Source organism: Triticum urartu, chromosome 2 (genome assembly GCF_003073215.2).
Source record: "Triticum urartu cultivar G1812 chromosome 2, Tu2.1, whole genome shotgun sequence".
Lineage (NCBI taxonomy): Eukaryota > Viridiplantae > Streptophyta > Magnoliopsida > Poales > Poaceae > Triticum > Triticum urartu.
Window position 1 is genome coordinate 376,142,674 of NC_053023.1, and position 71,273 is coordinate 376,213,946.

At 46.1% G+C, this 71,273-nt stretch overlaps 4 protein-coding genes across 9 annotated transcripts; 1 reads left to right on the forward strand and 3 right to left on the reverse strand.

Annotated features, from left to right (window-relative positions):
* Nucleotides 1-7,304: 7,304 nt before the first annotated feature.
* LOC125537367 lies at nt 7,305-11,972 on the reverse strand. 6 transcript variants are annotated; one of them, XM_048700673.1, is made up of 5 exons: nt 10,612-11,858; nt 10,069-10,190; nt 9,771-9,832; nt 8,537-8,611; nt 7,305-8,088 (listed from the first exon to the last, which is right to left on the reverse strand). In XM_048700673.1, exons 2-5 carry the CDS (start codon nt 10,122-10,124, stop codon nt 7,886-7,888), a joined length of 396 nt encoding a protein of 131 aa, XP_048556630.1. In that variant the 5' UTR covers nt 10,125-10,190; nt 10,612-11,858; the 3' UTR covers nt 7,305-7,885. The 6 variants fall into 6 exon arrangements, 3 of the variants coding, with proteins under 3 accessions (XP_048556630.1, XP_048556629.1, XP_048556627.1); XM_048700672.1 differs by having other exon boundaries at nt 10,069-10,214; nt 10,612-11,854; XM_048700670.1 differs by having other exon boundaries at nt 10,069-11,820.
* Nucleotides 9,137-15,683, forward strand: LOC125537366 (protein TIFY 5-like). Its single transcript, XM_048700669.1, has 3 exons — nt 9,137-9,251; nt 12,519-14,052; nt 15,055-15,683. The coding sequence occupies exons 2-3, from the start codon at nt 13,858-13,860 to the stop codon at nt 15,367-15,369; spliced, it is 510 nt and encodes a 169-aa protein (XP_048556626.1). The 5' UTR covers nt 9,137-9,251; nt 12,519-13,857; the 3' UTR covers nt 15,370-15,683.
* Nucleotides 15,607-19,589, reverse strand: LOC125537363 (glycolate oxidase 5). Its single transcript, XM_048700667.1, has 10 exons — nt 19,317-19,589; nt 18,954-19,110; nt 18,402-18,526; nt 18,213-18,259; nt 18,027-18,104; nt 17,798-17,922; nt 17,580-17,646; nt 16,501-16,563; nt 16,111-16,386; nt 15,607-16,027 (listed from the first exon to the last, which is right to left on the reverse strand). Exons 2-10 carry the CDS (start codon nt 19,088-19,090, stop codon nt 15,839-15,841), a joined length of 1,107 nt encoding a protein of 368 aa, XP_048556624.1. The 5' UTR covers nt 19,091-19,110; nt 19,317-19,589; the 3' UTR covers nt 15,607-15,838.
* Nucleotides 19,590-20,112: 523 nt separating this feature from the next.
* Nucleotides 20,113-24,046, reverse strand: LOC125537365 (peroxisomal membrane protein 13). The gene is made up of 5 exons (XM_048700668.1): nt 23,892-24,046; nt 22,639-22,875; nt 22,200-22,534; nt 20,729-20,821; nt 20,113-20,638 (listed from the first exon to the last, which is right to left on the reverse strand). The coding sequence occupies exons 1-5, from the start codon at nt 23,896-23,898 to the stop codon at nt 20,447-20,449; spliced, it is 864 nt and encodes a 287-aa protein (XP_048556625.1). The 5' UTR covers nt 23,899-24,046; the 3' UTR covers nt 20,113-20,446.
* Between the last annotated feature and the right edge of the window lie 47,227 nt (nt 24,047-71,273).

A 71,273-nucleotide genomic window follows, 5' to 3' on the forward strand; every position in this document is an offset into this window, starting at 1 on the left:
CGTGGTGACGATCTTGATGTACTACCGTCGCAGGGCTTCGCGTAAGCACCGCTACAATATTATCGAGGACTATGGTGGAAGGGGGCGCCGCACACGGCTAAGAATATGATTACGTGGATCAACTTGTGTCTTTCTGGGGTGCCCCTGCCTCCGTATATAAAGGACTAAAAGGGGGGGTGCGGCCGGCCTAGGAGAGGCGCGCCAGGAGAGTCCTACTCCCTCTGGGAGTAGGATTCCCCCCCCCCCCCAATCCTAGTTGGAATAGGATTCGCGGAGGGGGGAAAAGAGAGAGGGTGACCGGCCCCCTCTCCTTGTCCTATTCGGACCAAGGGAGGGGAGGGGCGCGCGGCCCACTTTGGGCAGCCCCTTCTCTTTTCCACTAAGGCCCACTATGGCCCATTTAGCTCCCGGGGGGTTCCGGTAACCTCCCGGTACTCCGGTAAAATCCCGATTTCACCCGGAACACTTCCAATATCCAAACATAGGCTTCCAATATATCAATCTTTATGTCTCGACCATTTCGAGACTCCTCGTCATGTCCGTGATCACATCCGGGACTCCGAAAAAACTTCGGTACATCAAAATGCAAAAACTCATAATATAACTGTCATCGTAACCTTAAGCGTGCGGACCCTACGGGTTCGAGAACAATGTAGACATGACCGAGACATGTCTCCGGCCAATAAACAATAGCGGGACCTGGATGCCCATATTGTCTCCTACATATTCTACGAAGATCTTTATCGGTCAGACCGCATAACAACATACGTTGTTCCCTTTGTCATCGGTATGTTACTTACCCGAGATTCGATCGTCGGTATCTCAATACCTAGTTCAATCTCGTTACCGGCAAGTCTCTTTACTCGTTCTGTAATACATCATCCCGCAACTAACTCATTAGTTGCAATGCTTGCAAGGCTTAAGTGATGTGCATTACCGAGAGGGCCCAGAGATACCTCTCCGACAATCAGAGTGATAAATTCTAATCTCGAAATACGCCAACCCAACATGTACCTTTGGAGACACCTGTAGAGCTCCTTTATAATCACCCAGTTACGTTGTGACGTTTGGTAGCACACAAAGTGTTCCTCCGGCAAACGGGAGTTGCATAATCTCATAGTCATAGGAACATGTATAAGTCATGAAGAAAGCAATAGCAACATACTAAACGATCGGGTGCTAAGCTAATGGAATGGGTCATGTCAATCAGATCATTCACTTAATGATGTGATCCCGTTAATCAAATAACAACTCATTGTTCATGGTTAGGAAACATAACCATCTTTGATTAACGAGCTAGTCAAGTAGAGGCATACTAGTGACACTTTGTTTGTCTATGTATTCACACATGTATTATGTTTCCGGTTAATACAATTCTAGCATGAATAATAAACATTTATCATGATATAAGGAAATAAATAATAACTTTATTATTGCCTCTAGGGCATATTTCCTTCACCGTGCCCGGTGCGCAGTAGTACCGTGCGTTCTGGTCTGGCTCAGCAGCCGGCGCGACAGTAGGAGCGGATGTAATTTTTTTACATCCGCACCCCGCGCGGTAGTACCACCCCTGGCTCACGGTACTACCATGTCGAATTTTTGCATTGACTCCAACTCAGTGGAAGTTGCCACGGATGTATGTTTATATGTCCATGCCTTCTTAAAATCTGGAACATCATTGCCTTGCGGTAGTACCGTAAGGGGGAGCGGTAGTACCGCGCCAGCAGTTCTACCGCCCTCTGCTTCAATGCATTTGGGCAGTCCTGGTTTGTGCTGCTCTGGCGGTAGTACCGCGGGGCCCTACGGTAGTACCACATGCCCTTGCGGTAGTACTGCGACCCTGGCGCGGTAGTACCATGCTACGCAGGCTGGGTTGGTGGATAACGGTTGGATTTGTTCTTCCACTATATAAGGGGTGTCTTCTTCTCTGAGTTGACTATCTCTTCCATCCCCAAGCTCCATTATTGCTACAAGCTCCATTTTCACCCGATCTCTCTCCCTAGCCAATCAAACTTGTTGATTCTCTAGGGATTGGTTGAGAAGGCCTAGATCTACACTTCCACCAAGAGAAATTTGATTCCCCCACTCATCCCTTGCGGATCTTGTTACTCTTGGGTGTTTGAGCACCCTAGACGGTTAAGGTCACCGCGAAGCCATATTCCATTGTGGTGAAGCTTTGTGGTATCATTGGGAGCCTCCAATTAAGTTGTGGAGATAGCCCCAACCTTGTTTGTCAAGGTCCGGTTGCCGCCTCCAAGGGCACCAATAGTGGAATCACGGCATCTCGCATTGTGTGAGGGTGTGAGGAGAATACGGTGGCCCTAGTGGCTTCTTGGGGAGCATTGTGCCTCCACACCGCTCCAACAGAGACGTACTTCCCCTCAAAAGGAAGGAACTTCAGTAACACATCCTCGTCTTCACCGGCTCCACTCTTGGTTATATCACGCCTTTACTTGTATAAGCTTATTTGTGTTATATCCCTTGCTTGCTTGTGTACTTGTTCTTGTTGCATCATATAGGTTGCTCACCTAGTTGCATATCTAGACAACCTACTTTGATACAAAGCTTAATTTGGTAAAGAAAAGTTAAAATTGTTAGTTGCCTATTCACCCCCCCCTCTCTAGTCAACTATATCGATCCTTTCAGCCACCCAAAAGGGAGTCTTGAATCCAAGGGGATCTTATCCGTAGAGGGGCCGCGGTCTCTCTCGTGGAGTAGATCCAATGTGGATGGGAGAGGCTCTATCTCTAATATGAGCTATCACAACGCTAACCCTAATTCGGAGCTAGGGGATGAGTACTTATAGTCCAAGGGGTAAGCTGGTGGTTACACGGGTCGTTGACCCTTTCACTGCGCATAGGCAGGCCGGTAGTACCGGTCATGAGGGCGGTAGTTCTGCTGGGAGCTCAGATACTGGTTCCTGTAGGTGTTTCCGAAGGTGCTCCGCAGTTGTACCAGTGCTTGGGGCGGTAGTACCGGTCTTTTGGCTGTTACCAGTATAAACCGGGGTTGTACCAGCCTTGCACCGCTCGATTACAGAAGGATGGCCGGTAGTTGGGCGGTTGTACCGGTCGACCGGTAGTTGGGCGGTTGTACCGGTATTTCTACGCTGGGAAGATGTTCTTCAAGCTCTTGATGTCCATCTTGCATCGTAACTTCTCCTTGGTTGCTTACATGGTACCTAAGCACACAAAGCATCTCCGTTTGAGGTAGTAGCCATGTCTCAAGTGGGTCAAAGGGAAGTTCAACAAGGAGAGAGTTAACCTCGTTCTCCATGGCTCTCGCACAGGCTCTTATCATTGGTCCAAGTGGTGTCGTGGGAGATGTAGGTAGATCCATGGGGATGGCCTTGGGATGCTCCGCATCAGAAAATATCCTCAAAGAATGTAGCATCCTTAGACTCTATAATTGTACTGACCTTCTGGTCAGGTACCTCAGATTTTACTACTAGAAATCTATAGCCAATGCTATTCTTAGCATAGCCCAAATTAACGCAGTCCACGGTCTTTGGTCCAAGCTTACATTTTTGGGGATCGGCACATTGACTTTCGCCAAACACCCCAACTGTGCAAGTAAGAGAGTGTAGTTCTTTCCTTTTCCCATTGCTCATAGGGAGTAGTCTCATTATCATTCGCGGGGACTTTGTTCAGTACATGACATGATGTCAATACAGCCTCCCCCCACCATGCCTTGGATAAATCTGAAGTATCTAACATGGCGTTAACCAAATCTGTTAGAGTAGGTTTTCCCGTTCGGCAAACCCATTTGACTAGGGTGAATAGGGAGACGTCCTCTCATGAATAATACCATGTTACGCACAGAATAAATCGAACTCGCTAGAAAAGTACTCTCCTCCACGATCAGGCCAGACTCGTTTTATTTTCTTCTCAAGTTGGTTCTCAACTTCATAGATTTTAAAGTAGTGTAGAGCCTCATCCTTTGTATTTAACAAATACACATAACAGAATCTAGTGGAATCATCAATCAAAGTCATGAAGTATTTCTTTCCACCTTTAGTCAACACACCATTTATCTCACAGAGATTTGAATGTATGAGCTCTAGTGGTGCTAAGTGTCTCTCCTTCGCAGGCTTGTGAGGCTTATGAGGTTGCTTTGCTTGCACACACGCATGGCACTTAGAGCCTTTGGCTAAAGTGAAACTCTGAATTAGATCCATCTTAGCTAATCGCATCATACAACCGAAATTTATGTGACAAAGACATGAATGTCAAACCTCACATTCGTTCACATTAGAATGAATTTGGTTCATGACTTTATTACAGAAATCCTCCAGGGAAAGGCGGAACAAACCACCACACTCATATCCCTTTCCAATAAATAGTCCATACCGAGATACAACTACTTTGCTAGACTCAAATACTAACTTAAACCCTTCTTTACATAGAAGGGAGCCACTAACGAGATTCTTCTTGATGGCGGGGACATGTTGCACGATCTTTCCCGAAGTAAACTTCAGACCTACCATGCCAACACCATGAACAGAAGCATGTGGGCCGTTCCCCATCAGGACGAAACAATCTCGTGTGACCTGGTAAGAAGAAAACAAAGACACATCAGCACACACATGAATATTGGCCCCAGTGTCAACCCACCAATCGGTGGACTGACAAACTGAAAGTACGGTAAACAGATTACCATACCCAGATGCCCCATCATTGTTTCTCAGAGTGACATTGACAGACTTTGCGTCCTGTCCTGGCTTCTTGTACTTGTTTGGGCACTTGTTTGCCCAATGTTCCTCTGAACCACAAGTAAAGCAACCATCGCGCTTTTTGTCTTTCTTCTTACCCTTCTTCTTGAAGGTAGTATTCTGCTGGACAAAGTTCTTTCACTTGAACTTGTGGAAGTTCTTCTGCACCACATTGGCGCTAGAAGAACCCTTTGCCCCTTTCACATGTGAGTCCTTTGCTCTCGAGTTCTTCTCAACACTTAGATGACCGATGACATCCTCAACAGAGAATTCACGTCTCAAGTGCTTAAGAGAAGTAGCAAAGTTCCTCCATCCAGGAGGGTGTTTTGCAATAATGCAACCCGCGACAAACTTGTCTGGTAACTCACACTTCAGGAGCTCTAACTCCTTAGTGATGCATTGTATCTCATGGGCCTGGTCCAATATAGAACGATTATCAACTATTTTGTAACCATGGAACTGCTCCATAGCATACAACTCGCTTCCAGCATCGGTTGCGCCGAACTTAGCTTCGAGCGCATCCCACAAATTCTTGGAAATGCACATACGGAGATATGCGTCCACAAGCTTGTCTGCGATCATAGTAAGAACAACTCCCACAAAGATGGTGGTTGCCTCCCTAAATGCATTCTCCTGTCAGGAGCAATCATTACCGTGGGAGACACACCACCAACCCAGAACACGTTCATTGTTGTGAGCCACAAGGTGGTCCTCGTCTGCCAACGCTTAAAATGCGTTCCGGTAAACTTTTCCTGTTTCAGAGTAGCGGTAAAGTCATGAGTCAAAAAGTGCCTAAAATAAGGTTTTTGGATTGTTGGAAATATTAGCACTTTTTCGACTAATCTAATCCATGAGTAAACAGTAAGCATGGCAAATATAGTATGCATCTCATACCGATACCTAAGCATGTGAGTGCCTACAGTACATAGAACCAAAACATCTATGAACGGCATATATACGGCCAGGACATGAACAAGCAAATAGGGGATGAACGAGTCATACCCTCCGGTTGGCCAGGCCAATGCGGCGGCGGCAGCCTCGGCATCGGCCGAGGCCTTCTTCTTTGCGGCTTCGTCCTCAGCCATGGAGTCGATGCAGGGGAAGTAGTGGAAGCAGAGGCGGATGGATCGGGAGCAGTCGCGTCGAGACACTCCCCAAAAAACTTATTGCCGTTCTTCCGGGCAGGATCTCGAACGACAGGGTTCCGGAGGCACCTGCTCTCCCGACCAACCATGCACGCAGTTGTCGGGATGGGATCATCGGAAGCAGCACGGAGAGAGGAACAGTAGATGAGGTCTAGGGCGCCTTCTTATATAGGTCACCGGGTAGATGGGCCTGGGCTCAGGCTCACGATCGAGTTCGCGAACAGCCCACGGTCCAACGTCTCGGACAGTGGCACTTTTGTAAGCGACTCGTTAATTAATCCGAGATTAATTAGCCATTCCTGACTGGCAAAAATAAGCTTCATCTCGGCTCATTCCCACAACCCGCGGCGCGCGCACGCGTCGTGACGAGGCGAGGCAAGGCGTGGCGAGGCGGGCGACGGAGGAGGAGGAGCGCGCGTGTACAACTCCTATTCACAAGCTCCCAATAGCAAGTGATGGAGCAGCCCTTATAAAGAGATGTCACTCTGCTTATTGTAGCAATATGGTACTGAACTTCCCACCACTTGTCGTACACATGCATGGGCCTTAGAGATTAACCATGGATTATTGTTTTATATGGGTCTAAGCCCATCCATAATCCATCACAGGGCCTCTTCCCCGTCTCCTCCTCTCCCCTCACCACCGATGGAGAGCATCGTTGGGCAAAGCCCGGGCGGCGTCAGTGGTGGTGGGGTTATTGGTCTGTCCGTTGGGGCTGGATCCGGTGGCCTCATGACTCGGCGGCAGGATGCGGTTAGGGGCTTCGTCCGCAGGTGAGGGCAAGAGAGGAAGGGGCTGCCAATGGATCGCAGATGAAAGTAGGGGCAGAGGCCTCGAGAGTTCGAGCAGTTCGAGTGATGCGTGAGCAGTGAAGTTGCTCTTGATGTTGGTGGTCGGAGTGTCGTGAGTTGCATTGCGTTGGGCACATGTCCTATGGAGTGCATGCATCTTCACAGCTGTGGGAGTGTTCCGGGTCTGCTACTCTAGTAGCAGTCACGGCTTCTTCTCTTCGGCAATGTGGTGGGATTATGACTAACTCGGTGAAACAGGTTACCGTTGATTTGTGTGAGTTTGGCTTGTGTGCTGATGTGACTAGTAGAATACCCGTGCGTTGCCACGGGCTTTTAAAATATTTTGTTTGAGTTATATATATAACATAAATCATGCTAAATTTCACTTGTATAGAAAAGATAGCAGTAACAATCGGGTAAAAATTGAAATCCACTTTACTTGCAATATAAGTTGATAAAAAGGTAATTTGACTTTGTATACATAGAGAGTGATGATCCAACTAAGAATCTGTTACGAATTAAGCACTACTTGATGCCCTAAGTTGTTCTCGCACAATATCTAGGAATATTGTCTTTAGATTCATTCGCACAATATTTGAGCAAGTATAATAAAAACTACTTGATCAACTCATAATCATCCTGCACAAGAAATATATGTAGTTAACAAGAATATTATTGATGTTGAAGGTCTTAAAATGTGCAACAGTGAATACTCACCGTACAAATCAGATGCACCAATTCTTTGCCATTCCACGAGAGTATACAATTAAAAACATTTATAGCCGGCGCGTCGGCCGAACATTGGGCCGGTCGTGCGCGGGACGTTCGATCGGGAGTCATCATGTGGCCAGAACAGACCGTGACCCCACCTTATCCCTTCGCTATGGTTGCCTTCCTCTTCCGCTCTCTTGCTCCCCATCTGCTCCCCAGTCGTCCGAGCGCGCCCCGCGGCTCCCCTCGACTATGCGCCGGCGAGCTGATACCAGAGGTGGACGGAGATACGAGACGGAGCGCGCGCCGGCGAGATCCACACCTCCTCCCTCCACGCGGCATGCAAACCACAGCCGACGAAATCTGCAACCACCCAGAGCTTCGTAAGGGGTGGGGTGGAGCTGCAACGACACATGGCCATGGCGCGACGAGCGACGCGTCGCTGGAGTTGAACGACGGACAGCGAGCCAATTAATGTTGCAACCGACCGCACAAAGTGCTGGAACCACAACCAGCATTCGGAAGAGCTACCACGAGCCGCGGTGGTGCGACGGTGGAGAACGGCGGGGACGCCACGACAATGTTGCAATTGGCGTTACGATTTGCTGGAACCGGCGTTTTGTTTTGCTGGAACGGGAGCCCATGTTTGCTGCAAGATCAATGTAACGCTGCAACCAGCATGGCATTTTGCTGGAACCATTGTCACGTTTTGCTGGAGGCAGACACATCCCTGCAATTTCCTAAATTAATATTATATTAAATATAGTGATAACAGAAAATAAATGCTTGTATCTTTAATGTTATGATAGTGAAGTATATAAATTTACCCATCTATGATCATTGGAATACCAGCCGAAAATACACGTTGACATCTAGATATATTGGAATTCTAGTCAGGTTGCGCTAATTGGAAGTGTGTCGTTGAATTCCCTCACAAATCATTGTAATCACTAAATTCCTTGGAGTTTTAACCTTTGGCTGATGTATGGATAGGGTCTAAAATATATACATGCGTGCATGTTTTTCGATGATGTACAAGATATATCGAACCATGGATAGGGTCTAATTTGCATATGGAAGATAAATTTACAAGCGGTAGCAATTAAAAACCGTAAACCATGACAACAATGACAAGAGACGTTACTTGCCAGGTCGCACGATGAGATGTTATTGTCTACCTGGACAACTATCAAACAATGTTGTCAACAACTGAATGTTTGGCTTCAGGCGGAACTTTAGATCTCGTGTTGAATCTAACATCATGGATTGAGCAAGAAAAGTTATTAGAAACACATTGATACTAATGATTTTGAATGTTTAAATATAAAAATGAAACTAAGACTGAAACAAGTGTATTTATTTGCAAGAAAAACTATTTTTTTACCTACACAACCTTATCCTCACCGCACAGCGGCCAAAGGTCAGGGTAGTCCTCTCACTGTCTCCACTCACAGCCATATCCATCATCGTGCCTCCCCTTCAGTCCACGTAATCGTTTCACCCCTGCACGGCGTGCGCCAGTTACTCCTCTCCCCGCCGCGGCCGGCCCCTCCTCTCCCCGCCACGGCATCGATGCTCCTCCTCTCCACACCACTACAGGAGCCCGTCCACCTCATCCTCCTCTTCCCTCCATGGCGTCGGCTAGCATCTCCTATCCCTGTCGTCTATCGTGTCCCCTTTCTCCACAAGTCCCTCGACAACGTCACCTGCATCCTCCTCTCCTGCCACGGTGTTGCCGGCCCCTTTATCTGCCCGACAATCTCTCGCACCACCGCATTGACACCAAGCCAATGCATCCGCTAGTCTGACATGGAATCAGTCGGATCCGACTGGTCGATGCAGCAGGGTTCACCGCTCTCTGTCCGGATGTGGGTAGGAGGGACGACACCCAAGGTGAGGACCTCTTTTCATGACCCCCCCCCCTCCCTGTCTTCTATATTGCTGGCTCTTTTGGGTCAAATTCTTCTTGATCTTCTATATTTGCCTCCCAATCCTAACTTATTTGCAAGATACTCCATCAAATAAATCTAGGGTTTCAAAGCTCAAGAAAATTAACAAAACGTTGTCCTTATTTAAACCTAGCAAGCTAGCTACATATAAGAAATGAAGTACATATAGTACAACTAATTTACTACATGACAAATTGGGGTTATTGTTTGAACTTGTAAGTACATAAAATGGATTATTATATAATTCACTTGCAATTAATTATGCACTAATCAAATAGTTTATGACAATTTGAAAGGGGCCACTTTTGCGTGTCTAGCATACCAACTTAGTGAGAACTTTAAAGTGAAATATTCATATAAGTAAGCGGTAGTGGAGTACAAACTGCAAGGCAATAGAGAGTCTACAATTTGGGAAGCTCCAACAATTGGAGAACATGCAAAAGCTAGACTTAAGATGGCTCACCTTCGTCCCAGCTAGGAATTCTTCTGGCTAAATAAGGAGTAGAACAGCTACGTCCAGATGTCCTAGATCAACACAAACGCCCTAGTTAACTAATGCATTTAAATGTCCTGCAAATTCACCGGCAAATATAGCAACACACGTAAATAATTGCGCACGATGATTCTTCTTGAAATTACTTTACCACACACAACACAACGCATGCATGGAATGGAAAAGGGGGGAACATGGAACTCGGGGAAAATATAACGAATCAAACTACGGAACAATGTGAAGTTGGTGTTGGAGAGCTTCTTCTTGCCTTCCTTCCTCCACTGGTGACACATGACGTAGGTGTCCGCTCCTCATTCCTGGCATCACCACTCAAAGCAACCGTATAGCAGGAGAAAAAAGATCAGATCCAACACATCGCAACGCCACCTCCTGCACCGGCATGCCGTGTGTAGTCTACATCACATGAGCATGAACAACAAATTGAAGGAGACAGAGAAAGATGTGGGAGCTACAACACATGAGCATGAACAAAAAAATATCAATACATTAGCAACTGCAAGAAGTAAAAGTTCACATTAATAAAGTAGCTCACTATACTTGGAAGAAATCTGCAACAAATTGAAGGAGACATGGAAATGTGGGTGCTAAAGTACATGTGCATGAACAATAACATATCAGTGCATTAGCAACTGAAGAAGAAAAATTCATATCAATATTATTTGTTATGTGTAAGCAGCAGCAGCACACACACAACCCAAAATTGCATCATCATAAATAGATAGAGAATTAATTAATAAGCAGAACAAAAGAAGCAAGACGACGCCCAGTGTCCGCGTAATCTACCACCCACCGTGCCCGTGGTGCATATGACAACAACTGTTGTGTGTTCCCTTCGCTACCGCTCCTCTGAGAAAACTGAAAATAATCATGTACTCAGGTTTAGTTAGTAAGGAAAAGGCATGTAGAAAACTTAATTACTGTGTCTGACTCATGATACATGTCTTTGAGTCTTTCAACAATGTAGCACCGATCGTTGTATCTTTCTTTAGCAACATTGAAATCCGCATGAACCTTTAGCTTCAAAATTGCGTAACAAGCAGGCCAATTATAGGAGATAACATGACATGGACTTAAGAAATAAACAGAATACAAAGGGGAACTTTAAAAGGAAAATTCAGTGTAACAATACTGTGTTTTATCTATCTGACTATTCAAGTAAGGGTAGACTTTATATTTCTCTTTGTACTCCTGCAAATAATCTTTGTACCTGAAAATAAATATAATCAGTTTGTTCCATGTGTGAAAGCAAGCCGCCCAAAGCATGTCACGCCAAAACATTGTGAAGTGAGCAGATTTGTAACAACAAGAGAATAATAGGAGGGATTAGATTCATAATAGTAAACTTGGCAGCGGCAGCCAAGAAGTGAATTGATCATCTGACCTTGACCGGTCGTCCATCCAAGGAACACACCAAAGTACCAATCTCTGTGTTAGCGTTGTCGCCGAAATAGCAGCAGCACACCACACATCTTCTGCTGAAATCAACAGCTGAAGCTTCCCACAGAAGATAGTTAATCAGTATAAAATTCTTCCATCCCATCTGAAGCCTCCTCCCAATCTCCCGCGCACACAGCAGCAGCAGCCAGCAGACAACACCGGACACCAGAGGGAGACGAGCACCGGGACGACGCCTAGACCTCTCCCTCGCCCCAAGCGCTTCCTCCATCCGGGCGGACTCTGCAGGCGGCGGCGGCATGGCCATGCTGGCAGGGATCCGATTGCGGAGGAAAGGGAGGCCACGTTTGTTTTTTTCCTCCTTTGATTTTTGCTCCGATGGCAAACTCTGGCTCGCCTGGCCCTCCTATGTTTTTTTGGCTAAATGTGGAAGATTTCGGCTCTACATGGAAACACTACCGCTTAATCCTAAATTGTGATATGATTTGTGTTATATATGGAATACATGTTATATATGGATATATGGCTGATTGGTTGAATGGCTGCCGATTTACTTCGTTGGTTGATTGACTGCTGATTTACTTCATATATATATATATGGAATACATGGATGGCTGCCGGTTCATTTCATTGTAAAAAAACCGAGAGCAATCTAAAAAATCAGTAGCAATAAAAATCGGTGGGAGGGGTGGATCGGTGGATGGGGAGATCGAGATGGGAGGGGGAGCGAGCGAACGAACGAAGGAACAACATATGAACTCCTCCATTAAAAATAGAGATGGCTAATGACTAATGGGGTGGGGCAGGAGGGGCGGCCGTCCCGGGCCCCCGATGGCTAATGACTTAGTTTTCTTACGTTGTGATACTTAGAAAGTAATTGTGATTTTTAGGAAAGAATTTTTTCCCATGTTAACAGATTGACTGGTTCTTAAAAAGGTGATCAATTATTTCCCATTTTACAGATCGAGTGATTTTTTGCATGTGTGATTTTTAGGAAAGAATTCTTTCCCAAGTAACAGATTGACTGATTCTCAAAAAGAGAAACAACTATAACAGATAGATTAATTCCGGCCTTGCCGCACGCGCGTGGTCTTCTCATCTTTCTACTTCTTCTCTGGAATGAAACAGCCATGCTAATACCAAGGTCGCCTGCGTTGTCTACTTGTGATTTTCGGAGATTCCATTAACCTCCTCTTCAACGAAAATCCTCTGTTTTTAGTCCTGTCAGATTGTTCGGTTCGTGAAGTTAATTCTTGTACATATCTCTCTCACACTCTAATTTCTTGTATTGTTTGGGAATAGAAAATGGAAACTCGGATTTCTCTTCGTGATTCGTAAGCAGAAGCAAAAGCTTGCAATTTTGAATTTTTTAGCCATCCAGGTACATCGCTCCATGACTCTTTCTTAGCATTTATATATTATTTAATTAGTAGTGTTCTTAATTTCTTGTATTGTAGATTTTATTTGGATAATATCATCTAACAACGTGAAAAAAGAGAACATGCAAATGAGTTTATTGAGTCCCAGGAAAGTACATGTACTAATTCCCCGCAAATAAAGAAAGTACCTCTGCTAGGGATTTCAAGGAATTAGCTTTAGTTAGTTATTGCTGAATAACAACCTAGCGAAAAATTATAGGATGATAAAATTTTGAGTTGGCACCGAAGGGAAAAACATAGGTATTGATTGGCAAGACCGGCCAAATTTTATGTGAATGATTATGGCCCTGGTTTTTCTGAATAGATAAGGCAACATAAATTCTAGTGTAATAAGTATTCATTTTCATTTGAAATAGAAAAAATATATGTGGGTTTAGGGCCCCTTTTTGTTATCTTGCCCCGGGCCCTCGAAATCTTAGGACCGGGCCTGGATGTTCGGCGAGCTGTCGGCGAGAGTGGGTGTGGCATGTGGCATTGTTTGGATGGGCTTTGTATTGGGTTTCGTTTGATTTTTCGTAATTAACTAGGCAACAACCTTGTTATGAGATGGGCAAAGTTTTTGCCTCGTGTTTTGGAAAAGAAAAAAAGTTTGGTGCTGTGATTTTAAGCAAAGTGATGTGCTATAATAATTTAGTTAATTCAATCCCTCAAGGAAAAATAGTCAAACTGCTGAATAGAATAGTGTAAATCTGGTAGCACGTGGGCCCACTGAACTCCTGGATGCATAGGAAAAGAGCACGTGCCGACAAAGAGGTGGAAGAGAGCCGGAACAGACATGTCAAAGCAATGATCGATCTCGTTTTCATTAGTAGTAGTACGTGGTTTGCACAAATCATGCGCACAAAAATTAAGCCAGCTAGCTATGGCAAACGAAAAGGGAAAAAGATGGCAAGAAAACCAAGCGGAGAAGGTTCCCGTGAAAGAAAAGTAAAGAAAACAGAGTACAGGAGTACACAGGACAGCCGGCGCCGCTTCTCCTCTCCCTCGCACGCACGCATTCTTCACGTGCGCTGCGCGGCAAAAGGAAAGAAGAGACCGAACCGCCCCGTTGCCGTCGTGCGCGCACAACGTTTCATAAACAAGCGGGGCAGAGAGAGATTGAGAGGTGTGTGTGTGTGTGTATTGACGGGCCGGCCTTCCTTCTTCCAAGAACTTGAGGAGGAAAGATCGATAGACCTGGTACTACTTGAATATACACATTAATGGCGGCGGCGAGTAGCAGCGCGCGGGACACCGCGGAGGGGTGGCGAGATGGGGGAAGCGTCGACGACGGGGGAGCGGAGGTCGAACTGAGCCTGCGGCTTCGGACCGGGAGCAGCAGCGGCGGCGCGGCGAGGAGGAGCATGACCATATTCTACGATGGCCGGGTGTGCGCCGTCGACGTCACCGAGCTCCAGGTAAGCTAACTGCCCCGCTCCTTAGCATCATTTTAATTTGCTCCATCCCTCCATGTATCTGTATGTTTCAACCCTAAGTACTTAATCATGCTCGTCTGGACTAGGTTGGTCATCACTGACGATCATGCATGTGCTTAGCTCAATCTTGGAAGTGATTAAAAGGCAAAACAATGTGGGAGTATGCATGATGGATCGAATGGATCCTTCACCACGAGTTGTTTTTGCAGTTTAATGTAAACGATGCCAACAAATAGAACCAATAGCAAATTAACAAGGGAGCGCTTCTTCTTTAAGCCAGTCTTTAGGTTGTGATTCTCACAATCTTCTATCCTGCTATGCACGCATGACACGACGTGTGTGAACCTAGAAGATGAAGATGCCCCAGGTGAGACACCCAAATCAAATCCAAAGATCAAACTTGGGCGTCTACCACCACATCACTTCTGGCTAATTATTATAATAGATCAAAGTTCTTTGTGAGGAAAAAAACATGGTAACAATATATGCATTATGCACGTGTTTATTTCAGCACGTGGATGAGCTGGACGGAAAATCCGGTACGATACGGTTGAATTTTCAGAATAGTACTAGTAATATTTAATGACTTAAGTTTGGGTCAAAATTCTTGTGCTTATTTCGACACGTGATGTACCACATCCAGGAGACAGGCAAAACTAAGACGCAGCCACATTTAGTCTTGGTGGAGTAGTGGATGTGCAATTGACAAGCACGTTCAACTCCCCAAACGCAATCGTCTCTTAGTCAGACTTGTTTTTTTTTTGACAGCATCTCTTGGTCTGACTTAATTAAGCAATTAGTCAGAAAAGGGGCAAGCCTCCATACAAAATAGACAACCAGAATTAAACACGTGCTCGATCGCACCAAAAATCAAAATGATTATGAACAGAAATTTGTTTGAAATTTTCTAGTCATATTTCTTGTTTGAAATGTGTGCGCAGAAGTGGCTGTGGCAAAGTTCATTTGTTGATTGATTAATCGCAGGCAAGGGAAATCATAACCATGGCGAGCCAACAAATTCTAACCGAGCAGCAGGACAGCAGCGGCGGCGGCACTGCAGTGGCACAGTGCGGAGCGCATCAGAATCCAAGCCAGCCGGCGCCGCAACGTTGGGCTCCATTGTTGGCTTCACGCCCGCTTCGTCAGGGAGCAGGGGCTGCTGCGCCGGTCACCAGCCAAGCGGCCGCCGCGGGGCTGTCGATGAGGCGGTCGTTGCAGCAGTTTCTGCAGAAGCGGAAGACAAGGGTCGCCGCCATGGGTTCGCCGTACGCCGGCGGCCGGCGAGCGATGCCCTCCTAGTCCTAGTCCGGTGGTTAAAGACACATACGTACAGTGCTTGCTAGCATATGGTTATTTTTGTTCTTGAGACTTGTATTTTCAAGCATGAGATTGGAGTGTTCAAATGAAGTTTTCGTTTGTTCGAGTGTTAAACTAGTTAGTTTCTTGGAGATCAACCTGTTGGCGGCCGGTAGAGTAACTTGTTCGTTGGATAATTGCAAACTCACCTTGCACGTAATGTACTTAATTCAATTTTTCTTTTGCGAGGAATAATGTACCTATTTAATTCATTTATCATGTCTGATCGATCCATGCCATATCACAGCACTTTGGAAGTTGGAAACACACACACACACACACACACACACACACATCCCGTCCAAAATTAATTACACTACGTAGCATATCATGCATCCATGCAGTTACGTACGTAAGCCTTGGATCGATATACGGCCGCCGGCGACGTGCGCCGACTTGATTTGGTTCCAAGTTACAAGCGGGACGGCATGACGCCGAATTTGTCGGCCTCGGTGACGACGTGGTTGCGGGTGATGTCGGCCAGCGAGTTGCAGCCGCTGAGCGCCATGGTCAGCTCGAACTCGTCGCGCAGCATCTTGAGCACGTTGCTCACCCCGGCCTCCCCGGCCACCGCCAGCGAGAACACCACCGGCCTTCCGATCTGCACGCCATGCACACCTAATATCATGACTTGCTGAATTCGCTAGTTAGCTAGCCCAGGACAAAGGCATGCACTGCACTTACGAAGACACCGGCGGCGCCGAGAGCGAGCGCCTTGAAGACGTCGGTGCCGCGGCGCACACCGCCGTCCAGGAAGACGGGGATCTGCCCGCCAGCACCCTTCACGACCTCTTCCAGGGCGCTGATGGTCGCCGGGACGTAGTCCAGCTGCCGGGCGCCGTGGTTGGACACGATGATTCCGGCCGCGCCGTTCTCCACGGCGAGCCTGCTGTCCTCTGCGGTGATCACTCCTTTCACCAGGATCGGCATCGTGGTGATGGACTGCAGCCACTTCACATCCTGCACGACAAGGCCACATCTTCAGTTCAGAGCCACGGTAACTAGAACAAATTTCATACACGAATAGAGTTAGTTGTCAAGTTCAAGTAAGACTTTTTCTTCTTCTTGGTTTACCTTCCAGCTCAGTGTGCGGTCGATTTGACCGGCGACATATGAAGCTAGTCCTGAATCGTTAGCCTGCTTGGAACACAGAGATCCCATGAGAATTCAGAGCGACATGCAGAGTTTGCATTGTCTTCTGTAAGATGAACTAGCACATATGCCCGTGCGTTGCAACGGGAAAAATTAATATTTTGTGCAAGTATAATGTCTCACAACATCGGGTTTACTATGACTTTCTACAAAATGAACATAAAAAAATAGTCGTGTTCATATTTTTTTTGTCGGGCATAATCTCCCACTAATTTCATTTAAGTATAATCATTTTTAATGGTATATAAGTATAATCTTTTCATTAATTACCATGACGTCTTCATCCGTTTTAATCGGAAATTAGATCCTTCCTTTTTCTAATTTAGTAGCCACAACACATTTAAGCCTACAGATCTTTCTTTTAATTATCCTACCTTTTTACCTCAAATTCTTCATTGAAAATTTATTTATTAAGATCACAATCTTTCTTTTAGTTATTCCACCGGTTTATCCATAATCCTTTTTTTAATTAGCCACATCCGTTTAAATATTCCATTCAAGCTCACAATCCTTCCTTTATTAGCTCATTTGCTTAATTAGCTCGCCCTAAATATGATGACTGCCACTCGTATATTTAGAGCGAGTTGGGATTAGTAAATGTGAAAGGCACATAGGTTGTTGGTTGTTACATCGAAGAGCTAGACAGGAGGTCATGTGTTTAATTTCCACAATGTTAATTTATTTTGACCTAATTATTTTTCATGGTTTCTATAAAAGCCCATAAAAGGCTCATCAACGTACAAGTACCTGGCCCAAATCGCTTAATGTGTAAGCCAAACGAAAAGGACTAAGGAGGTCATGTGTTTAATTTCCACAATGTTGATTTATTTTGACCTAATTATTTTTCATGGTTTCTATAAAAGCCCATAAAAGGCCCATCAACGTACAAGTACCTGGCCTAAATCGCTTAATGTGTAAGCCAAACAAAAAGGACCAAACCAAACGAAGAATACCTATTTCCTTTAATAGTAGGTATAATAATATAGGTATAGATTATGCACCTGGTCCATTTTGCCAAGGTCCAAACCTTCAAAGTTCTTGAGTGTCAAATTTGGTGGCAAAACAAATCTGCAGCCATAAGCAGGTTGCTTAGTATAAATCCTGACAGATGTGCTTTATGTTGCTTCAGTGTATCATTGTCATGTTCACCACATTGCCTGTCGATATTATTTATTGCACCATCATATATGATTCTATGGAGAATATGAGGGGTGGGTACCTGTTCTTGATATCAGCTTCCCTGCGGCCAAGTCGCGGGGTGTCCACGGTGAGCGCTATCGCCTTGAATCCAGCCTTTTCCGCTCTCCTCACAAGCTGCTCGACCACCTTCCTGTCTTTGTACACCTACAAAGTTGAGATGAACTATGATCATTCACAAGCCCTGAGTAACAAAATGAGAGAGACAAGGATTCTGTAAGTAGCACTTGTTCAACGGACATAGTATTTACATAGAGTTGGAAGAAACGGATTCCTGGTCCGGTTGAGGCAACCTCCTCAACACTCGAAGTAGCCCAGGACGACAATGTCTGAAAGAAAAATAGAGCATCTTTCTTTAGCACCTCATTCTACTTGGTCACATAGGATTGTTCCATATATCCGTAGATATTCTGCTGCAAGGGACTGAATGGACATACCATTATAGTGCCTGCTGCTGATGCTGCGCGGGCAGTCGCATACTCTCCTGAGAGTAGGATGGATATGCCAATGTTAGGTCAACAATGTGCAGCAGACAAAGCAGGAACCATTTCAAAATTCCTACAACCTTATATACTCCCAGAGTATATATATAAGCACAATCAAACGACATTTCAGAGAGACAATACCATCTGGGTGAGCCATCTTCTGCATGGCAGTGGGGGAAATCATGATAGGCATTGAGAGCTTGAATCCCAGGATAGTTGTTGTCATGTCGATTTTGGATACATCGATGAGAATGCGCGGGCGGAACCTACCCAAAACACAGGCAAACAATGATGGGTAAATCAGAAGTACTAAGGATTAGTAAGTCTAGCTCTGAAAGGATGTATCGAGAAATTACTTGAGCAACCTATTATGCTACTACGTGAATAGGAACTTGATAGCTGTTCCTAAACTAGTAGGAGAATATTAGACAAATAGCATGGATTTGCGGAAAATTACATGACAAGCTGATTGACTTGAAACGTCATACACGCTATATATCGAAAGCATCAGAATCGTCCTCTTTAATTATTGCATATAGTTTGTCGTCTCTGGTGAATTAGATGCGCTCTAAGGTAGTACATCAAACTCCGAAACCCCGAAATTCAGTTGGTACAGCGCATTTCTACAAACAAAACAGACACGGAGATACCGTGGGAAGAAAACGTCAAGGATGGGCTGGGCAGGCAGCTTACAGGATCCTGGCAAAGGCCTCTCTGTTCTCCTGGAGCGTCCACTCGTCCTCGGCGCCGGAGGCGTAGTAGTCGTAGATCATCTTGGGAAGCTTCTGCTTGGCGATGGCCTGGTACTCTGTGACATTGGTGATCTCCATTTTGCTGTGCAAATCACCACCTGCACCGCTCCATACAAACAACAAGAGGCGTAGTTAGTTACCTGAAGAGAAGAAAATTACTAGATGCAAGTGGGTGAAACACCTTGTGAAGAAGATCACACGATCAAGATAAAGAAAGAATATGTGCTAATAACATAGTAACAGCGTCCAAGAACTGGAGCATCATAAACCTGGTAAATTACTCTGAAACTCCTTAGGTTTTTACCTTGTATGAGGAGGCTGTCCCCTCAAGGCTGAGGGGAAGGAAGGAAGGAACTAAGGATTGTGGTGGGGAAGGGGATGGATGCAATATAAGAGATGAGGCGGCGAGTCCTCAAGGTTTCTGTGCATGCGGACAAACAATACAACGGAGAATAATTGCGCAGTTGAGAGAGAGAGAGAGAGAGATGAGGGGGTTGTATGGATGAGATGAGCAATTGGAGGTGGGAAGAGAGGGCGGCTCTCCTACACTGCTTCCTCATCCACTTGCAACCCTCCCTTCCCTACAAATTCGCCACATTTATCCCCTCGCGGAAAATGCCCTCCGCTTTCGTCATTTCTTCTCTTCCTCTTCCCTACGGTTTCGGATCCGTTGCAGACGAGGCCACCGTGCCAGTTTATTCTCATTGATTGATCGATCAGGGGTGCTTCAGGCATGTTTCCTGGGGCTACTTTCTTTCTTGGAGACAAGACAATAATGATATCTGCACCATCATCATCATCATCATCCTCAACAGTCGCCAGAATCTTCAAAGCCAGCTTCATCAGTTATTAATTCAAAATATAGATAGAGAATGCTGGTCATGCGACCAACAATTAAAGTTATTTTTGAGCCTAACCCATGTCAATGTTTCAACATTTTGGCTGCTTTGACTTGTACATAATACATGTACCTCAGTCAGCTGGACAAAACTTTTTTCTTCAAGTCTGTACTTCTGTGACACACTTGCTGAGAAGATGAAATGTTTGCACTTCATTTACCATCTCCAATGACACCTTCAGTTGAAAATCAAACTAAGAAATAGGGAGAAAACACAATACATTTCGCTTCATTCTTTTCAAGATAACAGATACAGTATTATTTACCCCACATAGATACAAACAACAGAAATACTTAAACAACACTGCATCCTCCAGCAAAGCAAACTGGACATCATTAGGCTCACGGCAGATTAAGCCATGAAAATCAGAAAGAGCAGCCCTTGTGTTCTTTCGCTAACTACAACAGATAATTTCCTCCGACTGGGCACTCTTCTTCGCTTTCTGATTGATTGCTCACATGCATGCTTTCATAATCTTTCCTTGGCTAACTGTATGTTTCTATAAGTTCAACGGCACATAAAAGGGCAAGTCGTCTTAGTTTCCCCAAACATTGTCCCATGAGTTGTTGGCAGCTTTTGGTGCCTCAAAAAGCTGCTGGCCAGGTCCCTCGAATGCAGGGGCCTCAGCGCCCTGAACGCGGCCTTTCTTTGACTTTGTTCGGACTCCGAGCAGGCGCAAGACAAATCTCGCAAGCTCACCGTAAAGCATCCCAGACCGATCAAAGAGCTGTGGCAATCAGATACAAACAATGCAAGTACAGCTGTAAGCATGCTATTCAAACCCAATACAAGCGAGGAAAACTTAAAATAACAGTACCTGCAACATAGCTGTAATGAATAAATAGAAGGCTTGTGTGTTTTGTTCAACAAGAAATGCAACTCGCCCAAAGAAACTGACGGCACCATGCATCTGTAGCAAATCCAGGATTAGTTATGAAGAATTGTATTCAAAAGATTAAGCATGTGTTAAACCGTCAAAGTAATGGGGGAACTATTATAATTCAGCTGTGTTTGATAGCAAAGTATTGAAAAACTACATCAATTTAACCTGTAGGTACAAAAACCACGGTTTTGACATAACAAAGTATTTTGGAGTATTCAGAAAACTGCAGACCTGTTTGGCAAGACCTTATATGCATCAACTAAAATTAACTAGCTAGCCGTTTGAAGCAGTTGCAAACGCTCGCGTTGTTAGCTAGCTAGACGTTGCAAGCTGATGAACGGACATTCACAGAGCACCGGCATGCACAAACTAGTACGACCACAGACTAATCGAACAACGCACAAGCTCGATGTCACACTTATCGAGGAGCAATCGAACTTACAACGTACTGACACGGAGCAAGAACCACGCTCTGCAACAAGGCTACACAGCTATGCCGGCAGTGCACCACGCGAGGTGGAGTTGCGGGTTGACGGGAACGGCTTGGTCATCCAGGCCAGGCCAGTCCATCATGCACAGTGAAAAAGGGGAACGAAATCCCCCCACACACCTTCGCTATATAAGATATAGTAACGGAGGGAACACGGATTGGGCAGACGCGACTTCAGGGAAAATAGGAGGAAGCAGCAGGAGGAACCTTTTTGATTTGTCCATGGCCGCTGACCAATACACCATCCACACACAACAGGGCGGCGACGGCTGCTTAGGATGGGCTCGTTCTTTTCGCATGCTCAGTTTTTTAAAAGGAGGTCCAGGGTTGTTGGTGTTTTATCCAGAGAAAATGCCATGGTTTGCGGAATACCGTTGTATTGATATTACAGTTTTTTGTGGTTGCCAAACAGCTCACAGTAATTAAAACCATGGTAATCTAAAAAACTGTAGTATTTTCATAATACATGGAAAATTCTGAGCTATCATACGGGGCCTTCATATGTTGTATGAATGACATGTAACTTCACACATGTCTATCTATAAACTTTGATATACTTGATGATAAGATCTCTACTCCAAAAAACAAATGTGAACAAGCATGGCCAAATGTTTAACATTACCATGATGACACACTAGAATGTACATTAACTAAAACCTACTTAACTACACATATCAAAATAGACACAACATAGAAACTCACAACAGCCTGAGCTTCAGAGTAAAATAAAGTGGACAACTGGATGAAGAAACAGTAAACAAAGATTGGGTTGCTTTAGGCAGAAAATGTTTATAACCAAACATTTCGCATTAATGAACATTCAGAAAATTATGGCATGCTTCAATGTGCACTGGACGGCTGGACCAATTGAAACAGAACACAATCATGATCAGTGAAAAAGTAGAAGTATTATACCACGCGTAGGAAGGACACCCAGAAACCCGGTGGTGCTGCGGGAGGGCCAAATGAATTTGGATCCGGATTGCCGTAAGGACCCATACCACCCATGCCGCCCATGCCACCCATGCCGCCCATACCACCCATGCCGCCCATACCACCCATACCATAACCACCATAAGAGCTTCCCATCCCACTGTTATACATGCCTCCCCCATACATCCCGGAACCTCCATAGAGGCCGCCACCGCCTCCATAGCTCGAGTACATGCTATTCCCATAGAGCCCGCCGCTACCATAAGTACTGCCATATCCACCAACCGAACTATACATATTGGATCCATATCCTGTTCCTGTATAAGAGGAAATGAACATCCTCAGGACAACCATTGTTGACAAGATATCCCCAAAAGGCAAACAAGCTTCAAATGGGCTCTAGGTCAGTACAGTAGATTACCTCCATAGGAATTTCCATAGCCTGTTTGCTGCCAAGGACGTTGGGGCATAGGCCTCGAGATGGGGTTATTTACATTGGCAGACATGTTCCCCTCTGTAGCAGCAATGGTTTCTCCAGGTTTAGCTGTACCAGAAGCTTCGACGACATCGCTAGTGCTGCCACCAGATGGTGGTTTGAAAGGCGACGGACCGGATGTTCCCTCAGCCCCAGCACGTTCCCACGGTTTTGGTGGTGCACCTGGAAATTTAACCAAGTGAAGATCAGAATTGATCTCAACCACTTAGAAATCAATATGTGAGGCATAACATCAGTGAGTTGAGTTGAGAGGCATTACAAAACCCCATAATCGGATAATGAAAAGCACGTGACTGGCAGTGAGCTAGCAGCAAGCTACAATACTGAAGAATGGCCAACACAACTGGAGTGCAGAAATAGAAGATCAATGAAAGGCTCCAACAGGAAATGCACAAGTAGGTGAGCTATCTTTCAGCCAAGAATCTCGTTTAGCCAAATAGCAATTTTTGTCGTATAAAAGGGAATGGGTTTAGCAACAAGAAAACAAGAGGTATATGATCAAATGCCCGATTTTATGCTGCCTCCCAGGAAGGACTAGATACTTCGTTACACCTCAAATGACCAGTGTACTTTGACAAATTAGTAAGCCTATACGGGCTCAGGCACGGACGTTAACCAATCGTAGAACATCAAGAGCCCCAGGGTATGCAAAACTCTGGTCGACGAGCTCTCTCGAGCTAACCAAACCCTCTTGAATCATGCCAATCAACATAGAACCAAGCTCAGAGCTACAAATTAGCAGGTACTGGCACATCAAGGCATCTCCGGGGACAGCTCGAACTACTAACCGGCCGAAAATTCTCAAGCCCACATCTTCGCACGAACCGCCACTGCCAATTCCTACCAAATCGATAAAATTGACGCCAGTTCCACCGTCCTTCGTCCACGTCAAGATAGCTGGAGCAACCCGGCAACGATCCATCGCGTTGCAAGCTCCAAGTTCGTACAGAAGCACCTCAAATCTCTTCTCCAACAGCGTGAAACATCCCTAAACAACCTCTCGCCCCAAAGTTCGCGGCCGAAATCTCAAGCGGAACTGAGCAAGAACACCCGAATCGGGCCGAATCCTCCGCTACGGGGTGGACTTGGCGTGGAATCGGAGAAATTAATCGAGGAATCGAGAGTTTGTTGGGGGATCTATCTAGGGTTGGAGGGGGAGGGGGAGGGGAAGGACGAACCTGCCATTGGCGTGCGAGGCCTACTCTGTTCTCTTCACCGGCAAAGGGGGTCGTGCGATGCAAGCCGGCCCACGGTCGCCCGCAGCCGATTTTATATATGTCCCCTCAATTTTTGCAGCGGATAAAAATAGGCAGGCAGTGGACTGGACCGAGTTGCTCCTTTCTCTATCCGAGCGCGTGCAGTCCTGCTTCTCGGCTGGTTCGTCTCGGTCACGTTGCCGAATCAATCAGAGCTATACCTGGCCATTCCTCGGGCCGGACCGGCCAACCAAAGCCCGATACAAAAAACCCAGGCCTGAGCCCGACCTGGCCCGGCTATCGGGCTCGAGCCCAGTCCATCATACTAAAAGCCCGTCGGGCCACGGGCCAGGCCTCTTCCTTAAATGGCGAAATCGACGGGCTCAGGCCCGGTTCGGCCCGAGCTTCGGGCTCAAAACTTAGGCCCGAGCCCGGCCCATGGATAAGGTCGGGTCGGGTCGACCGGGTCGGGCTGACCATGACCAGGTATAATCAGAGCATCTCTTTCCTTTAACCAAAAAAGGGAAGCATCTCCTGTTGGACTGAAAACGTGAATCTTGGCGCACATTGACCCCTCACGTCAGCAGCGCGCTCGCTAGGGGGGGGGGGGGTATGGTGAACGAAACACAATGCAGCCCACTTATTTTCCACCCACTCGCCGATGCTACCTCCTCTTATCCATTCCCCACTGCATCTCGTCACGGTGATTCCCTCTCCGGGCGTTTTCGCCGGAGCACTGAACGCGTGGCTCCGTCGCCTTCACGTTGTTTCCTCTACAATCCGGCGGATCTAGGAGGTACGTTGTCGTTTCCACCGCAAATCCTCGGCATCTAGCTATCGCTCCACTGGGAGGAGGCCCCGGAGACAAGGCAGTGATGAGGAGGGCGGCAGTTGCGGCAGAGATGAGGGGGTTGCGGAGACGAGATAGGAATGGCGGTGGCGGAGATGAGGTGAGCGGCGCCACCGACGAGATAGAGGATGGCATGATGGTGTGTTGCGGGGGCGACGCCCGTGCAGTCGGTCGCCGAGGCACGGGAGGAGGTGCTACAACTGCCTTCATCGAGGTCCTCGATGAGCGGCCTGTCGTGGATCTAAGACTGACAGTAGAATGGGGGTAGGTATGAGGAGACAAGATCCTAGGTATGGCGAAGTTGTACACACGAGTTTTTACGAGTGCAGGCCCTTCGCGGAGGAAGTAACAGCCCTACATCTCGGTGCCCGGAGACGGTCGACTGGATTATGTATGTGTGTGTATGTTTACAGAAGATGTGAACCCTTGTGCCAGTGGAGGGGCTGGCTTATATAGAGTGCGCCAGGACCCCGGCCAACCCACGTTACAAGGAGTTTAAGGTACATTAAGAGGAGGGCGTTACTGGTAACGCTAGCAATTAAGTGATATAAAGGCATATTAAGTCTATGAAGTAACTGTCCGACCGTTGCCGTGCAGAGTGACTTTAGGTCTTCTGTCTGTCGAGTGACAATTGTTGCGGTCGGGTGACCTTGAATCTTCCGAGTGGAACGACTTGCAATCGAGTGGATGATGATATCCCTTGAATGCTTCTAGCTTTAAGATGATGTCCTAGAGGAGGGGTGTCTAGGACAGGCCTATGACCCTACCCTAGGTACATAGCTTCATCATTAGCCCCCGAATGGTTCGGGGCTTGAGTGGAGAAGGAGTTGAGAACACCTCCGATTCAATTTTCGCGCTTCGGGAGCGTCTTATTGGGACCAAACGAACAATCGTGATGACTTCAACTTCTTTTTCAGTCGCCTTGATTCATTCTTGGTTCTGCCGAGTGAACTTTACTGCGGTGCTTTAAGTACTGGTATGGAAAAAATCTTCCATCTGACAGGTTGCCTGCTGTTCGCTAATATCGTGGGATTCGTATTTTAGGGAAGCGCGCGGGACGGAGGAGGCCGCAGTAATCAGACGGGATTAGGCGAGGCCGCCTCGATTACCGCACCACCTTTTTCGCCACGTACCTCGTGCGCGACTGTTGCGGGGTTTGATAGGATCGCCCGGACCCACAGGTCAGCCACTCGGAAGCGGCCTCATATAAGGGCCGGATTGGGGTTTTTTGCACTGTGCGTTCCCATTCTCATTCTTTCTCCTCCGCTCTATCCGCCGCATCTGCCTCTACTCCCGACGTCGCTGCTCCGTTCGAGTTTCGCCTGCGGCCATGGGGAAGGAGAAGATGGTGGCTCTGGAGCGCGCGAAGAAGGCGACGACGAAGGCGAAGGGGGAGAGGTCCAGCCGGGGCGGATCTTCGTCGAGATCCGGCCTGCCGCGCGGCTGGATCCAGGACGACTGGATTCGGTTGATGATCAGCCAGGATGACATCGACGATCTGGTCGAGGGGGGCTGATTCCCCATGAATCGACGCGGCTCTCGGAAGGCGAGACTGAACCACATCCACGAGAGGGTGAGTGCGTTCTCCTCGCCACCCATGTTGACCGTGGATTTTCTTTGCCTCCCCATCCTTTTTTCCGGGGATTCCTGAACTTCTTTGGAGCACAACTCCACCACTTTACTCCCAACACCATCGTATATCTCGCTGCCTATGTGTCCATGTGCGAGAACTTCTTAGGTTGTAGGTCACACTAGGGTCTTTTCAAGCACATTTTCACGTGTCGTTCTCAGTCAGTCAAGAAGGCCAACCCGAGTGACGAGAGGACGCACGTAATTCAGATGTGTGGGGGTCTTGGGATTCAAATGAGAGGCAAGAGCATTTTCCCAGCCATGATCCTTCCTGAGTCGGTCCGAGGATGACAGTCGACCTGGTTTTACTGCAAAGACCAGCCGACTCCAGGTCAGTCAACCGGACTCCCTCCTTTCTTCATGGCTCGGGCCGAGAAACCCTCCGCCTTGAAAGTGATCCCAGAGGAGAAGGCGCAGGTGAAGGTGTTGGTCGAGCGGGTGGTCCAGCTCGTTCGGGATGGTGTGACCGATATGGATCTGTTGGAGCTCTTCCTTAAACGACGCATCCATCCGCTCCAAGCCTGTGACCATCCGATTTGGATTTACTCGGGTATTGAGGATTCCACTCGGATCCACCCGGAGGAGGTCGACGAGTACACGGTGGAGAAGTGGCTGAAAGGCATCACTGGCAACAAGGATAACCCTAGGGGGTCCAGGAGAGTCCCTCCATTCGACAACTCGTGCCAGCCAGACCAGGTCCGACTCTGGATTGCCGAATGTTTTCTTGATTCATCACGTAATCGCTTGTTGACAACCGACTGATTTTTGCCTCGCTTGTTATCTTTCAGGCCCTTACTGAGATGTACTCGATGCCCAACGGGGAGCAGGAGCAGGATCCGGAGGGGGAGGCGAGCGGGGCCGAGAGCGGAGAGTGGCACTCTAATGAAGAGGAGGACGAGGAGAGTGATGACCCGAGTGATGAAGAAGAGGTCGACTCACCCCCTCGTAGGGAAAAACGATCCAAGCACGCTCACAACCCGGCAAGCACCCACGACAAAAAAGCGACCGCACTGGCTGGTCAGTCATCGAAGCGCCCACGGACGTCTTCTCCAGTGCCAACTGAGAGGGCACAAAAGCAACCGAAAGCTGCACTATCTCCAGCGTCGAATGATAAGGTGCCGAAACAACTGAAAGTTGCGTCATCCAAACCGCTGAAGGCTTTGCCCAAGATCAAAGTGGTCATTCCTACTGTCTCTGGGTAATAATCAGACTTGATCCTCTGGTTGACTCGGTGCGATAGACGCGACCGACTAAATTTTGAAATTTGGAGGGCTGCTACCTCCGGGACTTCCACCCGTGAGTACGAAGATGAAGAAATGGAAGATGCAGTCACCTCCAACCCAGGTACAACTCTCGTAACCCTGTCTTTGGTTACTTGGTTGATTAAATTCCGACGACTGGTCTAGGGTCGACTGATCTCTTTGCAGCCCCTCCCAATGTCATTGAGCTTCCACATAATGACGAGGACGTGCCGCCTAGGCCCAGGAGGAACAAGAAGGCACCAACTGGCAAGACCTCTCAATCGAAACCGGCAGCAGAGCCAGTAGTTCAACATCTTGAAGATGTGAGCAGGGCTTCTGTTACTTTTGCAGATCCAGTGTCGAGTGTACGCCCCACATTGTCAACTGGTCCAGTGCCTGCTTCAACCATCCAACTTCGTACCTCAGAACTTCAAGCTGCTGTGTCTGGACCATCAGTCCCATTCTTCACCACTCATCACGTTCCAGAAAGCCAGGCGAACGCCGCTGTGGAAGCCATTCGCCAGGCTGGCATAATGATGGAGCGGGTGAAGGTGGTGCACGAAAACAGTCAGGCTGCTTACGACGCCAGCGCGGCCCTCCGAGCCAATGTCCAAGTAAGTTGGCTTCCGACCGAACTTGTTTTGTTAGGATATGCTACCCGAATACTTTTCTCCGTGTAATCTCTTGTCGTCCTGCACTTCGCATCTGCACACCCACTAGGTGTTTTGTCATCTTTGTAGTTTTCACTCTTCCACTCGGTCTGGGCGGACCATGTCGAGTGGGATCTGAACCAGTGGGCGCACGCTAAGTGCACCCACTGGGTGTAGTCCCCGAGACCGCAATCGACTGTTGGCAGTCGGTTGGGGTCTGAGCACTTGTTTCTCTCTCTATTTTTTTACTCGGTCTGGGCGGACCATGTCGAGTGGAATCTAAACCAGTGGGGGCACGCCAAGTGCACCCATTGGGTGTAGTCCCCGAGACTACTGTAGAATATTTAATTCTGCAGTAGTCTTAAAGTTTTATTCACTCGGAAGTAAATAATCTTTGATTTTGTCCATTGACATGTCTTTTACACATTGTAGAAGTCGTGTGTGCTTATCTTCAAGTTCGCCGAATTCGAGAAAAAGCAGAGGCAACTCAACCTTGACTTGGAGCTGGCCCGACAGAACTTAAGAAAGGCTCAAGATGAAGTTGCTGGTATGGAAGGTAACGGCCTGTCGACTGCTTATCTCGACCATCCTTCAAGTTATCCCTTTGTTCTTCTGTTTGACCCAAATGCGTATTTTGCAAAGAAAATGAGGCTGGCTCTGGAGAAGAAGGACCTGGACTTTGCAGCTGCGCAAAAGGAGGCTCACGAGAAGACTGCCCTTGTTGACAAAAAGCTGGCTTCGGTCGGAGCGCTAGAGGAGGAAATAACCAAGCTGAAGTCGTCTCTTACTGAATCCAACCGAGAGGCGACTCATGTGAAGAAAGATAAGGTGGACCTGAACGACCAGCTGGAAAGCATATCTCGTAGGAGGAACGACTTGGAAGCTTATCTGAAGGCCCTCGCTAAGAAGCTCTTCCTTATGCTCAAAGGTACCCCTTTTTATCTGACTATTTTGCTGTTTGCAAGTTACTGCTGACCAGTCGACTCATTAGCTCCTTGAATCTGTAGAATTCTGCCAAAACTTTGAAGAGGAAACTGGACGGATCGAGACGGGTTTGGATCCTATCCTTTCTCCAGTCGGCGACGAGGCTGCCATGAATGTGCTTCGACTGGAATCTCGCGTCGCCAACGTTACTAGCTATCTTGCTCGTCTGAAGGTGGCGGTGTCGCGCATTTATACATCACTCTGGCCAAGGGCAATGCTTCAAAATGATCTCGAGTCTCTGATGGCTCGACTCAATGAGGTTCCTGGTCGAGTGCAGGAATGGAAGAAATCTTCTGCCCGATGCGGTGCTGACGTGGCTCTGTCACTGGTTAGGGTCCACTGCAAGGAAGCTCGAGAAGAGAAGCTGGCGGCTATCAAGGTTGCTAACACCAAAAAACACGACTTCCAATATGTCGTGGAATTGTCACGGAAGATGTCCTAGAGAAAGGACTTAGTCGTAGGGCCATCGCAACTAGGAAGTTTAAAGGGGTTAATCGGGACAAAGGACACGAGAGGTTTTATACTAGTTCGGCCCCTTACGATGAAGGTAAAAGCCTACGTCTAGTTGTGTTGGTATCGCTGGGATTTCGATCACCAAGAGGCTCAACTCACCGGCTTGATTCTCGATCTCTTGTTTTTCTTGCCCTAAGCCGCCACCGGGTCGTCCCCTTATATACACAGGTTGACGCCTGGTGGCCTACGGAGTCCCGGTCGGCTCATAATCGTGTCCGGCTCGGTGACTTTCTTTGCATGCCTTTCTTTACAAGTCTTTCCTTACATATGGCGGTTTACAATATCGGGCCTTAAGCCGCCTCCAGGCCTTTGGGCCTTCTATAAGATTTAATGAACTATCATCTTAATGTTTACTGGGCTTCTTATGTAACCCGCCATTGGGGCTGACCCGGCCCCTCCTGGGCGGGTCATAACTGATAGTAATATCCCCAACATTAGGCTCCAGGTTGACTTTGAACTTTGTTCTTTGTCAACCTTCAACACTTAGAAAAATCCATCTTCTTATCCTCGCAGAAGTTTTTGTAACCCGCCGTGACGTCATCTCTTGAAAACGCAAAAAACTTTCATGATGTCATCTCCCAATGGATCTTTATCTTTAATGTCTCCCGAGAATCGAGGCACCTGTGTAGCTGGATAACCATTATTCGGCTCTCCCTCGATTTTTGCACCTGTCTGTTCGCACCTTTCCCTTATAAATATGCACGCCTCGGCCTTCCTCATTCTCCTCTCTCGCTCTGTCTTCTTCCTCTCGCAACCCTCCTGCTGCTCGAGCCTCACCGCCGTTGCGCGTCTCCTTCGTCTCCGTCAACCTTGGCCGCTGCATCAACTCGAACTGGTCCAGAGAATGGCGGCGACCTCCGCGGAAGACCTGTGACTGTAAGTTTTCTTCTTTTCTCTTCTCAGATCCGCATTTAGGGTTTCCAGATTCCTTCGTGTTCTTCCTAGTTCATCGCAGTACCTTGTAGTTCTTCCACCGCAGGCCTCTTCTTGATCCAAAAAGATATATATATATATATAGGGTCGCGCTATTCGTCACCCTGGGTGAGGAATAGTTATTCTTCACCCCCCCTCTATTTAACATCAATGCACCGTAATTTTACATTCCGTAAGTTATGTCTTATTTTTGACGCAAAAAGGGACCGTAAGAAAAATATATAATCGCCGTAAAAAATATTTTATGTTATGTAAAATTACAAACGTAAAAACATGGTCTAAAATACACATAAACTGCAAAATTCTTGTCTTATGACCTATATTTTTATTTTGTTATGTTAAATTTTACGTAGTGAATCAATAGGAATGTAACTATTTGAATTCGAAATGTAATTTAATTATGAAATGATCGTAAGATTACCTCGGATGAAGAATAATTTATTCTGCACCCTGGACGATGAATACTAACACTATATATATATATATGCTCGTGCGGTAGTGTTTTTGTGCCTCTTCTTGATCCACAGATCCCTTTCTCTGATGCAAAGACTGCATTAGAACTTACAGACTCCTCTGCGCTGAACTTTTTAGGTCTAGAATTTTTTTCATTTTGAATAGCCATTTGATCTGGAATAATACCAAGCAATTTAGGAAACTTGTTTGTCTCAACACTTAGCTGAATTTGCCTTCTTCAAATATCTGTAGTCATGGCGGCTTACTATGCCGGCTTACTTTTCCTTATATGTCAGTAGCCCTTAACTAAGCCGCCATTACTTATTTGCATCATCATCACTTAACTATTAATATCACCATTGAATTGAACCAGCATGCTATTTTCTTTTCAGTTTTGTCTTTTGATCATCATGCCATCAAAAGCGCCGACCATCTGCAACTGGGTCACCTCAACCGTAACTGAAGATCGTTTGAATGAGTTCGTCACCATAGGATTTTTGCCAGGGAAAGACGTCATGTCTTACCGTGCCCCTGACTCGGAAGAAGAACGGCCCAATCCAAGAGACGGCAAAGTGATTGTTTTTACTGACCACATGAACCGTGGCTTCTCACCGCCCGGCTCAAAGTTCTTCAGAGAGGTCCTCCACTTTTTCAAGCTCCATCCTCAAGATATTAGGCCTAATTCCATATCTAACATCTGTAACTTCCAGGTGCTCTGTGAGGTATATCTTCAACAAGAGCCGACCATGGAGCTGTTTAGAGAATACTTTTATCTGAACCGGTAGAACGAGTGCACCAACGGCCTTAGCTTAGAGCTTCGAGGCATCTCAATTCATCGCCGCCAGGGTGCTGTCTTCCCCCTCACAGTCTTACCAAGTCAACCAAAGGACTGGAATCAAACTTGGTTCTACTGTCAAGACATTTCACCGGCAAACGAGAAGCCACTGCCGGGTTATCGCCCCGATCGTCTTGACTCCAAGTTCACGCTTCCTGACAAGCTTACTGCCGCTGAACGCAAGAGGCTGATACCATCCATCAAAAGGATTAACGCTCTGTTAGGGAACGGGTTAACTGGAGTTGATCTGAACCGCTACTGGATCTCATGGCAGGTCATCCCTTTAAGCCGTCGGTCAAAGCTGATGTATGAGTATGGTGGAGGCCCGGATGACTCTCTTCGTCACAGCCCCGTTCAATTAACAGAATAAGATATTGTTTCAATGTCAACCCTTCTGGTGAATGAGTAATACGAAGATTGCAGCATTGTCGGGTTAAACCACTTCTGCAAGCTTAACCCGGCACCAGAAGTAAGGATATTCTGACCTTTCTCCTTTGTATTTTTCCCAGCCGTATTGTTTAATACTTGCTTGACTTTTCATCTTGTTTTTACCTGTCTGTAGGCCAACTCTGACTTTTGGAAAGTTAAATATGACCACGAGGCTGCCAAGAAAGCAAGAGCCGCAGCCATAAACGCCAAGAAAACGACCCGGAGGTCGAAAAAGAAGAAGAAGAACACTGCTGAAGATTGGATGAAGCTTGACGATTCATCTGAGTCGGAGGTAGCCCTTGATTCCGTTGGCCAATTTTTTAATAATCTTATTAACACTGATCATTACCAGGATGACACTGGGGCCAGTCAGGCCCTGGAAGAAGAGGTAACTATCATTTCCTCCGACTCAGAGCCCTTGCCAAGACAAAAAATTCGATGAGTGATCTGTAAAGTAAGGTTTCTAACCCTTTAGCTCACGTGGATCCCAACTTTATTTTGAAAAAGCAGCAACATGAGAGCCGCCGTCAAGCCCGGACCAAAGACGAACCGGCTGTTGTTCTTCAACAAACCCCTCAGAAGCGCCGGAATGAGGTTTACTTCTTTTGTCTTTAATTCTGTTTAATGGATCCTTTCCTTTGCATTACTTTAACTTTATTTTGTCTTTTCAGGAGGTGTCTCACTCTTCTGGTGATTCATCACAAACTCAATTTCCGGCCTTCAAGACTGCCCCCGGGTAATGAAAAATCCTCCTTTTTCCGGGTTGTTCAAATTATATCTTTGTACTAACAGTCCTGCAACATTTCTCTTAGTGGCCAAGCTAAATCCAAGAAGGAAAAAGCAGCTAAACCGGCGGAAGACCCGCCAATCCTTGCATTTGACCCAGCCAGACCACCTTCTCCTCCATTAACTGACGCTCCAGAAGACCCGCCTGTCGATACAGAAGCAAATCCTCCTGAGCCATCGTTTGATGAGACCACTGTGAACCCTTCCGCAACTGGACCATCAAGCTCAGCCAACCCGCCATCACCATCTACACAAGACGTTTTGATCACTGGGAGCCGTTTTATTGAACCGGGGAATCCAACCATGCTGGCTCGCCACACGGCGAAACAAGAAGCACTGGAGGGGCAGAAAGTGCACTTTGATGTTGCCAATTATGATCATCTAAATGCCAACGATATTTTATCCGGCTATCTCAGCCATGTGCACTCCAGTCGTGACTCTGAGATCGAAATGGTCAAACAGTTGTAGCTGAAATACGAGGTATGTTCTTCTGGCTTATCTATATTCTTCTAGCCCCCAAGTCTTCAGATTATGAGAAAACCGGAATGATCTGTAGACTTTATAATATAGGCCAAGACTTTTACCTTTGAAACTTTTCTTGAATTCGCTAAAATAGAACAAAGCTTCACCTGTAGTCCCCAAGGGCTGGTTCCTTTTAATCATAAATGAGTCGGTACTTTAAATTGTTTTGTACCGTATGTAAAGAACTTAATACTCCGTCTTAACCTTGAGAAACTTGCTGAATTGCATACATTAGCCCCCAAGTGCCAAGTGTTGTTACTTTGTAAAGTACCTGGGACTTAAAATATGTCTTTAGAGTCATAAAAATTTGTTTTGGCATACATTAGCCCCCAAGTGTCAAGTGGTTTTTTGTAAAGTACTTGAGACTTGAATCTTGATTGTTGAACTTTAAGCGAAATCTTGACTCACCTAAGTATGCTTTTTTGCAGAATGCCTTATCTGAAGTGAACTCGCAATTGACTGATGCGAAGACCCGGCTAGCGAGTCAGGAGGCAGAAATCATGTCTGCTAACTCCAAATTGCAAATAAGTCTCTTTGAGATGGAAAATTTAAAGACCAGCTTCATCTCCAAGAAGAAAACCTGGGTAGATGAAAAAACGCTTCTGACACAACGCGCCGAGAAGGCCGAAGCATCCCTTGAAGAAGTGTCAACAGAGCTGAACAGTTTAAAGGGCCGGGTGTCTCAAATGGTGGCTACCATCTTTGGTAAGCCGTCTGTTTTTAATCGTGTGTACTTTTTTGCTGATCCGGAGTATAAGCCGCCAGCTGACTTTGTGTATAAAATATGTGCAAGCCCACGAAGCAAGAATATGAGCCAAGATCCTTTGATTAAACTCAGGGCAGTGTATACCTTAGTAGAACAACTGTATATTGGCGAACAAAGGGCACTTTCCGCCATCTCTCCTGCCAATCAAGGACCCAACCGGCTCAGCAACGTTCTGAAGAAACTGTCAATCCTTCCCGCCAGATTTCAAGAAGTGAAGCGCTCCTGTGCATGAGCCGGAGCTTTGACTGCCCTGAGCCGCTCCAAGGCTTGGGTGCCAGACCTAGACCCGGCAGACGTGGCCAGAGGCTATCCCACCGTGAAGGAAGACGGATCTCCCTTTGAGCAGGAGGATTTCATGGCTTGTGTGCGCGGAGTCCGTCCTTAGGCAACTATTCTTGGAGATGAAACCAACATCGACAAGTACCAGCCGGGTTTTGATATTGAAAATAAGAAGATGGACACTCCCTCATACAAGGTGACAGATTTGATCCCGCCTGTAAGAGAAAATACATTTGCCCTGGAAGTTGACCTGGCCGGCCTAATCGACGACGAAGCCGAATTTGTCGCCGTGAATGGTTTTGACTGGTCAAAACCCAGCTTCCAGCCAACAGAGGGCAGTGAACCGACGAGGGAGGAGTAATAATCATCTTCATGGGCTTTATAAAAGCCTTTAATAGTTTAGCTGTGAAAACACTTGTATGCTTTGCTTATGCCATCGCGCATAAAACACTTATCTGTGATTCTGTGTTTCCTGATGTCAATATGTGCATCATACTTATGGTTGTCCCGGTAATATTTCAGCTCTGTTCCTATAGATACAAGGAAAAAGACTGGCTTGGCGGTTTAGTACCGAACGGGTTAGAACACCCGGCTTATAGCCAATATGTTTACCATAATAAAAAACAGAAACAGATATAAAAAGAGAACAAAGGCTGAAAACTAACCCTTTGGTTAATGCAGCAGGCAATTGCGTATAAACAATAGCCATACGTGTACCTTTGATCCTTAGACCACCGGTTTAAATGACCCGGCGAATGAAGTTGATAACTTGATTTTTTTGAGAAGTCAATGCTTCTGAATACTTAATGATCATCATACCTTGGTGGCTTTGTTGTCAAATAGTCCGGCCGGCGAAGAAGATCAGGCTAATTAATTGTAATATTGAGACAACAAAACACTAAAAGGCAAACAACAGATGATAAGTACAATTTAACTTTGTATTGAAAGGTTAGGGGCTTCTGATTCGAATACGATCAGTAAACCGGACCAAAGGGGTTAAGCTAAGGTTCGAATACGACCATATAGCCCCCAGTGGCTTTGGCGTTGTGCCGATCAAGAGGGTACCGACAGCTATGTTCTCTTTGGTTTGAATACGACCTATGTTTGAACAGGAAGCCCCCAAATGACCTTGAGAGGTTTTTAACGACCCTGATTCGAATACGATCCAAGTCGGACCCAAAAGGGGTTAAGCTATGATTCAGATACGATCAAGAAGCCCACAAGTGAGTTTGGCCTTGAGCCGATCAAGAGGGTTACGACAGCTATGTTCTCTTTGGTTCGAATACGAACTATGTTTGAACAGGAAGCCCCCAAGTGACCATGATATTGCAGCTAGATTCGAATACGATCATAAGTTGGACCAAAAAAGGTTAGACTTGATTCAAATATGATCAGCTCCTTAATAGTCATTTGAAAATAAGAAATAACAAAGATGCATAACCTTTGAAAAGAAAAGAGACCGATGGTCTTACTTTATTGCTTATCATGGTATATACAATGTTAAAGTATGTACATGATGAGAGCCGGTGGCTCAGGTGTAGTATGGCCGAAGTTGAGCAATGTTCCACGGCCAGCGGGTCTCCTCCTCCACTTACGTGAGTCTTTGTGCTCTCAAACGTCAATGAGGTAATATGACCCGTTGTTTAAGTTCTTGCTGACCACAAAGGGTCCTTCCCAAGGTGGGGATAACTTGTGTGCATCTGACAAATCCTGGATGAGCCGGAGCATCAGGTCGCCTTCCTGAAAAGTCCTGGACTTAACCCGACGGCTGTGATAACGGTGCATGTCCTGTTGATAAATTGCTGATCGAGCCGCTGCTAAGTCTCTTTCTTCATCTAACAAGTCGAGCGCATCCTGTCTGGCTTGTTCATTATTAGCTTCAACATAAGCTGCCACACGGGGCGAGTCATGACGGATGTCACTAGGCAACACTACTTCTGCTCCATATACCATGAAAAAGGGTGTGTAACCTATAGACCTGTTAGGTGTGGTGTTGATACTCCACAACACCGAGGGTAACTCCTCTACCCAACAACCCGGCGGTCGCTGTAAGGGAACCATAAGCCGGGGCTTGAGACCTTTTAAAATTTCCTGATTTGCTCTCTCAACTTGACCATTAGATTGAGGATGAGCTACGGAAGAAACATCAAGCCGAATATGCTCACATTGACAAAACTCCTCCATAGCCCCTTGGGATAAATTAGTGCCATTGTCAGTGATAATGCTGTGTGGAAAACCAAAACGGAAGATCACCTTTTTCATGAACTGAACCGCCGTGGCCGCATCACACTTACTCACTGGCTCCGCCTCAACCCACTTAGTGAATTTATCAACTGCCACTAAGAGATGTGTCTTTTTATCCTTAGACCTTTTGAAAGGTCCCACCATGTCAAGCCCCCAGACCGCAAATGGCCAAGTGATTAGAATCATCCGGAGCTCTTGAGCCAGCACATGTGCTCGTCGTGCGAACTTTTGACATCCATCACATCTGTTGACTAGATCCTCTGCATCAACGTGAACCGTTAACCAGTAAAAACCGTGACGAGAAGTCTTGGCCACCAGAGATTTTGACCCGGAGCGCGAGGATCACCTCCGTTCCGAATATCCGGAGTTCTCTTAGTCCTAGATCTTGGGACGAGATCCTCTTGTAGTGGAGGAGAGTTGTAACACCCCATATGTAAAACTTCCATATTTGGCAATGTATCTAACCTTGTCATGATCAATCCCAAGTGGTTTCCTCCTTGTTGTTTTCATTTTGGGGTTTTGCTTTGTTTCATATTGCATTGTATTACCATTTCTTGTCATATTCATTTTTTCCATTAATTGTTGCATCATGGCCTCATCATATGTTGCATTGTGCTTGGGGTTGTTTTGCATATTCTCATCATCATGTGCATCTTCATGGTATAGCTCATTGCTTTGTGGCATGTTCTATGTAGATCCAAGCATAATCATCCCCCTTCACTCATTACCACCTCTCATTCTCTTTTCTTTCTTTTTTGCAAGTGCCATCTTACCCTCCTCCATAAATGTTCATATTCTCCCTATAAATCTTTCTACCTGTCCAAAACCTCTCTGCAAAATTTCATCCCATTTGGACTTGGTTTGGTTGGGGTCAAAAATGCCTCAAGTTTGAATCTAATTCAAACTTGGAATATTTTTCTTCCTCTAAAAGTTTCCAAACCATTTTTGTAATTATGTGCATAAATCCAGGGTCATGTAGATATTTTCATATCTCTCAAACCCCTCTACAATCCCCTGTGCTTTTCTCTTTGATTTTCTGTCTGAAGAAAAGAAAGGAAAAAGAAAAGCAGCAGCAGCACAACCCAGCAACAGCAGCAGCCACCCGGGCCTCGTCTACCAGGCGGCCTGGCTGGCCCCGCGCGCCAGCCAGCCCACAGTCCAGGCGCGCAAACCGCTCTCCCTTTCTCACCCACGCACCCGCTCGCCCCCCGCTAGAGCTCGTCCACGTGTCTAGGCCAACCCCACGAGTCAGCGAGGCCCTGTAGCTCCAACCCACTTTTCGTCCTCCTCTCGCCACGGCATGGGGACCGCGAGCTCGAGCGCGTCGCCGCTGCATCCCATCGCCTTGGCCCCCCTTTATAGCCACCTCCTTGTCTAGGGAAACCCTAGGGTTTCCCTCTCCCATCCACCGCCACCGCCAGGTGCGTTTAGCCACCAGATCCACCAAGTTCGCAGCCTCCCGAGCGCATTTAGGAGCACGGGCTCGTCGGCGGCGTGCTCCTCGTCGACCCCCATCTTGCAAACAGTGTCCTTCTTCTTCCCCGTCGCCGACTACGTCCCCGTCGTTGACTACGGTAGCAGGAGCCCTCTGCAGCATGACCTCATCTTCTTCTTCGACTCCGGCCACCGTACCTGTTCGATCGCCGCCATCATCGTCTCCGTCCACTTCACACCAAGCCGAGCACCCCATCGTGTTGGTGGTGAGATTGCGCACCTCCCCATCCCCTTTTCCCTCTCGTTAGAGCGCTCTGCCGTATGCTGCCATGAGCACTCGAACGCGCCGTAGTCAGACCTCGTCTCCGGTGAGTGCACTGGCCCCCTTTTGCTTGTTGCGCATGTTCGGCGTGTCCCCGCGTCGCAGTCGCTCGATCCGTGCTCATTGCCGCCCATTTAGCTCCCCCGCTTCGGCGCGTCCATCCTCGCTACGCCGCCTCTATAGCACCTCACCGCCGACGCCTCCGTTGTCGTCCTGTGCATTTTGTAACACCCGCGGGTGCAGGATCCTCTGGTCACCCCGATGCGCCCCTCCGTCGTTCTGATAGGCCACCGGAGGCAACTCTGGCGAGCCCCTCCACCGCTCTGTGCCCGCGTCGGCCCGCTCCTCTGCTTCCTCTGTTTTGGAAGCCAGCCACACAACCACTGCCATGTGGGACCCCGTGGGACCCACTAGTCAGCGAGTCAGGGGCCAGGTCCCACCTGTCATCCCCTCTCCACTTTTCTTCCTTTTCTTCTATTTATTCCCATATTCCGTTTCAGGCAGACAAAATCTTTCCTATTCAGGCAAGTCCTATTCTGGACGTTCCATTTATGGAAGTTGCCTTTTCTACATATTCCATATTAGGCAGTATTTGTTTTGCAAAATTGTTGGGATTTTTCTACTGCAACCTAGGCATATTATATATGGTTTTGGGGTAGAAAAATCCAAGTATTCCAGTGGTGGCATTAGTTTCTGCATTTGATCAAGTTTGTACACCTTCTATTTTACATCATGTTACTGTTGTCATTTATGGGAGATTAAATTCAAATATGCTATGTGATTGTTTAGCACATGTGTAGCTTCTTTTTCATGTCTACTTCATGCTAGATTTTATTCCATGCCATGAAGCGCACTGTGATGAGTGCCACAAGCTTGTAAACATGCCTACATGAATTTGTTTTGTCATGCCATGCATATTCTACCAAGTCTGAAATCAGTCATATCACTTGCCATGTTTGCATTGGTGCTATCATCTTTTCTGTAGATCTTTGGAACAAGTTCACTAAGGGTGTTTTGTTAAGTGCATTTTGTTCTAACATTCCATGATCTTGTTTGCCATGATGTGTCCCTATAACATGTAGTTTACTAGCTCTAAACATTGCAACCTGATGTTGTTTCTATCATGTCCAGTATTTTCACCAAGTCTGTAAAGCTGTTAGCATTTGCATTTTGCCATGATGTTTTAGTCATGCTCTAGTGGTTTCTAGCAGTAGCTCAGTAATAATGTTTTGTAGTGCTTGATATGTACTTCACTGCCATGCCTTTTTTTCATGTTTGGGTGCTGTAGCATGTTTAAACTATGCATCTAAGTGGCCATATTGTTGTTTTCAACAAATTGAGTTGCATCTTGTTTGGCTTGTCATTTTCAAACCATGCATCCATTTTCGGTGATCTTTATGTCGATTTCAACCGAAATCTATCAGTCAGTCCAGTGGCATGCTTGGGTTACCAAGATTGTGCCATGTTCATCGTTTCTCCTTCCGTCTCGTTTACACCCCTTCCGAAGCACCTCATATGCATTGCACATCTTATCTTGCATTCCATGCCATGTCTTGCATCATGTTGCTTGCGCATTGCACCATGATTGTTTGTCGTTCTGTTGCTTGCGTTCTTGCTTTGGGTAGAGCCGCGAGACGAGTTCGTGTTCGAGGACCCTGTCGAGTATGTTCACGAGGAGCAAGGATTCGATACCTCTGAAAACATTGCAGGCAAGATGATCATTACCCCTGATATCACTTCTATCTTTGCTTGCTAGTTGTTCATTCTATCACTATGTCGCGCTACCTACCACTTGTTTATCAAGCCTAACATATTGCCATGTCAAGCCTCTAACCCACCTTCCTAGCAGACCGTTGTTTGGGCATGTTACCGCTTTTGCTCAGCCCCTCTTATAGCGTTGCTAGTTGCAGGTGCCATGAAGTTTGTTCCATGTTGGAACATGGATATGTTGGGATATCACAATATCTCTTATTTAATTAATGCATCTATATACTTGGTAAAGGGTGGAAGGCTTGGCCTTTTGCTTGGTGTTTTGTTCCACTCTTGCCGCCTTAGTTTCCATCATACTGGTGTTATGTTCCTTGATTTTGCGTCCCTAACACGGTGAGGGTTTATGGGCCCCTGTTGGCAGTTCGCTTTGAATAAAACTTTTCCAACAAGGCCCAACATTGGTTTTACCATTTGCCTAATAACAACTAAAATTTGCACAGGGAGTGATTAACCCGAGGATTCTTAATCAACAACCCGGGCCAATGCTCCTCATGAGTGTTGGTCTAAACTAGAGTCGTGTGCAGCTTCCCCCCATGGAAACTCGGGTCTCAGTTGTTGTACGCTGCGCTCATCCGATCATGGCCTAAGACGAGATACGCGCGGCTACTATCAGGGTGTCTACACGTCGGGAGGTCTTGCTGGTTTTGTTTTACCATTGTCGAAATGTCTTGTGCACCGGGATTCCGAGTCTGATCGTAGGGTCCCGAGATGGAGAATTGTCTCCGCGGATCGTGAGCTTGCCATGGGCTAAGTTGGGACACCCCTGCAGGGTTTAATCTTTCGAGAGCCGTGCCCGCAGTTATGTGGCAGACGAGAGTTTTCAATATCCGGTTGTAGTGAACCTGAAACCAAACTCTTTCAAATACACCAGCCGTGTGTGTAACCGTGAAGGTCTCTTTTCGACGAGGTTCGAGAAGAGAACATGGTGGGGTTATGTTTGAACGTAAGTAGTTCAGGATCACTTCTTGATCATTACAAGATTATGACCGTTTGCGTAGCTTCTCATCTTATTCTTACATTCGTAAGTTAGACACCATACAATGCTTAGCGCTTGCTGCAACTCCACCTTATGTCCATACCTTACCTTTAAGTTTTGATAGTCTTGACACCGTGGGCAATAGGATTGCTGAGTCCCCGTGGTACATAGTATACTACAAACATAGTTGCAGGTACCGATGAGACTGATGCATGTGATGCCACTGAGCTCAAGTGGGAGTTCGACGAAGACCTTGGCCGTTACTATGTTTCCTTTTCGGATGATCAGTAGTGGTGCCCAGTAGGGTCGATCGGGACTTAGGTTGGGTGGTTGTCTTTTATTCGTTTGACTTCGTCCGTAGCCGGACTCTGTGTTCATCTTGAATGATTGTATAACTTGATGATATTGTGTGACATTGTGGCGATTGTAAGCCAAATCTCATATTCTATCTATTCAGTACATGAGATGTGCAAAGATACAACCACTCTTGCGACCATACCAATATGCGCTTATGCCCCAAGTCGTGCCTCGACACGTATGGAGTATAGTCGCATATTGGGTGTTACAGTGTGCATCTAATCCTATAATGAAAAATTCCCACTAGTATATGAAAGTGACAACATAGGAGACACTACAAAAAATACACTTCCGTGATGATACGTGTTTGTCACAGTAGGTCGCGTTTTTTGTCATGCATGTACATCCATGACAAATTTATGACAGAATCAAGATAGTCATACCTGTGCTGTCGTAGAAGTGTTCCATGACATTACCAAAATTATCATCACGGAAGTGTCCACTTCCATGACGATAAATCGCGCGTCATAGAAGTGCTTTCGTCAAGGGTGACCGACACGTGGCATCCACCGTAACGGAACGCCGTTAAGCTATTGGGTCGGATTTTGGATTCGATAACACATTAAAAACCCCGACCAATGGGGATTTTCCACATGTAAAATCATCATTGGCTGGAGGAGACACGTGTCAGGTCCGCGTTGGCACAGGTGTCATTCATCCAATGGGCGAGACACGCCTATGATATGTTGACACGTGGACCGATCCATCAAGTTTAAATGGGCCGGCCCAACTGAAGGCCCACAAGATTTTGAGAACCCTAATGGGCCGGCCCAGCTAAAGGCCCACGAGATTTTGCGGACCATAATGGGCTAGCCCAGCTAAAGGCCCACAAGATTTTGCGGGCCATAATGGGCCGGCCCAGGTAAAGACCCACAAGATTTGTGTGTGCCATAATGGGCCGGCCCAGGTAAAGGCCCACAAGATTCTTGCGGATCATAATGGGACGGCCCAGCTAAAGGCCCACGAGATGTCACCGACATTAATGGGCCGGCCCAGCTGTAGGCCCACAAGATTTTGAGGACCCTAGTAGGCCGGCCCATTAACTGGCTGCCATGTTTTGGGCCAAATGCCGGCCCATATTTAATCCGGTCCATTAATGGCTTGAGACGCTCCGGGCCTAATAGTGGCCCATATGAGATCCGACCCGTTAAAAGCCTGCCACGTTTTGGGACAAATTACGGCCCAGATCAGGTCCGGCCCTTTAAGAGGCTTTGGGCTCAATTATGGCCCATATCAGATTCGGCCCATCAACTGGACACTATGCTTTTGGGCCCACTTGCTAAAGGCCCACTTAGAATTCGGCCTGATATTAGTTTTGGCCTGTTAAGGGCCCGTTTAACATTTCGGCCCTATATTAATTTTGGCCTGTTAAAAGCCCATCATATAGTTGGGCCTAACTACGGCCCGGTTTGCATCCGGCCTGCTCGCAGCCTATATCTGATTGGGCCAAACAAGGACCGAGACAATTTTGGCATGTTAAAAGCCCGTGATTTGATTCGCACAATCATGGGCCGGGGTTCATTTCGGGCTACTGCCGGCCCGTGAGCTGTTCGGCACGTTTCAGGCCCAACGTACATCGTGATTGCATGACGGCCCGATTATGTACCGTAATTTTACGGTTTGGCCGGTTTACTGCGAAGACAGGATATATATACAGTAAAATAACTGCAGCATCGTGAATAAGAAAAAACCTAGACTATACAATAAAGAAATTACGGTATATTACATCCACTACGCATCAAAGTTCGCCACTATGATAATAAAGCACAAGCAGACAACAGATTACATACACTGGGCATTAAAGAACGCCACCAGTGCAAATAAACACGCTAACAAAATAATATATGAAACCGACAGCACTTCAATAGAGTTCAAGAAAGGTTAGCCCTGCTGGGGAGCTGCAGCGCAAGCAGCTGAGCAAGATGATGAGACTGCGCTTGTTCAACACTTATATCTTCCTCACTCTGAAAGATAAACAAGCAGACAGATGACAGGTTTTGCACATAAAAGTATCAGTGCTGACAATTCATCACATTTCTTACTGACGAATAAAGTGACACAGTTTAAAATTGCATTAACACAATATGGTATTGTTCAGGTCAAGACATGGAAGGAAATGACATTGTGAAGGAGTTGGCAGCTTCACGACACCACTGGATTACAGATCAAGAACTCATAAGTATCAATGGTTAGTGTGCTGTCAATTTATACCATTTCAGATTGGCAAATAAAGAGACGGTTTAAATAATAGTAGAATGATATGACATTGTTCATAGTTAAGACATTGCAGAATATGACATTGTGCTGTAGTGGGTAGGTTCACCACACCACTGGATTACGGATGAAGAACAGAAGCATACATGCAGTGCAAAAGAAGATCACTTGCTCTGTATAGTTTAATTTACATGGTATGAAGAAGGAACTTGGTTGTACAACTGAAAACTTAAATTGAGAAAGGACAAACTTTTGTTTATGAACTACATAATAAACTTTAAACAAGCAATTTGATGCAAACACAAAAAATAAATAGCTATTGCAGTCATGCCTAACCAAATATATACAACAAAGTTTGAAGGCTTGAGATGGAAAAACTTACATTATTGGTGAAGACAGGCTCTATAAAGGCCTTGTCCATGCTGATGGGGGGGGGGAATTCAAGAAGTTTACCACAGAATCTTCTTCAAAAGAATTGCCTTTATTCTACATTTTGTTAAGAGTAAATATAGATGTGATAATATACGAAAAAATGGAGAATATTTAAGATAAGATGAAGAGTGATGCTACATAACCAAGTAGCTATAAATGTAAGTGCAGCGATACAGGCAAAAGGTACAGCCAAGAGCAATGCACAGCTAAACTTCTTTAGTACCAACCTTATGGTAAGAGTAAATATAGATCTAATGTGTAGAAAATGGAGGGCAAAGGAAAATAAGCTACAGAGTGATGGTACATGAACAACTACCTGTCATTATAAGTACACTGACAAAGGACAGCATGTACTTACAAGAACAATGCAGAGCTAAAAAAACATTGGCATTGGTAATATTCTACACTAATGTAACCATTCATACAGATCAGATAATTTGGAGTGAACAATTGATAAGCAAGCTATCATGCATACTGCTGTCACATAATGAACCAGGTATGTATGCAAGTACAGTGATACAGGACAACAGGTACTAACAAGAGCAAAGCAGCGGCAGCATATTTGCGATATCCTGTCGCTCTTGTCAAACCGGAATTCTTCTTCGAGCAGATTTCCTGCAAAAAAGATCCGTAAGGCACATGCGGAAAAGTAGAAGTTCAAATTGTCATGTGATTTCATAGACAGTACCTCATCCTGGGAACGAGACCAGTGCATAACGAGGTTTTTCCATTCAATGTCTTCTAAATTTAGCACATGAGACTTCACCGGAAATTCGTTTATAGACTTGCCATCAAAGTGTGATTTCCTCAGGTAACACCGATACTGCTGCAATGCTTCCTTGAAAAGCACAAGCAAGATTTGCTCGTCATGACTATCCAGATTGACCCTCGCCTAGTTACAACAATGTAATGTAAATCATTGATGTGTTCAATTAGCAGAAAACAGGAAAATAATAACCATGAATAATAGCACTTACACGTAAGTTGGACAGGAAGATGTGAAAATGGTGTTTGTCTTCACAATAATCTTCCCATGATGGGAATATATGCACGTAGTCCCTAACAACATTGAAAGCATTGTCTTTTAAACTGGGAATAAATGGAATGGGGTTCCAATCTGCAGGAATTGGCTGTCTCTGTAGTTGGGATAGGTCTTCGGCTGGTGGACTTGCTGTACTTTTTGCTGGAGTGGGATTTTTCTGTGGTACAGCTGGTGCTATGGCAAATGAAATCGGTAATTTCTTTGTATAAGGAAATAGGTATTGCACTAGCACTAGCACCCATATCACACAAGCCATGATAACAATGATCTCCTATTTTAATAGAAATAACAGGCATGCCTACCACAGGTCTATGTTTATCTTTAGCACCAGGTTTAGCAATTCTAGCAGTCTCATCACAAAAGTAAATAACATGCCCATCAATATTATCAACCAAGAGATCTTTAACAATAGCAATATTATGTTCAACTTTAACTTGCTCAGGGGGTGCATAAGTTCTAATATTACTTCTATGAACCACAGTTGAAGCTTTAGCATGATCCTTTATTCTAACAGGGAAAGGTGGTTTCTCAACATAAGCAGTAGGAACAATAGGATCATTATAAGTGATAGTCTTTTCTTCAACTTTAATAGGTTCAACTACTTTTACTTCTATGGGAGGATGATATTTAAACCACTTCTCCTTAGGTAGATCAACATAAGTAGCAAAGGATTCATAGAAAGAAGCTACTATCTCAGAGTCAAGTCCATATTTAGTGCTAAATTTATGGAAAACATTGGTATCCATAAAAGATTTAACACAATCAAACTTAGGTGTTATACCTAACTCCTTATCTTCGTCGAGATCCCAATCTTCAGAGTTGCATTTAATTCTCTCCAATAAATTCCATTTGAATTCAATAGTCTTCATCATAAAGGAAACAGTACAAGAAGTATTGAGCATGGATCGATTGTTGTCAGAAAGCCGAGCATAAATTTTTTGAATAATTATTTCTCTTGAGAGCTCATGATTGGGGCATGAATATAACATTGACTTAAGCCTGCCCCAAGCTTGAGCGATGCTTTCTCCTTCGCGAGGCCAAAAATTATATATATAATTACGATCACGATGAACAAGCTGCATAGGATAAAACTTCTTATGGAATTCCAATTTCAACCGTTTGTAGTCCCATGATCCCATATCATCACATAGCCTATACCATGTCAATGCATCTCCCTTCAAAGATAAAGGGAAGACCTTCTTCTTGATAACATCATCAGGCATACCTGCAAGCTTAAATTATCCACAAACTTCATCCACATAGATTAAGTGTAAGTCAGGATGTAATGTTCCATCTCCTGCAAAAGGATTAGCTAGCAGTTTCTCTATCATACCCGAAGGAATTTCAAAGTAAAAAATTTCAGTAGGTTCAGTAGGTTGAGGAGAAACTATTTTCTCTACCGGTCGGGGTGAAGATACCCCGAACAAGCCCCTCAAAGGATTACTTTCCATAGTAACAAGTGAAAGTAAATTTCAGCACACTATATAAATTTTTCCTTACCAAATTCCACCTACCAAAGGCGCTTCACTCCCCGGCAACAGTGCCAGAAAATAGTCTTGATGACCCACAAGTGTAAGGGATCTATCGTAGCCTTTTCGATAAGTAAGAGTGTCGAACCCAACGAGGAGCAGAAGGAAATGATAAGCGGTTTTCAGCAAGGTATTCTCTGCAAGCAGTGAAATTATCGGTAACAGGTAGTTTTGTGATAAGGTAATTTGTAACGAGTAGCAAGTAATAAAAGTAAATAAGGTGTAGCAAGATGGACGAATCCTTTTTGTAGCAAAGGACAAGCCTGGATAAACTCTTATATGAAGTAAAGCGCTCCCGATGACACATGGGAATTATCGTCAAGCTAGTTTTCATCACGATCATATGATTCATGTTTGGTACTTTGATAATATGATATGTGGGTGGACTGGTGCTTGGGTGCTGTCCTTACTTGGAAAAGCATCCCACTTATGATTAACCCCCATTGCAAGCATCCGCAACTACAACAGAAGTATTAAGGTAAACCTAACCATAGCATGAAACATATGGATCCAAATCAGCCCCTTACGAAGCAACGCATAAACTAGGGTTTAAGCTTCTGTCACTCTAGCAACCCATCATATACTTATTACTTCCCAATGCCTCCCTCTAGGCCCAAACAATGGTGAAGTGTCATGTAGTCGACGTTCACATGACACCACTAGAGGGATGACAACATCTCATCAAAATATCAAACGAATACCAAATTCACATGACTACTAATAGCAAGACTTCTCCCATGTCCTCAGGAACAAACGTAACTACTCACAAAGCATATTCATGTTCATACTCAGAGGGGTATTAATATGCATAATGGATCTAAACATATGATCTTCCACCAAGTAAACCAACTAGCATCAACTACAAGGAGTAATCAACACTACTAGCAACCCACATGTACCAATCTGAGGTTTGGATACAAATATTGGATACAAGAGATGAACTAGGGTTTGGGATGAGATGGTGCTGGTGAAGATGTTGATGGATATTGACCCCCTCCCGATGAGAGGATCGTTGGTGGTGACGATGGTGATGATTTCCCCCTCCTGGAGGGTAGTTTCCCCGGCAGAACAGCTCCGCCGGAGCCCTAGATTGGTTCCGCCAAGGTTCCACCTCGTGGCGGCAGAGTTTCGTCCCGTAATCTTGCTTCTGATTTTTTCTCGGATGAAAGACCTCATATAGCAGAAGATGGGCATCGGAGGGCCACCAGGGGCCCACGAGGCAGGGGGCGCGCCCAGGGGGTAGGGCGCGCCCCCACCCTCGTGGCTGGTGGGTGGCCCCCCTCTGGTACTTCTTGCGCTCAGTATTTTTTATATATTCTGAAAAGTGCTCCCGTGGAGTTTCAGGACTTTTGGAGATGTGCAGGATAGGTCTCTAATATTTGCTCCTTTTCCAGCCTAGAATTCCAGCTGCCGACATTCTCCCTCTTCATGTAAACCTTGTAAAATAAGAGAGAATAGGTATAAGTATTGTGACATAATGTGGAATATCAGCCCATAATGCAATAAATATCGATATAAAAGCATGATGCAAAATGGACGTATCACTATGATAGCGGCGCAAGGCTTGCTGATAGCAAGCGGCTTGCATAGTAGCCCGAAGACAATCTTCCTCAAGGAGCGTCGCATCATCTTGGCGCAACTACTCTTGCTCAAGCTCATCATAAGCGAGCACTCGAGGTGACCCGTATATGAGTTCAGTGGGGAGAACTTCTTCTGCCCATATACCAGGGCAAAGGGTGTCTGGCCAGTGGCTCGATTTGGTGTCGTCCTGATTGACCAAAGAACCGTTGGCAACTCATCAATCAAGCGCCTTTCGCACTTGTGTAGCTTGTCAAAAGTCCTGGTCTTGAGGCCCCGTAGCACTTCTGCATTCGCCCTCTTAGCCTGGCCGTTACTTCTGGGATGGGAAACAGAAGCAAAACAGACCTTGCTGTCGAGGTCTTGAATGTACTGCACGAAGGTGCGGCTCGTGAACTGCGTGTCGTTGTCGGTGATGACTCTGTTCGGCACACCGAAACGGCAGACTAGTCCCTTGAAGAACTTGACGGCTGACTGTGCTGTTACCTTTCTCACTGGCTCCACTTCCGGTCACTTTGTGAACTTGTCAATCGCGACGTACAAGTACTTAAAGCCCCCGACAGCACAGGGAAAGGGGCCCAGTATGTCGAGCCCCCAGACTGGAAATGGCCAGGAAAGAGGGATTGTCTGAAGAGCTTGGGCGGGTTGATGAAGCTTCTTTGAATGGAACTGGCACGCTTCACACTTGGTTACTAGTGCAGTTGCATCCTGGAGGGTGGTGGGCCAGAAGAAACCTTGCCGGAACGCTTTGCCGGCAAGAGCCCTTGACCCTATGTGGGAGGCACACATGCCTCCATGTATCTCTGCCAACAACCTTAGTCCGTCCTCTCAAGAAATGCACTTCAATTTCACACCGTTCAGTCTTCTCCTATAGAGGGCATCATCCACAAACTGGTACATGCTGGACCGACGGGTTACTTTCTCTGCTTCTTCCTGCTCCTCGGGGAGCTCTCCTATTTGGAGGAAACGGATGGTGGGCTGCGCCCATGCCGGAGCCTGGGGCTCGACGGCAAGGACTAAAGGCTCATGTTCGGCCATAAGGGCAGCTGCTTTTATGGCTAGGGCGTGAGGCCCTGCTGAGGGTTGCCGCCCTCCGGCAAGCTTGGGACTCTCGGCAACGTCCTTGCCGGCGGCTCCTGGGAGCTCAGCGGGAAAGTACTTGCCGGGGCCTGCCTTCCTTCGTTTGTTCTAACCTGCTGATGGTTCAACGGATGGGTTAGTTAGCTGAAGCACAAAGGTACCTAGTTCCATAGGCAACTTGAGGGCAGCATGCTTTGACAGGTCATCGGCAATGTCGTTCTCCGCTCGAGGAACATGCTCTGCTTGCAATCCGTCAAAGCGCTCTTCCAACTTCCTCACTTCATCCACATAGGCCTCCATCAACGAGCTCTGGTAGTCCTTGTTTACTTGCTTGATGATGAGTTGTGAATCACCTCTGACGATGAGCTTTCTGATTCCAAGGTCTGCCGCGATCCTGAGACCGGCCAACAATCCCTCGTACTCTGCCTTGTTGTTCTTTGATTTTTCCCGAGGAAGGTGCATCTGGATTACGTACTTGAGGCGCTCTCCGGTGGGCGCGGCGAGCAATACACCAGGACAAGCACCTTGGAGTGAGAAAGCTCCATCAAAGTACATAATCCACTCACTGCTCGTCTCCTTGCCGGGGAGGGTGGTCTCTTGAATCTCCTCGTCGGGCGTTGCGGTCCATTCTGCTATGAACTCCGCCAGGGCTCGGCTCTTGATTGTTGAACTACTTTCAAACTTGAGTACAAAGCTCGACAGCTCCAACGCCCACTCCACAATCCTCCCAGTCGCATCTCGGTTGTCCAAGATTCGTTGCAACGGGAGGCGCGTGATGACGGTGATCTCATGTGCTTGGAAATAGTGGTGCAGCTTTCTCGAGGGCATGATGAGGTTGAAGAGTAGCTTCTCCATACCAGAATATCTTGACCTAGCCCCCTGCAAGAGGGAACTAACAAAATAGTCTGGGTGTTGCACCATCTTCTTCTTCTGTCCTACTTTGCTCATATGCTTCGACTCCGCCTTGCCGGGATCGGGTCTCGTCGTGGGTTCTATCTTGCTGGCGTCAGACCCTGCCGGGGATGGCCCCGACCCGTCACCCGATGGCTCCGCTGCTACTGCTGCCTCTTCCTCAAGTTCCCTCTGCGCCACCAGCGTGACACTGACCACTTGATCCATTGCTGCCAAGTATAGCAGCAACGACTCTTGCGGTTTTGGGCGCGACTAGTATCGGCATGGAGGAGAGATACCTCTTCAAATCTTGTACTGCAGCCTCTGCCTCCGGAGTCCACTTTAATGGACCCGCCTTTTTCAAAACTTTGAAAAAGGGGAGGGCGCGCTCAGCAGATTTGGAGATGAATCTACTCCGGGCGGCAACACAGCCGGCGAGCCTACGAATGTCTTTGACCCGCTTCGGTGCTTCAATCTGCTCGATCACCTTGATCTTGTTGGGATTTGCTTCAATTCCACGCTGAGACACAAAGAACCCAAGAAGTTTGCCGGACGGGACACCGAACACGCACTTCTCTGGGTTGAGCTTGAGGTTGATCTTATGCAGATTTGCAAATGTTTCTTCTAGGTCTTGTACGAGCGTGGCCCTGTCCTTGGTTTTGACCACTATATCATCCATATAGGCTTCCATATTTCTATGTAGCTGGGGCTCAAAACCAATTTGGACCGCTCGGGCAAACGTTGAACCGGCGCTCTTCAACCCGAAAGGCATCTATACAAAATAGTACGTACCACATGGCATGATGAACGCGGTCTTCTCTTCGTCTTCTTTCATCATGAAGATCTGGTGGTATCCTGAATAGGCATCGAGGAATGACAGCATGTCACACCCGGCAATGGAGTCTACAATTTGGTCGATGTGTGGCAAGGGGAAAGGACCCTTTGTACAAGCTTTATTGATATCTGTGTAATCAATACACAGCCTACACTTCCCATTTGCCTTACGCACCACTACCGGATTGGCCAACCACGTGGGGTGGAGTACTCCTCTAACCAGGCCTACCGCCTCCAACTTCCTGATCTCTTCTATGATGAACTCTTGTCGCTCCAAAGCTTGCTTCCTGACCTTCTGCTTGACGGGCTGCGCATGAGGACTAACATCAAGATGGTGCTCAATCACCTCCCTGGGAACGCCGGGGATGTCGGATGCTTGCCATGCAAACACATCGACATTCGCCCGTAGGAAGGCGACAAGCGCGCTTTCCTATTTGCTGTCGACGGTGGAGCTTATGGTGAAAGCCCCGCCCGTGTCGTCCTCCTTGATGGACACCTTCTTTGTTTTTGGTGGTGCAGCTTTGGACTTCTTGCTCTTGCTGGCGGAGCTCTCTGGCACGTCCTCAATGGGAGCGCAGCACTCCAAAGAGGTGCGCTTATCGGAGTGGGTGCAAGAGGTCTCGCCGGAAGAGGTCTTGTCGGCCTTCTTCTTCCCTGGAGCTTCAGCGACAGGGGCAAGTGTCTTCGCCGCAGTTGCTGCGACTGCCTCTTGGTAAAGTTGATCGGCACGGATGAGCGCATCTTTCTTGTCGGAGGGGACGGTGATGATGGTTAGCGGCCCTGGCATCTTTAGCGTGTTGTAGGCGTAGTGGGACGCCGCCATGAACTTGGCCAGCGCTGGGCGGCCAAGGATCACATTGTATGGCAAGGGGATCTCGGCAACATCGAAGACGATCTTCTCCGTCCTATAGTTCAGCTCGCCTCCAAACATAATGGGCAGCGTGATTTTACCTTTAGCCTGGCTCCTTCCTGGGTTGACCCCTTGAAACGTGCCCGTCTCTTCGAGGTCTCCATCAGGAATCTGCAGCTTCTTGATCACAGCGGGCGAGATCAAATTCAGACCAGCCCCACCGTCAACCAGCACTTTTGTCACCTTGAGGTTGCGTATTGTTGGTGAGGCCAACAATGGCAAACACATGACCGCAGTTATGCGATCAGGGTGATCCTCGGTGTCAAAAACGATGGGCATGCGAGACCACTTCAGGGGCTTCTAGACATCGAACGACGGCTCCGCCGCAGGGACCTCACGCGCCCACTGCTTCAGCTGGCGGTGTGAGGTGTGCAACGAGGCGCCACCATCGACGCACATGGCCTATGTAGCCTTCTGGAACTCGTGCTCGCCAAACTCGTCGTCCTCGTCGTGATCATCATCCTCCTCTTTCTTGTCGCGGCCCCGAGCGGGCCTCTCTTGTTGGTTATCTTTGCCGCGGCGACCCCCTTGGCCGCCACGCTTCTTGCCGCATCCGTCAGCACCATCCTGACCTTTCTCCTTGTCTCGCCTTTCATATTCAGCCTTCTGCTTTCCAACAAGTAGCTCAACTTGTCGGTAGTTCTGGAGGTCATGGCCCTTGGTGCGGTGGATTTTGCAGTATTACTTGTCGGAGCCTCCTGGCTTGTTGGCAGCTGCCAGGGCCAAGCAGGCGGCACACCCGGCAACCTCCCTATCGGGGTCGTCAGCCTTGGCCTTTTTGGCGGCGCCAAGCTCGCCGGATCCCTCAATAGCAAGCACAATCTTGCCCTTGCAATTCCTGTTGCGGCACCGGCCCTTCTTTGTCGGAGCGGCGGTGTCTTCGTCTGTGGAGTCGGTTTCCGCAGCGGCGTCCTCGCCGGGGTACTTCCTCCCCTCTTCAGCTCGAGCACATCTATCGGCCAGAACATAAAGTTCAGCCACATCCTTGACCTTGTTCATCGCAAACTCTTCGTGCATCTTGCAGTTGCGCACATTCTGATGGAATGCACTGATAACTACAACGAGATGAACATCTGGGATGTTGTACTGCACTCGGCTTAACCTCTGTATGTACTTGCGCATGTTTTCTCCTTCTTTCTAGGGATTATGTGCAAATCGCTTGCCTGGGCATGAGCTTGGTGGCCTCCAGTGAAGGTGCCAACAAACTCATGACACAAATCCGACCAAGAAGAAATGGAATCCACTGGCAAGTGCATCAACCATGACATGACATTGGGTTTGAGTGCCAACGAGAAGTAATTGGCAAGCACCTTGTCGTCGCGAGCTCCAGCAGCTTGCATCGTGATGGTGTAGATGCTGAGGAACTCTGACGGATGGGTCTTGCCGTTGTACTTCTTGGCGACATCGGGCTTGAATGTGCGGTGGGAGGGCCACTAGAACTGCCGCAGCTCTCGGGTAAAGGCTGGACAACCCACCTCGTAAAGCAGGTCACCGGGGCCCCCGGCACCGGGTGGTCCATATTAGGCCCCGCACGCCAATCTGACTGATGGTGTGTCTCCCGTCGTCGTTTGATGGTAGTTCGAGCATCTTCCTGGGCCCGTTCCCGAAGGACTTGACGTTGGTCGTGGTGGGTTCGCGGGTCGGACGATGCGGTGGAAATGTTGTCACCGACCTCGGGTAGATGGGCCGGTTGTTATTGTTGCGGTCGCGGCGGGGGGGGGGGGGGGGGGGGGGGGGAGAGAGTGCACCATGGTCGCAGCATCTCTGGTCCCCCCACCGCCAGCGTGCGCCGACTCGTCAGGACGCCAGTGCGAGGGTTCCGCTGGGAGCGGCTCATCTTTGTTGGCGAATCTGACAAGGCTTTGAATGGTGGCTCTCCACTCGTCAAACTTCTCCACAGCAGGGGGGGGGAGTCGAGGAGCAGCTGCACGCGCGCCAGCACTTCTGCTGGCGTAGGCGGCAGCGAGATCTACGTAGATCGTGATGCACTCCGACTTCTAACCAGGTTAGAAGGGGCTCTGTCACGGTCTCGCGGTCGCGCGCCGCCTGCACCGGCGTCTGAGCACGCACGTCGGCCTGGTTCGTCTTGGGAGTGGCGCATAGTGCTTTTTCCGTGGCGGTGCCCGGGGGCTCCGACATCGCGGTGTTGCTCATCGCATGCGGCCTGGGAGGGGCGCGACACGGGCGCCAGCTAGGGTGCCGTAGAGGCTGCTGCGCCGCCCGTGGGTAGCACGGCCCCGCCCCCGGACCCAGCAGCACGCGGCTCGTCATCTCGGATTCGGACGACACCGCTCGCCTGGCTCCGATCGCCAGAATGTCGTGGATGCTCGCGGGCCACGTCTCCGGCCCCATCCGTGGTTGGAGACCTCCTCAATCTTTGACCACTTCATCCTCACAAAACTCAACAGAAAGCTCGGTAAGATCCGTTAGTATAATAAAGCAAATCACTACTCTAAGCATTATTGCAAACCAATTCATATTTTATTTTTGCATTGTAGCTACTGTAATATAACTTTTCCATGGCTTATACCACCGATAAAATCAATAGTTTCATCAAAACAAGCAAAACAATGCATCAAAAACAGAATCTGTCTTAAACAGGACAGTGTGTAGCAATCTGAATATATACCATATGTCGGGGGAAACGACACCTACGGGATCACGAGGAATCCCTTTTTGCTACGGTTGGCGGGTGCAGGGCTGTGGAAAGAGCGGGATTGAGAGATTAACGCGGGGGGATTATCCAGGTTCGGGCCGCAAGTGATGCGTAATACCCTACTCCTGCTGGTTTCTATTTATCTGGTGTTCTTGGACTAGCTACAAGGCGTGTAGGGTCCAAAAAATCTGAATCCTCTCTCAGTACGCCACGGGCCTCCTTTTATAGTCAAAGGGGATGCCATAGTGGCACACAGGAGATGGAAAGCTATACCGTAATCAAGTCTATCTCCTGGCACCGTAGGACAAATGCATTTAATGCACTGCCGACGTGCCCTTCTTGCTTTATTGGGGACGGCAAGGAAGCTCGTCCCAGCTGTCGCCGCCTCGCCTGGCTTTGACATGCGTCTGAACTGACGAGGCGTGTAGCGCCACGCTGGCTAGCTGCTGAGTTGGTGCGATGGCTGAATCTTCACGAAGATCTACATGCCAGCACGCAGGTGCTTGCCGAGTCGGCTAAGAGGCCGCACGTCGCCACGCAGGTACCTGCCTAGCTGGTGGGCTGGCAGCTGCATGGGAACGGCGGTGGAGTGTTTGCAGATGTGGGCCTGGCTGCGGCCCCGCGGATGTTTTTGGCAAGAGTCTTGCCGGGGCCCCAGCAAGGGTCTTCCCGTGGCATCGTGGTCGTCCTCGGCAAGGGTCTTCCCGGGGGTCTCGTGGGTATCCTTGGCAAGGATCTTGCCGAGGATTGTTGTCTTCTGGTCATCATCTAGTCTCGTGTGCTTCTGGTCTCCACAAAGATTTGCATGCCACCATGGAGGTGCCTCCCGAGCCACGGTCCCAAAGTGGTTGATGGTGTTGGAACTCTTGGGCTCAAGGGTGGCGGCTCTGCTGGTGTTGGGCAAGTTGCCCCGGCAAGGTTCTTGCCGGGGCTGTGGAGGCCGCCCCGGCAAGGGCCTTGCCAGGGGAGCTCACCTCGCCCTTCTGCTCTTCGTGTTTTCTGGCTTGGCGTTGCTCTGGTTGTCTTGCGGCTTTGCTTCCTTCCTCTGTCCCGCTAGGTGTGGTCGCAGGCGCGGCTCCAAGTGCCCGCGCACAAGTAAAGGGGTACAAAATAGGACCCCTCCTTTTGTGCACCGACACCATACTTTTGGTACTCCAAAAATTCTAAACAACTAGGACAAAATAAACAATTTTTATAGCAAGATTGTGCAAAAAGTTTGAGAAACGTTTGACATTCCAGTAAAAAATGAAAATTCACGCGCTACAACTAAAGTTTCTATTTTTATACCGCACATACCAAGAAGCAATCTAATCATCCTAAAGGCAAATCTTGGCACATTATTTTTATAATACAATGGAATTGTACAAGGGGATAATTATTTTTGTATGTATCTTCATGAAAAATTCTACATTGTTTCCATGAGCATGAACAAATTGTTCAAGGTCGACCCTCACTTCTCCAATGCATAACTTCCAATCGCTTCTCTTTTGTCGAAAAGTTTTAAGTTCCCCTATATTTTTGTTTGTTTTTAAACTTTATAAAAGAACTCAACAGAAATAAATGACTCTCTAAAACTTCCGGGTTGTCTCCCTGGCAGCGCTTTCTTTAAAGCCATTAAGCTAGGCATAAAGTGCTCAAGTAATGGATCCACCCGGATCCCAAGGTATATCAAAGACAATTTTAATTAACAATGATTTGGCATTTAGTAATGAGCACAAAGCAACATATATCATGCAATGACGAAGTCTAACTCTCTTCCTATGCATCGGCATCTCATACAAGAACAATTCATGCACATCAAGTAAAGGCAAATACATCGCATAAGCAGTTTCTTGTAATTTTATCGTGTTGGAAACATAAGGAGGTGGAGATATAGTTCCTCTCTCATAATAATTGCAAGTAGGAGCAGCAAGAACATGCATATTATATTCATCAAAATCATCATGTGCAAGGGTAAAAGGCAACCCATTAATGTAATCCTTAATAAGAGCAAACTTCTCCAATATAGTGTAGTTTGGAGAATTCAAAGAGATAGTAGGACTATCATGTGTAGCGACCTGACCCGAATGGATCAAGTCTCTGTGCTTAAGTGTCATCCCTGGATCAGTATGCTGACACACACAATACTCGAGAGTTTATAAAAGAGGTAAATCACATGTATAAAGTAACTTAAATACTATTACCTCAATCCAAAATAGCGGAAGTAACAAGGTTGTGGATTCCCATCAACACCAACGGCAAAGTTGAGTGTAGAAATTGTAACCCTAACGTGTCACTTACTCGTCGTAAGATAATCCTGCAACATGAGATGTTGCAGCCACAAAGGGTCAGTACATTGAATGTACTGGCAAATTCACACCATAGAGAGAAATGATGAACAATGGCTATCACTACATGCATATATGGCTGGTGGAAAAGCTCTATGGTTATAAGGGTTTTGCGAAAAGCCATTTTTTCCCTACTGCAAAGGAATAGATTTTATTTAACTATCATGGTGGTTGTTGAACATTGAGAATGGTTGACAGCATTCTCAATCCCAATTAAGTAACATCATTAAACCCAACAAACTTAATTTAAAGTAACATGATGAGATTCACATGATAATCCAGGTACTAGATACTCAAATTATCCATAACCGGGGACACGGCTAACCATGATTAGTTTATACACTCTGCAGAGGTTTGCGCACTTTTCCCCACAAGACTCGATCTCCTCCGTTGGGATTCTCGCACTACATGGTGTTTGAGAAACGGATGACCAAGACATAGTCTTTCAGAAGCGCTAGCACCTTACGATCGGGTAGACTGTTACACCTACTTTCCCCTACATCTCCTAGTCTACCACTGTAAGAGTTCGCACAACTTAGTCAACTATGCTAGAGCCCATAGTAGCTTGTGGCTGCACACGGAAGTTTCTAGCATGAATAATATCATGATCCCTTTGAGCCTGGGTGGCAGTCCAAAAAAACAGGCAATCCTGGAATACCCAGGTGCCTAGACAGGCAATCACTGGAATACCCAGGTGCCTCAATCCACCCAGATGTGTGTTAAAGATGCCACTTAAGTAAACCATTAATTAACAATCTCACATCTGTCATGAAATACTCTCAAACCCAATCCACGTCTACGAGCATAGCATGGCAATATAAGCATAACATAATAGTAACTCCCAAGGTTTGAATACAGGGCAATAGGTTCCTACCTCATCAACTACTTCCCAATACCCACATGTTATCAATCCTACTCATGCAATGTTTGAGGGTGAAACTAATGCATAAAAACTGGGTATGAAAGGAATATGATCAAAGTGTGAACTTGCCTGCAATGTTGATGAAGATGATTCGCACTCAAAACTCTTGATAGCTCTACTCGTCACACTCCGGTCAATCTATCGTAAGCAAGCAACAGTAACCACACATAAGCAATCACTCAACAGATCAGAAAGAACGAAGAAGACGATTCAGAAAACATCAAAGCAAGCAAATAACTCTTGCAACATAAAACAATTTCTAATAGTACCAAAATTAGGTGAATTTGGCCTTATCAGAAAGTTTAGGTCAAGAGTTTCGTTTTGCAAATAGAATCAACTCAAACGGAGCTACGAAACTCAAGTTATGATCAAACGAAGTTTGAATTCAAATCTGATCTAATTGAAATTTTAAAATTTCAAAAACATGTTTGGGTTGGTTTCCTTGGATTTGGACAAACGAGCAAGAAGTAGTGATAGATTGAAGATCACGGACTAAACTATGAAGAAACTAATTACCTACGGGTCCCTGGCCGAAATTAAACAGAAAAAGAAAAAAACCTATCTAACGAACGTTCGCTTCGGAAACAAAACCGACGAAAACCATTCACTCCAAAGGCATAACTAGTGAACGCTCACTACATAACTAAACATAAAAAATCAGATCTAGGTTTTCTGTGGAAAACCGATCTAGGGTTTTTTTAACTGAAAGAAAAAGCGGCGGCTTTTACCGGCTCGGGCGAAATAAACCGGCAGCGGTGGCAGTTTTCCGATGGCTCTCCGGCGAGGAGGCGACGGCGGCGGTTACGGCGGATCTCGCCAGCGGCTTCGACGGCGAGCGGGGGCGGCGGCGAGGGGTGGCGCGGTGGCGAGGCGCGGCGACGGCAGGGAGCGGCAGCGGCACTAGCTGCGGCGGCGGGCGGAGCGTGCAGCGGCGGCGGTGAAGTCCGGCAAGGCGGCGCGAGAGGCGGGGCCCTGCAGCGGCGGCGGCGGCGCGAGGGGTGGCGCGGTGCGGCGCGGTGCCTCGGGTTATAAAGGGGCCGGGGCGGCTCCTGGCTTGGGGAAGGGGCGGCCGGCGCCGTAGGTGCGGCGGACTCCGGCAGGAGTCTCACATGGGCACGAGGAGGAAGGCGGCGGCGGCGCGCTGGCTGGGTTGCGCCGCGGCCTATTGGGCCGGTCCAGTTCGGCGCCGGAGGAGGATTTTTTTTAACACAAACAGAGGAAAATTAAAATAAAATAAAAGCAAACTAAATGAAAATATTATATAGGCATATTATATATCAAAATTTTCAGAAAAAGATTTCCAACAACATGGACATTTTTGTAAAGTCAAATAAAATCCAGAAAAATTCAAATAATTCAAGGAGTGCTATTGCTCTATTAAAATCCAATAAAAATCATTTTAAAAAGACCAAAATGATTTCAAATTAATTTTTCTCCAATTTTCTATTGTAGGGAATCATGTTACCCTATTTTCCATGTCTTTCATTTTTGGAGAAAAATAATTTGAATAAAAATCAAATAACCCAAATTGAAAAATAATAATTTCAAATGGATTTTAAATTTGAGTTTCTTTGAAACTCCCAACTCATATTTCATTTGTTTTGAAGAATTAATTTTATATTCTCTCATGAAAATCATTGAGTTGCTTAAAGTTTCAGAACTGGAAATATTTTCAGATGAAATTCAAATATTTTCAACACCCCTTTTCATTTAAATAAATGGAAGAAGTCATGTTATCTTCTCTCTAGGGTTTCGTGGTCAAAAGAATTTGAATTCACGGAGATCAAAATGCAAAAGGTGAAAGTTTGGGAAAGTCCTTTTATTCCCTCTCATTTAACTTTCAAAAAGTTTCGAATTTCACTCAATTTCACTCAAGCAATCAAACAATCAAACAAAACTATCTATTTAATATAACATTCCAAAATTTAGAATTTTGGGATGTTACAAACCTACCACCCTTAGAATGAATCTCGTCCTCGAGATTCGGAGAGGCTAGCAAGAAAAAGTTAAGGGTTTGGGGGTCTTCTCAAAATCCATTGATCATCACAGGGGCCTGGGGTGCTACCACCCTTAGAAGCATGGTTACGGTTCCATTGAAACTCATATACTTCATCCATATTGTTATCAGTGTCGGTCTTCTTGGATCTTTAGGATAATTCCTTATCCGGGCTCTTCCGGTAGTGGCATAACCTTTACCACAATTCTTCCGTCCTTCCATCTTGGTAAGGTGCTTCCATGACTGGGTCTTCTTAGCTGATGGGTCTGGCGCCAATACTAAACAACTTTCGATATCTCATAGTGGTCAACCATTTATGGTTTCTCCTGCAGGAAATGGGTCTGGGTTGATCCTCACCATATAACCTACGGTTGGCAAAGCTGCCTTGTACAAGGGAAAAATACCTATACCATTCTAAGGCTTAAACAAGGTTTAATATCGCCGTCTCTCTACTATAGGTAAGTCACTTAGATTTACTATCCCATATAGCAGGGCTAATAATAAGAGTAAGTCGGTATGGTGATCAATCCATCCCGCACCCAAATCATTACCTTGTATATGGTTTAGCGAATGTCCCATTCTAACACTCGGTCATCCTCACAAGCATTGCAGAATTTCCCTTGTCCATGAACTGCGTTCGGAATAACCCATTGATTCTGCAATCCAAACAAACATCTATCGTTCCTTCACAACTCTCAGGTTTTGCGTTACTCCTATAAAATTGTCTGCCGATAAACATCGTATCTTCCTCCAGGGTTTTTCCTTCAGCAAGAATGTGCTTGCTTCTTGGTAGGTCATGGGGCCTGTGGGTTATGGCCCATCTCATCACTTTAGTCCTTGAACTTATCATCGGGCAATTGATCATTATTCCAACTTCCAACTTCCTAGTATTCTTAAATCCATCCAATTGTACTGTCTTCCTTCCTTCTATTGGCACCAAACTAGGACATGATTACTCAGACTCATCATGGAGTTTCCATTGATCCATATTTCTGACATCATACCTCATTTATATCCAATAGTAATTTATCTCTTCATCCTCGTGGGATATCCCACATACCGAGATAAAAACTTATACTTATGAAGTCCATATTCCACTTCGTGGAACATCATTATCCTTTCCAGGTTCAAGCGTCCTTACAGGGGAATATTAGCCATCTCCGCATGGCACTTCTTCAACTGGGAAACGTGAAACACATCATGAACTCCTGACAGTCCTTCGGGTGACTCCAACTTGTTGGCCACTTCGCCCATACGCTCTAAAACTCGGTATGGTCCTACAAATCTCGGGGCTAACTTTCCCTTAACTCAAATTCGTTTAACTCCTCGCAAAGGGGACACACGAAGACATGCTCTGTCTCCAATTTCATAGACTACCTCCTTGCGTTTTTAGTCTGCATAACTCTTCTGCCTGGACTGAGCTACCTTCAGTCTATCTTGAATAAACTTAACATTCTCTTCTGACTCCTTGATCACATTTAGTCCAAACAACTGACGGTCTCCAACTTCATCCCACATACTCTTGGAGTATCACACATATCGAGACAAAACTCGTATTCATTTTGTTTGAAATCCACCTAGTGGAGTATCCTTATCTTTTCCAGGGGTCAAGGGTTCTTACAGGGTACTACCACCCTTAAAATGCACAAATCTTCCATAGACCATATTTCTCATATCCTCAAAAAATGGTTAAAATTCTTCTTCATAGGGTAACAACTCATAAAATCCATATCAGTACCAACGATGCTACTTTATTCATTCTCAAATGATTACTATCTCTCGCTCCTCCATTACATGTCTCAACTCAACACCTCAATATAAAAGAAAATGTTCTCACTTCTACTACTCCATTTCTTTTGTTGCAAACTCAACTATCTAGCACAAGTTTCCTTCTCCTTGGGGCATTCTCTGGCAAAGTGCCCTGCTCCATTACAACTAAAACATATTACTTCCGACAAGTATCGAGGTTTCCTTTTTGGGCAACTGTTGAGGTAGTGCCCTGACTCCTTGCACCTGTAACAGGTGATATGACTCAGGTTCTTCCTAGAATCCAATCTGCTTCTCTTCCTGGACCTTTTCATGCCAATCATGGCTTCTATTTCTTGTGGGTCATATTCTACTTCCTCCGTAGGGAATTCTACTAGATCCCTATTCAAACATTTTTGGGAGATGTGTCCTTCTTCTCCACATGAATAGCAAGACTTAGTGCAGGGTTTACTCGGGTCTTCTTTAGGTGTGTCCTCCATCACGGGTTCTTCTAAAATTTCCATAAGGGATCCTTTCTTTACTTCTTTCTTCTGCTGTACGGTTCTTCGTACCATAGGGTAAATGTGACACTGAGTAGGATAGTGGGTAGTCCCTTCACACAAGAAACAAATAATTTGCCTAGTTGGGCATTCTTCAACTGGGTGACTTCCTTCACAATTTGGGCATTCATCCTTGTGTTCTTTATGGGTGTGTCCTATTTCTCCACAAATCTTGCATGCACAAGGTTTCCTCATATCCTTTCCATAAGGCTTCAACTTCTGGGACACAAGGTGAGATCTCTGCAGAGTCAACTTTAATTCTTTCCAAGTGGTTACTCCTTGCCATCCATTGATGGTTTGGTACATCCTCCACCAAGTAGCAGCACCTCTTTCAAAGCACTGAAGAGCATGCTGGGTCATATCCTTTCCGACTATAGGGTTATTCTTCATGTGATCCTCCATGTCCTGTATCCATTGGTCCGTCTCCAATTGACTTATCGGTCCAGAAAATATAAGCTCATCTTCATTCATCCTCTATTGGGTCCATGGGTTTGGGGTGAGATAAGAGGGATAGAGAGGGATACACACAATACAAACAAAAGTTTTGAAAAGACAGATTTTATTTGTGGCTGTCGGGAAAAAACATCAAACAAATGACAGCTCACAATCGTCGCATCTAACGTAGGTATATAACAGGGGTTTGGTCTTCTAAAGGTCAATAAATCTTCAACGTCTCCAAACTCTTCAAGCCTTGTTCATGCCTCCAATGGCTTCTTCCGATCATGCTTGTCTTCTCAAGTTCTTTTGCCAGATCATCTCTGTTGACGTGAAATCTCTCATGGCATTCTTTAATACTCCGGAGTTGCATTTCAAACTTCTAGGTTTCAACATCCTTGGCATGAACCATGGTCTAGTTCCTGACGAATCTCCGGTTTCTCGAGGTTTTGCTCCTCCAGCTTGGCTACTTCAGCTTCTTGGACCTAAGTTCTTCACGAAATGCTTCCTTGTCAAAATACGGCTTCTTGTAGGTCCATCTTAACTTCTTGATGTAACACTCCAGATCCTGGTGATACACTAGCTAAGGTTAAAACTTCACCTCTTGCTGATAGATGCTCCATCAGCCTTCTACCATCCAATCCTTCCATGCATATGCATGCTTAACCCAGCACGGTGACAATAGCATAAGCGGGCGATAACATCATGGATAGCTGTGTTTCTGCTCTTGTCATTTCCATGAGCTATCGCTCCATAGTTGTCATGGGTTTGTCACGGCAGATGTCCTAGAGAAAGGACTTAGTCGTGGAGCCATCGCGACGGGTTAGCTTGAAGGGGTTAAAGCGGACACAAGGACGCAAGAGAGTTTATACTAGTTCGGCCCCTTCGATGAAGGTAAAAGCCTACGTCTAGTTGTGATGGAATTGATGGGTGTTTTGATGACTAGGGAGCAAATAAGCTTCGCCTATGTCTCGAGTTGTTGTCTCCCCTTGAACCACCGCCGGGTCGTCCCCTTATATACATGGGTGACGCCCGTCGGTTTACAGAGTCCCGATACCGGTTCATAGATGCATCCGGTTCGGTCTCCACTATTCCTAACTTATAACACAAGTTACATACCGACGCCAGTTTATAGCTATAGGCCTTAAACCGATTATGGGCCTTTAGCCCTCATCTGCCCTTATGGGCTTTTAACATACTCAACTACTGATGAAATTAACCCGGCCTGTCCTGGCCGGTTTACGCCCATTAGTAATATCCCCAACAATAGTTGATATCTCCTACCTTAGGGTTTTCCTTGACAGAACTTTAAGTTTTTAACTCTCCATGCTCCGGTCTTTCTCCGATACGCCCTGATCTCGGGCATTGACAACTTCCATAATCTTTCAAGTTCCATAAGGATAGCCTTCCTAGGTCACACAAATCTAGGGATTCTTCAGAGCCTTCAAAGTCTCCAAGTCTTCAAAGTCTTCAACCGTTGTAGTTTCCATTATTCAGATGCACAGTAAAATCCTCTTCATTCCGAAGCAGTCTTAGTTGTCCAATATCTTGTACTTCTTGGAGTGGTCTCATCCGTCGAATCTTCAAGTGATCCAAAGGGAAAAGGGATATGGTCTCACTAAAAGGGATTTTTGAATAAGCTCAGAAGAGAAGAGAGGTAAAAGATCTTTTTGAAAGGGAAAGTTATAGAGAAAAAAATCTTTTCTATGGGCTTGCCAATTTCTAGGGTCACGTCCTACAGTCAACATGTGCTCTGATACCATATTGTAGCAACCCGACCCGAATGGATCAAGTCTCTGTGCTTAAGTGTCATCCCTGGATCGGTATGCTGACACACACAGTACTCGAGGGTTTATAACAGAGGTAAATCACATGTATAAAGTAACGTAAATACTATTACCTCAATCCAAAATAGCAGAGGTAACAAGGTTGTGGATTCCCATCAACACCAACGACAAAGTTGAGTGTAGAAATCGTAACCCTAACATATCACTTACTCGTCGTAAGATAATCCTGCAACATGAGACGTTGCAGCCACAAAGGGTCAGTACATTGAATGTACTGGCAAATTCACACCATAGAGAGAAATGATGAACAATGGCTATCACTACATGCATATATGGCTGGTGGAAAAGCTCTATGGTTATAAGGGTTTTGCGAAAAGCCAATTTTTCCCTACTGCAAAGGAATAAATTTTATTTAACTATCATGGTGGTTGTTGAACATTGAGAATGGTTGACAACATTCTCAATCCCAATTAAGTAACATCATTAAACCCAACAAACTTAATTTAAAGTAACATGATGAGATTCACATGATAATCCAGGTACTAGATACTCAAATTGTCCATAACCGGGGACACGACTAACCACGATTAGTTTATACACTCTGCAGAGGTTTGCACACTTTTCCCCACAAGACTCAATCTCCTCCGTTGGGATTCTCGCACTACATGGTGTTTGAGAAACGGATGACCGAGACATAGTCTTTCAGAAGCGCTAGCACCTTACGATCGGGTAGACCGTTACACGTACTTTCCCCTACATCTGCTAGTCTACCACTGTAAGAGTTCGCACAACTTAGTCAACTATGCTAGAGCCCATAGTAGCTTGTGGCTGCACACGGAAGTTTCTAGCATGAATAATCTCATGATCCCTTTGAGCCTGGGTGGCGGTCCAAAAAAACAAGCAATCCTGGAATACCCAGGTGCCTAGACAGGCAATCGCTGGAATACCCAGGTGCCTCAATCCACCAGATGTGTGTTAAAGTTGCCACCTTAAGTAAACCATTAATTAACAATCTCACATCTGTCATGAAATACTCTCAAACCCAATCCACGTCTACGAGCATAGCATGTCAATATAAGCATAACGTAATAGTAACTCCCAAGGTTTGAATGCAGGGCAATAGGTTCCTACCTCATCAACTACTTCCCAATACCCACATGTTATCAATCCTACTCATGCAATGTTTGAGGGTGAAACTAATGCATAAACACTTGGTATGAAAGGAATATGATCAAAGTGTGAACTTGCCTGCAATGTTGATGAAGATGATTCGCACTCAAAACTCTTGATAGCTCTACTCGTCACACTCCAGTCAATCTATCGTAAGCAAGCAACAGTAACCACACATAAGCAATCACTCAACAGATCAGAAAGAACGAAGAAGACGATTCAGAAAACATCAAAGCAAGAAAATAACTCTTGCAACATAAAAAAATTTCTAACAGTACCAAAATTAGGTGAATTTTGCCTTATCAGAAATTTTAGGTCAAGAGCTTCGTTTTGCAAAAAGAATCAACTCAAAAGGAGCTACGAAACTCAAGTTATGATCAAACGAAGTTTGAGTTCAAATCTGATCTAATTCAAATTTTAAAATTTCAAAAACATGTTTGGGTTGGATTACTGGATAGAGGAGATCGTAACGAAGAAGTGGGTGTTGGTTTCGTTGGATTTGGACAAACGAGCAAAAAGTAGTGATAGATTGAAGATCAGGGACTAAACTATGAAGAAACTAATTACCTACGGGTCCCTGGCCGAAATTAAACAGAAAAAGAAAAAAACCTATCTAACGAACGTTCGCTTCAGAAACAAAACCGATGAAAATGGTTCACTCCAAAGGCATAACTAGTGAACGCTCACTACATAACTAAACATAAAAAATCAGATCTAGGTTTTCTGTGGAAAATCAATCTAGGGTTTTTTTTAACCGAAAGAAAAAGCGGCGGCTTTTACCGGCTCGGGCGAAATAAACCGGCAGCGGTGGCGATTTTCCGGTGGCTCTCCGGTGAGGCGGCGACGGCGGCGGTTACGGCGGATCTCGCCGGCGGCTTCGACGGCGAGCGGGGGCGGCGGCGAGGGGTGGCGCGGTGGCGAGGCGCGGTGGCGAGGCGCGGCAACCGGCTGCGGCTTCGGGGCGACGGCTGGGAGCGGCAGCGGCGCTAGCTGCGGCGGCGGGCGGAGCGTGCAGCGGCGGCGGTGAAGTCCGGCAAGGCGGCGCGAGAGGCGGGGCCCTGCAGCGGCGGCGGCGGCGCGAGGGGTGGCATGGGGCGGCGCGGTGCCTCGAGTTATTAAGGGGCCGGGGCGGCTCCTGGCTTGGGGAAGGGGCGGCCGGCGCCGTAGGTGCGGCGGACTCTGGCGGGAGTCTCGCACGGGCACGAGGAGGAAGGCGGCGGCAGCGCGCTAGCTGGGCTAGGCCGCGGCCTATTGGGCCGGTCCAGTTCGGCGGCGGAGGAGGATTTTTTTTAACACAGACACAGGAAAATTAAAATAAAATAAAAGCAAACTAAATGAAAATATTATATAGGCATATTATATATCAAAATTTGCAGAAAAAGATTTCCAACAACATGGACATTTTTGTAAAGTCAAATAAAATCCAGAAAAATTCAAATAATTCAAGGAGTGCTACTGCTCTATTAAAATCCAATAAAAATCATTTTAAAAATACCAAAATGATTTCAAATTAATTTTTCTCCAATTTTCTATTGTAGGGAATCATGTTACCCTATTTTACATGTATTTTGTTTTTGGAGAAAAATAATTCAAATAAAAATCAAATAACCCAAATTGAAAAATAATAATTTCAAATGGATTTTAAATTTGAGTTTCTTTAAAACTCCCAACTCATATTTCATTTGTTTTGAAGAATTCATTTTATCTTCTCTCATGAAAATCATTGAGTTGCTTAAAGTTTCAGAACTGGAAATATTTTCAGATGAAATTCAAATATTTTCAACACCCCTTTTCATTTAAATAAATGGAAGAAGTCATGTTATCTTCTCTCTAGGGTTCCGTGGTGAAAAGAATTTGAATTCACGGAGATCAAAATGAAAAAGGTGAAAGTTTGGGAAAGTCCTTTTATTTCCTCTCATTTAACTTTCAAAAAGTTTCGAATTTCACTCAATTTCTCTCAAGCAATCAAACAATCAATCAAAACTATCTATTTAATATAACATTCCAAAATTTAGAATTTTGGGATGTTACATCATGTGTGGGTGCAATAGCAACAATTTCTTTATCAACATAAGGAACTATAGCAAGTTCATCTCCATAAGCATAATTCATATTGGCATCTTGGCAACAAGCATAGCAAGCATCAAGTTCATCAGAAAGAGATATTTCAAAATAATCAACGAGATCATAGCAATTATCATAGCATTCATCCTCCGGTAAGCATGGAGGGAAATTAAATAATGTATGAGTTAAAGACTTACTCTCATTGGAAGGTGGGCACGGGTAGCTAATCCGCTCTTCCTCCTTTTGTTCTTCGCTCTCCTCATCATCTTTTTCATTCAATGAGCTCATAGTTTCATCAATTCCTTCTTCCATAGACTCCTGTAAATTATTAGTCTCTTCTTGGACAGTGGAGAAGTCCTCAATATATGGTTTAATATAAGCATTAGAACAATAATTTTCATAGCAATATTTAAGTATGGAAAAAATTTCAGATTTGTAAAGAGTAGCATCATACTTTTCAATCAAAGAAGCAATTTCATAGGCACCCTTAAAAGCAACAAATTCTTCAATTTGTTCAATATCAAAGTAATTATAAACACCCTTGGGATAAGAAGATAAGATTCCATTATCCTTAAACTCACATAGGAAGAAAAGGTGTTTCTTGGGGTCCTCGGAACAACAAGTAAAATCATGTATTTCACATAAATTCAAAGCATAGCAATACAAACTATGAATATGATGCCACAAAAGTTTCCATTTTTGATATATGAGATGTCGCACAAAATAAGCATGCTCATTTAATGATTTTCCCTCAACTAAGCTAGTTGGGTTTTCAGCACGAGCACAAATGGATCAAAGATGATCCAAGTAGAAAGCTTCGGTAGTAGGATAAATTTTGGGTGGTTCTTCAACCATAGGTTTATTAGGTACAACTATTTTTTTGGTATTTTGTGTTTCCTACCCATAACTAAAGATAGAAAACAAGAGCACAAAATAAAAACTACTTAGTGATAAAGCAAACAAGCACACACGAGAATATTCACCCCACGCTATTGCTCCCCGGCAATAGCGACAGATAAAGGTCTTGATAACAACAAGTACAGATGATCGTTTGTAGCCTTATTAGATAAATAAGAGCGTCGAACCCAACGAGGGGCTAAAGGTAGAACAAATGTTCCCTCAAGTTCTATCGACCACCGATACAACTCTTCGCACACTTGACGTTTGCTTTACCTAAAACAAGTATGAAACTATTTTGCAAGAATAAAACTATGAGTACTTTGTGAGAATAAACCTACGAATAAATTTCAAGGTAATAAAAGTGGATAGCTTTTGTCAACAAGAAAGTCATTTGTCCCTAGGCAATCGATAACAAGTACCGGTAATCATTCTTGTAATTTTACATGAGGGAGAGGCATGAGCTAACATACTTTCTCTACTTGGATCATATGCACTTATGATTGGACCCATAGCAAGCATCCGCAACTACTAATGATCATTAAGGTCGTGAAACCCAATGTCGGTGTCAAAACCGGCGTATCTCGGGTAGGGGGTCCCGAACTGTGCGTCTAGGATCGATGGTAACAGGAGACGGGGGACACGATGTTTACCAAGGTTCGGACCCTCTCTATGGAGGTAGTACCCTACTTCCTGCTTGATTGTTCTTGACGAATATGAGTATTACAAGAGTTGATCTACCACGAGATCGTAATGGCTAAACCCTAGAAGCCTAGCCTATGTGAATGTGGTAATGAGCATATGTCATTTCCTTTCCGGACTATCCCCTTCGGTTTATATAGACACTGAGGGGATCTAGAGTTTACATGGAGTCGGTTATATAAGAAGGAATCTTCGGTCGCCAAGCTTTCCTTTCACGCCAAGTAGAGTCTAATCCGGACACGGTGCAGTCTTCGGCCTTCATGTCTTCACAGCCCATCAGTCTGGCCCATGGATAACAGGCCGGACGCCCGAGGACCCCTTAGTCCGGGACCTGGCTTTCAATGACGAGGAGTCCAGCGCGCTGATTGTCTTCGGCATTGTAATGCGGGTTCCCCTTTCTCCAAACTCCAAGATAGTCTACGGATGCAATGATCGTATCCTGACCTATTACGCACACCATACACAACTGCAGAGAGAATATAATATTTGCACGAATCTAATCTGTTTGACAGCTTCTTTCCAACGCGACATCGCGTCTGTCCGGTTATAATTTTGAACCATTTTTCTTCTGCCATCCCATGCTTCGAGACACGGTTGCTATTGGCAAGTCTTGTCGAAACAGAGATCATGTCCCCTTATTCCGGGATTCTCATCAATGCGGGCATGGGTAACTCAACCGTGCCGTTTATATAGCCCTAGGGAACAGGTGAATCCTAAGGCGAGTGAGGAGGCGTTTAATATCTGCTGCCTTTATAAGGGGATAAGGATTCCCTCTTCCTGTCCTCACGCTCTCTCTCTCTCTGTCCCCGCCTTTCCGATCTCAAGCTCCAGCGCCCAAGTTCTCATCTCCTTTCCACTCAAGAAACCATGTCCGGATCTGGTGGTCAGGGAAAGTGGATGGTCTCCTCCGTCAAGGAGGAGGACATTACTGAGCTCCGGGCGGCCGGATAATTGGCAAGGGAGATGGCCCATCGTCTTCCAGCCAAGGGACATGTCGTCCCCATGCCGGAGCCCATAGAGAGGGTAGTATTCATCCCCCATTTCTTCCGCGGGTTAGGGTTTCCACTCCACCCTTTCGTCCGCGGGCTAATGTACTATTACGGGATAGATTTCCATGATCTGTCCCCGAATTCCTTCCTCAACATCTCGGCGTTTATCGTCGTGTGCAAGGCCTTCCTCCGCATCCATCCCCACTTCGGGCTGTGGCTCAAAGTCTTCAACATGAAGCCGAAGGTGGTGGACGACCAACATGCGGAGTGCGGAGGGGCCATGGTGAGCAAGCTATCCAACGTCTCCTGGCCCAAAGGCACCTTTGTGGAGACAGGGAAGGAATGGTAGAGGCAGTGGTTCTACATCACAGAACCTCGCGGCACCACCTGGGCCGCAGCTGCCGAATTCCGCTCTAGTGCCCCATGTGACTCACCTCCTGGGTCGAGAAGAGTCCAGAGTGGTGTTCACCTGATGAGCTGATAGCGCTGCAGACACGCGTTCAAAGCATGGTGACCAAGGATGTCAAGCTCATTGATGTTATCCAGGTGATGCTAGTCCGACGGATTCTTCCGTGCCAGCGCCGAAGCCGCCTTTGTGGGAGTTCAATTCGAAGAAGCACCAGACCCTGA

Bases quoted from the DNA above. Each gene is read 5' to 3' on its own strand.
- LOC125537367 (XM_048700673.1), bottom strand. From the start codon at position 10,124: ATGCCAGGAATGAGGAGCGGACACCTACGTCATGTGTCACCAGTGGAG. The intron at 9,833-10,068 runs GCAAGAAGAAGC...GTGTTGATCTAG, and splicing joins TCACCAGTGGAGGAAGGAAG to GACATCTGGACGTAGCTGTT. The intron at 8,089-8,536 runs GTAGACAATAAC...AGGAAATTGCAG, and splicing joins ATTGTTTGATAGTTGTCCAG to GGATGTGTCTGCCTCCAGCA.
- LOC125537366 (XM_048700669.1), top strand. From the start codon at position 13,858: ATGGCGGCGGCGAGTAGCAGCGCGCGGGACACCGCGGAGGGGTGGCGA. The intron at 14,053-15,054 runs GTAAGCTAACTG...GATTAATCGCAG, and splicing joins TCGACGTCACCGAGCTCCAG to GCAAGGGAAATCATAACCAT.
- LOC125537363 (XM_048700667.1), bottom strand. From the start codon at position 19,090: ATGGAGATCACCAATGTCACAGAGTACCAGGCCATCGCCAAGCAGAAG. The intron at 17,647-17,797 runs GTACCCACCCCT...TTATGGCTGCAG, and splicing joins GAAGCTGATATCAAGAACAG to ATTTGTTTTGCCACCAAATT. The intron at 16,387-16,500 runs GTAAACCAAGAA...CTTGTCGTGCAG, and splicing joins ACCGCACACTGAGCTGGAAG to GATGTGAAGTGGCTGCAGTC.
- LOC125537365 (XM_048700668.1), bottom strand. The intron at 20,822-22,199 runs GTATAATACTTC...GATTTGCTACAG, and splicing joins GGGTGTCCTTCCTACGCGTG to ATGCATGGTGCCGTCAGTTT. The intron at 20,639-20,728 runs GTACTGTTATTT...TGATTGCCACAG, and splicing joins TCATTACAGCTATGTTGCAG to CTCTTTGATCGGTCTGGGAT.